This window comes from Phyllostomus discolor, chromosome 2, assembly GCF_004126475.2.
Source record: "Phyllostomus discolor isolate MPI-MPIP mPhyDis1 chromosome 2, mPhyDis1.pri.v3, whole genome shotgun sequence".
NCBI lineage: Eukaryota > Metazoa > Chordata > Mammalia > Chiroptera > Phyllostomidae > Phyllostomus > Phyllostomus discolor.
In genome coordinates this window covers 27,103,358-27,175,446 of record NC_040904.2, presented here as the reverse complement: position 1 = coordinate 27,175,446, position 72,089 = coordinate 27,103,358, and the positions used below count along the sequence as shown (strand labels likewise).

Here is a 72,089-nt window from a genome sequence, read left to right as displayed (position 1 = left end):
CAAAGTTGTACCTCAATTGAAAGGATAATAAAGTGTACAAGCCTTGGTAAGTAGAAGAGTTTTGTACAAACGTAAAATGCCATGGTTGCTCACCAACAAGTGAAGTCCTCCTTACATCCCTGCTTGGGGGACCTGCAGTGGTTCCCAAAAATGCAGTTCATTGATGTTGCTTTCTTTTGTTATCCAAAGTTTATAACTAGATCTGAATATAGGGATTTCTGAGAGAAGCAAATAGCATACAAGTCAAGCAACACTAAATTTAGAAATAATGAGTCATATTCTAATAGCAAATTGGCATATGGGCGATTCCACAGCATATACACATTCCCTCTAAACCAGACTCCCTAGATTTCCATAGGAAAGGGAAGTTGCTATTTAAAATTTAGTTAAGGAAGGCAAGCAGCAATAAATGGAATAATGGCCTTTGGACTAAGTGTACCAGCCTCTTCCAAAATGTTCTTGTTTCTGCTCACAACAGCCCCACAAAGCAGACAGCATTTTCTCCATTTCACAGATAAGAAAACCAAGGTCTATGAGCAGCTAAATTACTTGCCATAAGATACATACCAAAAAATCAAACCTGTGGGTGTCTGACTTCGTAGCTTCTTTACTCTGTCTTGATAGACTATATATATTTTCCATTATTACCTAGTGTTCTGATTAGTTATCCTTACAGTTGTAGGTTATTTTCTCACTACACAAAAGTCATAATAGTAATATCTAACATTTCTTGAGCATTTATAAAGTGTCAGGAATTTAGCATGCATTAACTCATTTAATGCTCAAAACTTGGTAAGAGGTAGGCATTATTATCAGCCTGATTTTATGTATAAAGAAACTGACCAAGAGGAGTAAAAGAACTTTCTCAAGGTTGCACATGTGCCAAATAGAGGAGCCAAGACTTGTGCCCCCACAGACACGCCAGCCATTTCACTGTCTTTTCTCAATGTTAGTCAAGGAGGGGGCAAGGGGGCTTACCTTTGAGAAACCTGAAGTGCAAGGCATTATACAACATGATTAAAACCTTTATTTCAGAAAAGAGTGCAAACATTTTCAAATCTCCCAGGAAAGGTCTGCAACCAGAGGCTAGTCCAAGATTAGAAAACAGCTGGCATGTTCACCTATTTCTAACTCACAAGAGCAGTTGGAGCTATCAGTATATCAACAGCAGAAGCAAAGACAACAGAACTTTACACATCTTTATTAAACAAGTGTCCTACAAAGTATAAGGTCAGGATATGACCCCATCATGATTGTCTCTTAGAAAATTTCATTCACCTAGTACAATGGTTCACCCCAATGTCTCCAAAGGATGTGTCAGAGTCTCAGAATCATGACTCACTCTGCAGTAATAGGAGGAGGAGGGGCGTAGGAAAGGAAGGAGAGTGTATGCGCTTGGAAAAAGAAGAAACCCAAGTGTTTCTGATACTCTCCTTCCTCTTCCTCCTCCTAAAGAATGACTGATCTAAGGCTCATATTCCTGTACAGGGCCCTCAAATTTTAGCATGTATCAGAACCACCTGGAGCAGGGGGAAGTTCTAACAAGTCCCCAGGTACAGCTAATGCTACTACTAGTCTCAAGACCATGCCTTGAGAACCACTGCCATATAATATTAATCCCTACAAAGCCTCTGCTTAAAGATCTCCAGCCACCATGGGCACTGAAGTGAAGTTAACACTGCCTACCCAACAAAACAGGAAGTCAAATTTTACTTATTGACAATGAGGAAATATTACCAAATGTTAAGTAGAAAAATACTTTTCAAGAATAGATGCTAAACTTACTTACTTCTGAAATGCAAGAAACAAAAGTTGCTATATTTCACAAAATAAAAGGGCATACTTTTATATGTCAAATGACTAGCAAGCCCAGTTTGAACTGTGCATGTACAATGTTTATGCCTGGCCAGAAGTAAACCACTGCAGACCCACAAGCTAATATGCAGGTTCTGCATAAACATTGACAGCCAGAGTCTCAGCTGAGCTCATTTAGCTTAACAAGTCTCTAGCTCCAGTCACAGTGAGAAGCAGAGATCAATAAGAGCTCTCTAATACCCTTCTGTTAGTCTCCAGATTGCACAACATGATAAAGGATGAGCAAGGGTCAATACGGTGATAGACAGAGCCCGTGCCTGCCAGCTCATTAGAGCTCACTGCAGCTACACAGAGTCACGTGCATTTTGTAAATAGGTCACTGTGTTTTCCTGGGGTCATTTTGGAAAGACACCCTCCTTGAACTGGTTTGTTACCAGTTCACCAAATCGTAGATATGAATGGGGCCTTAGAAATCTTTATACTTTAACTCTCTACCAGCCTATATTGCAAGAATCTTTCCTATAATATTCTTAAGAAGACATAAATATGACAGTCTTCAAAAAGACAAAGACAAAGATCTTCAAGACTTCTGTCTTTCAGAGTGACTTTACCTGGCTCCCTGGCCTATTGTTCACATGATATGATTCTTGTTACAAATGAATCTTTGAAAACTGTAGTATCTAAAACAGCCTTGGAAAGGAGTCAAGACTACTCAATTAATTTACCATCACAAACATAAAAGCTCCATGAAAGGAAGAAGTCAGCCTGTGTTTGTCACCACTGTATGCCAGTGTGGGCACATCAGGACATAGGCACTCAATAAATGCTCACTGGATACATTAATGAGTGAATGAGATCATCTTATGTATTCATAGTTACTAAAACACTTTGAAACTTTCCAGAATAAACCTAAATGACTTGTTCTATTACTGAAATCCCCATGAGGCTGCAATGCACAAGTTTTTGGCTTCAGGTTAGAAGGAACTGAATTTTATACCTAAAATACTTGCTAGTGATACCAAAAGGACATTTCAAAATAGAGGAAACTTAAAATGTGTGAAGCCCTCGATGCAAATATGAAACCTTAAATTAAATATTAGTGTTGTAAAAATAGAGCTGCCATATGACCCAGAAATTCCACTTCTGGGTATTTATCCCAAGTAAACAAACAAACACTAATTTGAAAAGCTATATGCACCCCTATGTTCATTGCAGCATTATTTACAATAGACAAAATATGGAAGCAATCTAGGTGTCCATAAATAGATGAAGAAGATGTGAGACATGTATACAACAGAATATTACTCAGCAATAAAAAGAGTGAAATCTTGCCATTTGCAACATGGATAGACCTAAAGGGTACTATGCTAAGTGAAATAAGTCATACAGTGGATAAATCATACTGTGTGATTTTACTTACATGTAGAATCTAAAAAGACAAAAAGAGATAAACAAAATAAAACAAAACAGAAACAGACCCACAGGTATAGAGAACAAGCTTACGGTTGCCAAAAGGGAAGAGAGTGGGAAGAGATGTGCAGAAAAAGGATTTAAGTAAATAGAAGCTAGGAATCATTAGAAAAAAACTGATGCTTGACTAATTGTCTTGCACGTGACAAAATGTATGCACAGCTCACTTCCTTTTCTTTTTTAAAGATTTTATTTATTTTTAGTGAGGGGGAGGGAGGGAGAAAGAGAGGAGAGAAACATCAATGTATGGTTGCCTCTCACACACACCCTACTGGGAACCTGGCCCACAACCCAGGCATGTGCCCTAGACTGGGAATAGAACCAGGGACCCTTTGGTTCCCAGGCCAGCACTCAGTCCACTGAGCCACACCAGCCAGGGCGCATAGCTCACTTTCCTTGTGTTCTCACAACAAGGGTAGGAGAATAGATAGTGCTCAACCACCTCTAACTATTGGTGTTTGCCATGTTTGGACACCTGAATGCATTACTTATCTGGCTGAACACACTGGCTTTGGTCAGCTCACAAACAGCAATTCAGAGAAAGAGAACAGGGCACTGGCATGTGCAGACGGAAGCTGGAGGCAGGGAGAAAAATCCCCACAGGGGCTCAGTTCCTATGTGTTGCAATTCTCCTGGGTTCTCAAGGCAGCACCTTGACCTGCCTTCTCCTTGAGCTGTTTGAATGGGTTCCCTGACAGGAGTGGGCTGGGCTCAGACATACGAAGGTGGGATGAAGGACATCCTTGGCAAAGACCACATTCCAGGTACCTGGCTCCCAGGGTAGGGTCAGGAGCTAGAAGGATAGAAGGCAGGAGGCCTCTGAGCAAGTGATTCTGAAAGGTAATCTGTGACTTCAGGAGGAGAAAAATTATATATGTGTGTGTATGAGTGTGTAAACTTTTTGAAATTTTAATTTTAGTTGAATCTTAGCAAGGCTCCATTTATATATGAACATATATCACTCAGAATGCACATTAGAGCTTTAGTTAACCCATTTAATCCTAGATTATAGTTCTGCCACTTAAAAAAAATCCATTATCAACTTCACTGTTAAGGAAGAAAACTATTGGGTTGGCTAAAATGTTCTTTTGGTTTTTTTCTGAAAGATGGCTCTAGTACTGCTTAGTTGTCTTTATCTTCATTCAAAACAATTCTATTAGATTGTATTGTGACAGACATCATATCAGCATGCATTTAAAAAATATATCAAAATTGGTGAATTTTTGTGTAGCTGTTTTAATATTGAAGATGAAAGAAAATACACATTTCTGGCATATTGCATTTTATTGTTTCAAGGAAGGTAAGAACACAACTGAAACTCCAAAAAAAAAAGATTCATGCAGTGTGTGGAGTAGGTGCTGTGACATCAAATGCATCACAGCAAGTGGTTTGTGAAGTTTCATGCTGGAGATTTCTCACTGGAGGACGCTCCAAGGTCGGGTGGACCAGTTGAAGTTGATAGTGATCAAATCAAGACATTAATTGAGAACAATCAATGTTGTGCCAGGCAGAAGATAGCTGACATACTCAAATATCCAAATCAATAAAGCTATTGGTGAAACTGAAAAATCTGATTCTTATTTTATGGAAAAAACTATAAGAACTTTTTGGCCAACCCAATGATAACTACTGAGCACCAGCTAAGGTGCAAGGCCATGGGAAAGACTCCTTTACCAGCATCATCTTATTCATCACATAGATAGGCACCAACTTTCTGATAGTCAGGTAATCTAAATATCCAGATAGCTAAACCTACAGAAAACCATTTAGGCCATTTTTGTGTTAAATTTGCCTTGCATATGTATTAAATAACTAGACTTGGAGAAAATAAGCGTTGGCTTTAGTAGATACGAGTAAAAAAGATATTTCCCAGTAAAGTCAGGAATACTATTTGATATAGCTGTAGAGGACAGGCATTGCAAAGAATGTTAATTAGATCCTCAAAAACAAGCAAACAAACAAACAAAAATTCAACTGTAAGAGCTGCAAGTAATATTTTAAAGGATACAGGGAGGGTAAGGATGGTCATTTCATCTTTCACAGGCTGTACAAAAGTTCAGAAACCTCCCCCAATTACAGGAGGACACAAATAAAACTGTATTGTTTACCAGGATGGTTCAAATGCATGCCACCTGAGTGCATTTGACACTAAATCTCCCCTCCCATCTCTCATTCTCTATCCTGTCTCTCTCCCTAGTTCAGCCTCTTCTTATTCTTCTTTTCATTCGGTTTTCATTCAGGGGAAATCTGTCTGCTTACATCTCTTCCTAACTACCTTTCAGTAACACCATCAACATTTTCCCACTCTTTTCCTCCCCATCTCTCCCGTAGTGGCCATGATGCAGAATTGAAGCTCTTTTTTCTTTTTCTTCTCTTTTCTTTCCCTTTTTCTTTTCTTTTTTCTTTGAATTTGCAGGTGTTTATTAAATTGTCAAACCCACTAAATAAAAGAAGCCATGTAATTCATAAACCAACGGTGATAGGATATCATAAAATAAGGAATATGATTAGTGAAACAGTGTACACCTGAGTCCAAAAGGTAATGAATCAGTGATGTAGAAGAAAGTCAAGCAACAGACATAGGTATAAGAAGACTATAACGACTAATAAAAATGTCATTTTAAATCATCAGGAAAGAATGAACTATTTAACAAATAGTATTAGCATAATCGACTATCCATTATATATAACCTCACAACATGCAACCAAATGCATTCTAAGTGGTTTTTTAATTGAATTTATTGGGGTGGGCATTGGTTAATAAAATTATACAGGTTTGAGGCGTACAATTCTACAATACATCACCTGTATCTTGTATCGTGTGTTCACCACCCCAAGTCCAGCCTCCAACCGTCACCATTTATCCTCCCTTTATTCTCTCCAACTTCCCTCGACCCCTCTGTCCCTCTGGTACTCACCATACTGTTGCCTGTCTATGTATTTTAAGAAAAAAGAAAAGAAAGTTTAAAAAAACCCTGAAGTTTTCAATTTTATGGTCCTTGATTGGAAAATTTCATAGCTCTCCCTTAAGACTGCCTCCACTTTATTTTTTAATGAGCTCCAGTCTTATTTAAAACTTCAAAATTTTATAATTACTACTAAAATTGTCTTGAACTCTGCTAAGACCAGAAAACCATGTTCTAAGCCTCCGTGAAAGATAACTTTAAGACGGATTTGTGACAAACAGGATTCTGCAGACCTGGAGGAGGAGTACACACTGAAGGAGGGTATGTATCTGGGAATGCCTGACCACATATAAAACCAATCATTGAATTAAAAAATAAATTCATTTAAAAAATAAGTAAAAGGCATGGTGAAAGTAAAAATCTCGGTATAGGAGATTTGGTGCAAATAAACTGTAACATCACTGAGATATAGTGAACACAAACTATTAGATTGTTTCAGTATAAAGAATTAAAAAAACCTGAAGCAGAAAAGAAAAAATAATACTGTGTCTTAATATAAGACATTTTTTAAAAATAAAGGGAAATTCCAAATGCTCATTTTGTTTCAGTTATTGATCTACTCTTAATTGCTCCTTCCTTCTTTATTATTGATTTCAAAGTAAAAAGGAGGGCTTAGCATTTATTTATTTGTTCATCTCTAAAATCTCTAAAATGTAATGGGGAAAGGACAGTAACTTCTTGCCTCTGCAGTTTCTAAACTTAGAGATAGTCTTAGAGCCAAAAGCCTCAACAGGGAGGACACAAATGTTCACATACTGCTGACTGAGACGACTTGCCCTGCTTGTGTAAATCAAAAAACAAAAACTTGTGCTCCAAGACTCCTAGCAGCTTCAGAGCCACCACAAGGTCCTACCATGGGTCCAGATTCACAGTCCTGTTATTTGTTCCTCAAAACCGGATCCTTGATTGCTAGAAGCAATGGGTCCCACTCTGGCTCTATCCTCCTGGGACCTGGAATATCCTTGGTCCTTAGAAGGATTTATGTTTGGATTTGCAGTTTCCAAAGACACCCTAAAGAGACTTCTGAGTACACTCTTCACAGCAACGTGTTGCAGCCAAAAGCTACCATAGTAAAAATAGTGTTTCCACTTTTATAACCTGGAACTGATCATTTATTGTTCACACAACAATCTGAGGGAAATATGTAGGTAACCTATTACTCAAAATTGTATCTCTGCTTTCCTTAGCAACAACAATAATCTGATTCTTTTCAAAAAACTCTGAGCCTACTTGACACTAAGCTGAATAAATGAAGTCTTCCCATTTTTATTTAATTTTCTCCTTAATTAGATACTTACTATGGATATGCAACTTCATGACAAAACTATCCTAGTGTTTGTAAGCTCTAAAAACTCCTAAAAAGAAATGTGAAACTGTTCTATCTCCCCCATATAAACTCCATTATCTATGTTAATGAAAGATGAAGTTAACTTGAAGTAAAATCCAAGTACTTCACATATGTTACTGTAAATATTCATATTACCTACTACCTATTTCTACCAGAGTTGCTGGCAAATTAAAAAACAAAACCAAAACAAACAAAACCTACAACTTCTTAAAGATCACCTCTTTTTCACTAGCTAGGTCACTTTCTAACTAAGCAATTTGCTCTTCCATTCTAACCTGAAATTCAGAAGTCAAGCTTGTGGCTCAGCAAAATTACAAATTTCGTGGACCTCTAGAATGATTTGCATATAGTGGAATTACAAATACACACTCACATAGGCCATGGTCTTATTTTATGGCCTCCATTAAATATTTACCTCTTCTTTATATTCATTGGTGTGATTCTCAGACAACTGTTAAATAAGAAAGTGTGGTTGAAAGTAGTTCCACCTACAGCTTCATCTGCAAGTTCTTTTGTGTTTCACTCCCATGTCAGAAGCCCCCTGTCCCTCTATTTACATAGTCTAATAGAGAACAAAATACTCCATTATCACAGGCATTGACCTGGCTTCCTTGGGAAATACTTCCTGGAATATTAGGTCATTTCTTTTTTAACAACTTCTAATTGAAAGTTTCTTCATCCTGGGCCCAGGTAACCATCATCATTCTTCCAGTTCAGACCTGAAAGGCATCAGTCAACCAAAGTGGTGTCTTCTGGGCCACCAGGCCTGGTTCCCTAGGTAAAAGGCATCGTCTTAAAGCACCTCCTGTTCTCATCATCAAGAAAATCTCCGTGGTCCTCCTTTCCAGTTTCTAATGAGAATTCTATAATCAGAAATATCTACCATCCAGGTCTAGCATTCTCCTCTTGGTCCATCTGGCCTCCTGACCTTGACAATGTCTTCCTAATTGATGGGTGTTCTCATTAAATGTTACACACCTATTTCCTGCTCTCCTTTCAATTACAGTGATGTAACACCGGTTTCATCCCATCACAAGCTTCTCTACTGAATGCTCAGCCAAATGCTTTACTGGATGTTCAATTCTAAGCCTGAAGTAGAGACAACATTCTAGGAGGTGTCACCTGGTAAAAAGATCCCTATCTTCAAAACATAAGTAGAAAATAGAGTCTAGAAGTTTTGCTGCATCTTCAATTGAATCTCTGGTAGTCAGACCTTAACTTTAGGTTGAGATTCTTGTGCCCGCACATCAATGAGTTACTGAAATGTGGCATGGAGATAACTGCAAATGGCTTTTCCAAACTCTTTGCCAACTTACAAGTTTATGAAAGAAACATATTTCCTGAGTGAAACCTTCCTTTTAACCCTAAAGGAGGTAGATGATATGACAATATACATTTTTAATGTAATTCAATAAAAATCACTTAGTGCCATTCCCTTTTCTTTCTCAATTTTCTCCATTTGCTTCTTGGCTTAAAAGCTTTTAGAATTAATACAATACTAGGATGAAATGTTTAATTGTGCCCTAATTTTATATTTGACATAGACTGAGCATCTTTGGCCATGCCTATTAACCTTCTTAGCCTCAATATATTATCTGTCAATTAACTTTCTTATTATTAAATGCAGTTAGTACTTTTTCTGTTTTCTTAATTAAATGTTGTAGTAAAAAGAAAATAATATCATGAACTTCCCATATATATAACAAGTATTTTCTCAATTTGCTTTAATAAGCACAGGTGTTGCCAACCACAATTCAAGACACTAAGTAGGGAACGAAGGATGAAAGATTGATCAAGACATAGTTCCTAGACATTGCTAAGCTTTATTCATATTTGGGGTTTAGAAAATGTGTTTAACAAAAGAAATGTAAGAATTGCACATGGAAAACTACAAACATTGTTGAAAAATTAAAGAAGACATAAATAAATAGAAATATACCCTGTGTTAATGAATCAGAAGACTTAACATAGTTAATATTACATAGTTCCCAAAAATTGGGACCTATGTCTACAGATTCAATCTGTAGAAATGGATAAAAATCCCTATCAAAATTTCAGCTGCCTTTTTCACAGAAATTGACAAAATAATTCTAAAATGCATATGAAAATGCAAGGATCCTGAATAGTCAAAACAATCTTCAAAGAAAAGAACAATGTTAGAAAACCTATAAAGCTATAGTAATCAGAACAGCATGGTATGGCATATGGCTAGATTTACTGGTCAGTAGAATAGAATTGAGTGCCCAGAAATAATCCCTTACATTCGATTGTAAGACTGGGCTGCTATAACAAAACACTATAGATTAGATGGCTTATAAAAACCAGAAATTTATTTCTCACAGTTCTTGAGGCTAAAAGTCCAAAATCAGGATGCTAATATGGCTGAGTTCTGGTGAGAGCCCTCTTCCAGGTTGCAGACTATGTACTTGTTACATCCTCATTAGGTAGAAAGAGAGAAACCTAGATCTCTGGCCTCTTCTCACAAGGGTATTAATCTCATTCATGAGGGCTCCACCATCCTGACCTAATTATCCCCCAAAGGCCCCAATTCCAAATACCACTGGTAAACCATCACAATGGGGATTAAATTTCAACACATGAAGTTGGGGACACAAATATTCAGTCCATAAATATGGCCAGTTGATTTTGGCAAGGGTGCTAAGACAATTCAAAGGAAAAAGAACAGTCTTTCAACAAATGGTGCTGGGACAATATGATATCCATATGCAAAAGAATGAATGTGGGTACCTACTCATCCCATAAGCAAAAACTAACTCAGAATGAATCATATACCTAAATGTGAAATCTAAAACTTTTCAAAGAAAATGTAAGAGTAAAGCCTCATGACCTTTGTTTAGCAATGGTTTCATTGAAAAATGTAAATCAATATTAATTCATTAGAAAAACATAAATTGAAACCATTGTGAGATACCACTTCACATCCATTAGAATGGCTAAAATCACAAAAACAAGAGTTGGCCAAGATATGAAGAAATTAGAATCCTCATCCATTACTGGTGGGAATGTAAAATAGTGCATCCACTTTGCAAAATAGTTTGGCTGTACTCCAAAAAGTTAAACATAGAGTTATCATATGACCTCACCATTCACTCAGGAGAAATGTGAACATATGCCCACACAAAAAGGTGTACATAAATAACAGCACTATTTTTAATAACCCCAGAGTGGAAATGACCCAAATATTCATCAAATGATAAATGAATAAATAAAATGTGGTATAGCCGTGGCTGCTGTGGCTCAGTGGTTGAGTGCCACCCTGCAAATCAAAAGGTCACCATTTTGATGCCCAGTCTAGGGCACATGCCTGGGTTGCAGGCCAAGTCCTCAGTAGGGGGCATGCAAGAGGCAACCACACACTGATGTTTTTCTCCCTCTCTTTCTCCTTTCTTTCCCCTCTCTAAAAAATAATAAATTAAAAAGTCTGAAAATAAAAATATAAATATAAAAAATATTTTTTAAAAAATGTGGTATAGATCATATCAATAGATGTGGAAAAAGGATTTGATAAGGTACAGCACCCATTTATGATAAAAACACTCAGCAAAGTGGGAATAAAGGAGCATTCCTCAACATCATAAAGGCCATATATGAGAGACCTACAGCCAACATCATAGTCAATGGACAAAAACTTAAAGCTTTGCCACTAAGATCAGGAACAAGACAAGGATGCCCGCTTTCATCACTCCTATTCAACATAGTACTGGAAGTCCTAGCCACAGCAATCAGACAAGAAAAAGAAATAAAAGGCATCCAAATTGGAAAGGAGGAAGTAAAACTGTCATTGTATAATAGTGTACATAGAAAATTCTATAGACCCCACCAAAAATCTACTCAACCTAATACATGAATTTGGCAAAACAGCCAGATACAAAGTCAATACTCATAAATCAAAAGCATTTTTGTACACCAACAATAAAACATCAGAAACAGAAATCATGAAAAAAATGCCATTTGATATAGCAATAAGAAAAATAAAGTACGTAGGAATAAACCTAAACAAGGAGGTAAAAGACCTGTACTCAGAAAACTACACAACACTGAAGAAAGAAATTAAGGAAGACACAAATAAATGGAAGCATCTACCATGCTCATGGATTAGAAGAATTAACATCATCAAAATGTCCATACTACCAAAAGCAACGTATAGATTCAATGCAATCCCATTAAAGTACCAATGACATATTTCACAGAAATAGAACAAACACTTCATAAATTTATATGAAATCAAAATGACCCTGAATAGCTGCAGCAATTTTGAGGAAGAATAACAAAGCAGGAAGGATCACAATACCTGATATCAAACTGTATTACAAGGCCACTGTAATCAAAACAGCCTGGTACTGGCATAAAAACAGGCACATAGACCAATGGAACAGAACAGAGAGCCCAGAAATAAACCCAAGTCTCTATGGTCAATTAATATTTGACACAGAGGGCAGCAACATAAAATAGAGTAACAATAGCCTCTTCAACAAATGGTGTTGGGAGAACTGGAGAGCTATGTGCAAAAAAATGAAACTCAAGCACCAACTTACACCATACACAAAAATAAATTCAAGGTGGATAAAAGATTTAAATATAAGCCATGACACCACTAAAGTCCTAGAGGAAAACATTGGCAGGAAAAATCTCAGACATTCCATGCAGCAGCAACTTCATGGATATGTGCCCTAAAGCAAGGGACATAAAGAAAGAATAAACAAATGGGACCTAACAAATCAAATTAAAAACCTTCTGCATGGCCAAAGAAAACAGCATTAAAATTAAAAGAGAACTAACTATATGGGAAAACATATTTGCCAATGACACCTCGGACAAGTGTTTGATCTCCAAAATATATAAAGAACTCACACGACTCCACTCCAGGAAGACAAACCACCCAATGAAAAAATGGGCAAAAGACCTGAACAGACACTTCTCCAAGAAGGACATACAGAGGACCCAGAGACACATGAAAAGATGCTCAGCATCACTAGCCATCAGAGAGATGCAAATTAAAACCACAATGAGATACCACTTCACACCAGTAAGAATGGCCATCATAAACAAATCAATAAACAACAAGTGTTGGAGAGGTTGTAGAGAAAAGGGAAGCCTAGTGCACTGTTGGTGGGAAGGCAGACTGGTGCAGCCACTGTGGAAAACAGTATGGAATTTCCTCAGAAAACTAAAAATGGATCTGCCTTTTGACCCAGCAATTCCACTGCTGGAATTATACCCTAAGGGCCCTAAAACACCAATCCAAAAGAACCTATGCACCCTGATGTTCATAGCCACACAATTTACAATAGCCAAGTGCTGGAAGCAACTTAAGTGCCCATCAGCAAATGAGTGGATCAAACAACTATGGTACATTTACACAATGGAATTCTACACAGCAGAAAGGAGGAGCTTCTACCCTTTGGGACAGCATGGATGGATCTGGAGAGCATTATGCTAAGTGAAATAAGCCAGACAGTGAGAGACAAATACCATATGATCTCACCTTTAACTGGAACATAACCAACAAAAGAAAAAAGCAAACAAAATATAACCAGAGACATTGAAATTAAGAACAATCTAACAATAGCCAGAGGGTAGAGGGGAGGGGACAGTGGGAAGAAGGGTTTTCGGGAACTACTATATAGGACACATGGACAAAACCAAGGAGGAGGGTGGAAGTAAGGGAGGGAGGTGAGTCTGGCTGGGAGGGGGGATGAGGAGAAAAAGCAGACAACTGTAATTGAACAATAATAAGGTAATGTTTTAAAAAAGAAAAAAAAATTAAAAAATAAATAAATAAAAATAAAAATGTGGTATAGCCACACAGTAGAATATTATCCAGCAATTAAAAGGAATGAATAACTGATACACACTACATGAATAAATGTTGAAAATATTATGCTAAATAAAAGAAACTTGTCACAAAGATCATATAATTTCATTTATATGAAATGTCCAGAATAGGCAAGTCTGCAGTGACAGAAAGTTAATAAGCGGTTGCCTAGGTCTGGAGGTGAAGGTAAGAGAATGGGAAGTGACTGCTTATAAAATATGGGATTTTGGTGGGGCAGGGAGATCAGGAAAATATTCTGGAATTACACAGCAATATTTACACAACCCTGTGAGTACAATGAAAATCAGTGAACTGTATCACATAAATGAGTAAATTGTATGGTGTGTGAGTTATATTTTAATAATGCTGTTTAAAAAATGGAAAGTAGAAAAATATGACAGCCATTTAAAAAATAAAAAGATGGAGATCAATATAAACTTTTGGTCATTATTTATGGTGAGATTCTGTTTTAATTCACACAGACAAGACATGTTGTGATCTGCCTGATTTTTAAAAGTCAGTCCTACTAAGAAGGAGGTGCATAGTGAATATTACATGGTTTGTGAGATGCTTCAAAAAGCCCTGATGCCTCCCATAAAGCTATCTATCAATTTTAAATACAGGTCACCAGATCAGATGCTGAAGACTGGGACACATGACACCAGAAGGACCATGGCTGCATTTCTGGTTGCCCCGTGTTTCCATAAGCTTCTTTTCCTGTTGTGTACTCTTGACATCTGAATTTTCTTGTTGCCTTATTTTCTTACTTCTGGTTTGTTCTTTTTATCCTTAATAGCAACCCTGACCCAAAAGTTTAATTTGACAGTAATTAAAACAATACCTCTGCAATGAATGCCAAATGTTCCACCAAAAAACATAACAATGCTAGAGCAGCTGTGAATTTTCATAGTACATAAGAGCAGAGAAAATGGTTTTGTTGAAGATGGTGACACCTCAGTGGGGAACAGTCAGTAATGGGGTCAAAGTCCCTTTCTCATTACATAGCTATTCATTATAGCTGAAGAGTTTTACTCCAACTAATTAAGGATAAGAATAGAAGTCGGAGAAGATTGTTGCTTATCAAAAGCCTGAAAAGAAGCAATGAATCCTGTCACAAAGACAGACAAAGGAAGTTTGTTCTGGGCAGATGTGCAGTTACATGTTAAAATCCAAAGTAAAACAGTTGGTTCATTCAAAATATTTGGCCACAGTGATAATCTCTTTTATATGGCAATTTGGCTGGGCCATGGGGCACCCAGAAATTTGTTCAAACATTATTATGAGCGTGTCTGTGAAGGCTTTCTGATGAAACTGGCATTCGCATCAGTAGAAGGCTGAGTAAAGCAGATTACCCTCTGATGTGGGTGGGCCTCATCCAGTTGAAGACTCAGATAGAACAAAAACTCTGAATGAGAGGTAACCCTTTCTGCCTGAATGTTGACCTGGGTGTCAGTCTTTTCCTAACTTTACCCTACAAATGAAAAATCAACTCTTTTTGAGTCCCTAGCTTGCCAGCTTTTAGAATGGAATTTATACCAATGGTTCTCCTTGGTCACCAGCTTGCTAACTGTAGATCTTGGGACTTCTTGGCCTCCATAATCTAGTGAGCCTTAAATCTACCTTTCTATCTCTATCTCTACCACTCCCCATAGAATATATATATACATATACATACACACACATACACACTCACATACTCTGTTTCTCTGAACAATGCTGACTAATACAGCCAGCCACTTTAGGCCCATCTCTATTTCAAATACTTAGTTTTATTGTTATCTTCAATTTACTAATCTATTAATCTGTCTCTCACAAAATAGGAAGTTTTTATCTCTAAGTTAATGTCTACTTTCATAACCCAAATATTTCTATTTTTTATCAACTACTATTTGAGTAAAAATCTTTAAAGAAATAGAGGAAGTAAAGAGTTCTGTCTCTGAATATGTGATAGTGAATTAAAGTATGTTTTATATTGGTCTGGAATATTATGGTAAACAATGTATCTCCCTGGGGGAAAAAAACGGATCCTAGAAAATACAGCTGAGTAAGTCACAGGTACTTGGCACAAAAAAAACAAAAAAAAAAAAAGAGGAAGAAGAGGAGATAGGGAGGGAGAGGATGAGAAAGAGAATGATGGGTGGAAAGAGGGAAGAAGGAGAAACTAATCATATTCCTGAAAGACTAGTTTAAAACTTTATATGTTATAAAAATAAAGCATTTTAGAAAGTAAAATAGATGTATTAAGGATTTTCTAAGGGCAGACACTGAGCTAATTGCTGTGAAAAGCTGAATAAACAGAGCCTTTTCCAAAAGGAGTTGGAGCGCCCTTGCAGAGGAACTGCCTTGCACAGCCCACTTCTTGATGCTTTAGAATGCTGAAACTGGGCAAAGCAATCTTTAAACCGGGCCAAAGCAACACTGCATTCCAAACAACTCCGTAGAGTTAATAGGAAAACAGACATCATGACTACAAGGACTGCAAATTAATTCTTTAGAATCAGTAAACAGCCATGTATAGCTAGCAAATAATTTAGCTTATTACTACCAAGAGAAATTCCCTTCCTCTATTTATAAAATCATTTCTCTTCCTCTTCTCATAAAAACCCCTCTGCTTTCACCCCATCGTTGGAACACGATTTAGGTTTCTGCCCAAATCAGTGCTTCCCAGAATTGCAGTTCTTTGGACATTACAAAAAAATGCTTGATTTCCTCTCACTTTTTTTTTTAATTTTAAGGTTAACACTGCTTTATATGCATTGTAATCTCACTGAATGCTCACAACAAAAGTAGTTTACACTTATGGGATATTTTACTCAGAGCCACACCCTCTTCATCCTTTTTGTTTATTAACTTAAATAATTCAACATGTTTATTATCCTTTATGGCAGATGAGGAAACTGAGGCTTTTAGGGAGGTTTAAGCAAGCTGTCCTCATCCACAACTTAATTTCACAGGTTAAGTGGTCAAGTTGGGATTTAAATACAGAGGTCTGGCTCTACATCTGGTCTCTTACTCAGGACAATGTACCCACCTTCTCTCAGGAAAATGATACACGAGAAGTCATCTAAAGCGAGCCAACGCAGTATAGGGTTCTGCTTTTGGTGTCCAATTCTCAAAGTTGTGTCACCTCAGAAAAAGTTACATTATCTGTGATTCTTGGTCTACTGTCTATAAAACTAGATAAAAGTGCCCATCTTGTCAAAAGGTCCTACTTATATGGAGAGAAAGAGATGATTTAAGGAAAACTTGGTGGTAGTAGTTCGATAAATGATAGTCATTATTTTTAATGACTATTATTATTAGTCATTATAAGTATTAGTATTCTTTTGAAGCTTGACAGAGTTCACACATCCAAGCCATACAACTTTCTTGGTTTGTTTTGTTTTTAACTTGACAGTTCTAACTAATGAAGAAAGTAAAATTCTACATTGGTACAGGGAAACCAAAACGAAAGAACTGATGCTGATGGAGGATACCAGTTTCATCTCTTTAACAATGTAACAGAAAGGGGAAAAATATTTTCCATTTTACAGAAGACAGAATTACCCACTTATTCTGAGAAAATAAAGTAAATATAAGATTACTAATGGGCTTTTCTTAAGCTAGCCAGAAATAAATTGATATTGATTCCTTTCATTGATTAACGCATTCTAGGAATTTATCCAAGTACTTGGTTTAACTATGATATACTTCCGGAGAAGTTAGCTGGTTTAGCTGAAGGTATATAGGTAATTGGTGACTCAGTGAAGACTACCTTATGTAAACTTCATTAATGTGTGACAATCCCTTCAAATACTTTTGGAATTCTATTGAATAGTACAAAAAGTTCTAATCTAGGAAATTAATAATATTTTATGCCAGCATAAAAATAGTTTGTAATTGTTCATTTGTGTTTCTCTTTAATCTAGATTTAAAGCATTTAAAAATTTCCTCTTGTATATCAGAGGAAATTATTGTTGTTAATTTTATCCTTATTGTATTTTGATGAGTGATGTAGCCTTTAGGATTTCTGCCTTTTAAAATGTGTTCATCCTTATTTGGTGATCTGGTTAATTTTGAGGATGCTCTACGTATGTATAGGAGAAGCATATATTCTCCACTTGGGGGTGCAAAGGTACACACATACAGGTGTATCTGGGTATGGCTGTATCACATATCGTCATTGAAGATTAGTTTTAATCGTTTGGATACTTCTGCCTCCTGTACCAGTTTCTCCCACCCTCCGGTTGGGGTAATTGCCAGGTCTCATGTCCATGCCACAAACCTTTGGCAGGAAGTCAGACTTGTTTCCATATTTCCGCAAAAGTGCAATCACATGGGGGCGGGGGGGGGGGCACATGTCACAATCAAGTGAGAAACTTGATAGTGGATGAGACCTACAAATTAGTGTGAACAGTATTGGCCCTACCACAAAAGGGGTTTCGTGACCCTAGACAAGTCACTTTCGGGTTTTCAGTTCCTCATCTCTCCCAGTGGGGGCGACCATCCTTGTCCTGCCAGCATCACCAGGTTTGTCAGGAGAAACCAGGAGATAAGGAGCGTGAACAACAAAAAGCGATAAAAAATTTTTTAAAATACTAGCATTGGTTGCTAATATTTAGATACAGGAGAAGGCAAAGATAACGATGGAAAACTGCCAACACCGGCTCCAAGGTGCTCAGTTTCTATTGGTTCCCGTCCCTGGCCCCAACCACCTTCAGCTTCCTTTGAGGACACCCTCCTTTCTGATGGAGAAATCCCTGCCCAGTAACGTGAGTCGCCCTCTACTAGCACCAGCAGCTTGGAGCCTGCTTGAAGAACATTGTGAAAATTAGCAGAAACCTGCCAATAGCTAAAATTCGCGCTTTACTCCCGTCAACCGTGGCCACGAAAGTCCAGTGTCTCCTCATTAGGCAGTGGGGGCTGTGGGATGTCGCCCAAAACACGATTTAGCCCCTGAGCACACCTGGGTCTTGGGCAGAAAGAGTCTGGGCTAACGAGATATTCAGGGTTGAGAGCCTCAAGGGCCTCTGCGCTCTCAGCAAGCAGCAAAGGCGTTAGATCTAAGCACTCTGTCTCCCTCGGCAGGGAAGGGATCGATGATGTTCTGGTTGCGGATTTCAGGGACAGATGATCTTCGCGTCCGCACCTCCTCGGGAAGATCGTTGAGCGAGAGCGCTGAGCACGCCCGCGGGGGAGCTGAGCCGGGGGGACCGGGTGCCGCGCCTGCATCACCGCGCCACTCTTTCCCCAATTTGCCTTCTAGCTGCAGTCCGAGCCCAAATTAATTCTCTCCACTTGTGAGTGAGCACACACAAAGTGCCCTGGGCACGATCCTTCCATCTGTCTACCAGGGGAGTCCAGCTTTTCAACGATTAACCATCACCACCACCACCACCCCCCGCCCCGCCACTGGGAGGCAGAAAGGTGGCAGGATGGAGGGATGGGGAGGAGGGGGGAGTTGGCTAGCTACCGGCGCTAAAAAGATTTGCTTTCTTCGGTTTTTAACCAAAAATGCAGTGGGATACCTGCTCAGCAGGCTGCTGCCCCGGCCTGGAGCCCTGGGCTCACTTCGCAGCCTGCTGCTGACTTTCACTCCACAGCCCTGCTCGGTGTCCGCAGGGTTTCGCCCCCTTGCCCAAGTCTGCGGACAGATCTCTGCCCAGGCACGTTAACGTGGGCTGATAGGCTACAGCCCCAAAGCATCCACTTGCGCCTCCAGTTTACCTGCCCAACCCCCACCAAAGGACGTGCCCCTTTGGTAGTATCGGGGCTCCCAGCCCGAAGCTGGGGGGTAGGGCGCTCCCTACCCCCTCCTCCCCATCCCCGCCGCGCTCGGGGTTTTACTGCAGCAGCCGGAGGTGACAGCGACGCCTAAGCCTCCCCGGTTGCTCTCAGAGCCCCAGCTTCCCCAGCATCCAGAAAGCGCCCTCTCCTGAAAGGCTGATCCGGGGAGAAGTACCAGCCAGCCGCAGAGAAACACATTTAAAAATGTAGAAGTCGCTGGGCTGCATTCCTCCGAGGACGAGCCTGATCGCCCAGGACTGAGTGGTAGTGCGTGGGAAGTTGGGACCGTAGAGCAAAGGGGGAGGGGAGTGGTGCAGTCGGCATTCTCTTCTGGAAGGAGTCACTGGAGCAGTGCAGTTGGACACAAGTTTTCGTGGGAGTGTTTTCCTTTTGTGAATAATTAATCGCCGTGATCAGTCTGGCAGAATTGAAGTTTTGGCAATAGTGCGGACCGCGGGCCAAATACCCAACTCTGACAAGCTCCGAGGCTGCCAGCGCAGGGGGAGCTCGCAGCCTCTGGAGAGGCGCCAAAGCGTTGGTGCTCACCTAAGCTGCAGAGAGATACACCCAGCCAGGAGGTAAGCATCTTCTAAAGTATCTGCTTGAAACGTAGTTTTGGTAGGATACAATTTCTGCCTTTCTAGGGCAAGATAATGCCGAGCTTTAATGCAATTTATCAGTTTATTATTTAACTGCACTAAAATTTTAAGAATTGAATGGGTTTTTCCACTTGCCTTTATGTTAGAAACTATGCTGTTTCACTCAACAGAAACTAAACTTTATTATAGTAACTTTCCAAGCCAAAAAAAAATTACTTTTGTAAATGACTTTCATGACTTATCTTTTTGTAGTACATTAATAACTATTCAGAGAAATATCTTTGGGAGCTATTCAGTTTCATTCTTAAAGTATTCCTCTTTATCTAATTTCATGCTCTTCTACAATATAATACTTTTTGCCCATACACTACTTCAGACAACAATGCACACAAGTCAACTGCCCCAAGGGTGATGAATTTTCAAGGAATACATTTTAACATTTTCTCATAAGTATTAAGCAGTATATATTTTCTCAAAATTGTTTAACTGATCAATTGTAAGAAACCAGACCTCTAAACCCCAAAAGAGAGGTACAGTTAACTTTGCCATGGGGGAGAGAGGAATGGATAGGTATGAACAGAGATTCCAGGTCTGTTTCAGGTAACGTGATATTCAACTGGTTGGCAATTAACGCATGAGCTCAGCCCACAACCAGATAAAGATTTTGAATAACTGTTAAATGTAAATGTTTACCCTAAAACTACAAATAAATGCGTCAGAGAAGTTCAGACAGTTGTCTTTCTAAAAGACTTTGTGGCTCAGTAGTTCTTTTGAATGAAACAAAAAAATAAGAAATACATGGTCAGTTTTGCTTGTGAACTTTTTGGGTTATTGCCTAAAACTAGTGAGGTATTAATGACTTGTTTTCCACATTATAATTATTCCTATGCTTTTTAAAATAGCATCATTTTGAACACTGTTTCAATGGTTGTGATGGCTTTGCACATAGATTACTAGAGTAACAACAAATTCTCATATGCAATGCAGCCATACCCATTATTCAAATATTTCCATACAACTATTTAATAACAATTAATTACAAATGGCTTGTCAAACCAAATGCATAGGCAGTCTAGAATTTCACTGGATATGACATTGAAAGTCAACCAGTCATAAACTTCAAAGAGTTTTCTTACCCCACCGTTTGTGAATTTGCAAATACTTTTGTAACAATTGTTCTTGCTAACTCTATATCTACTACGTCAGCACAAACTCGTTTACCACCAAGTACATAAGATGCAAAATCTTCATTAAAACGTATCCAAATGGGACTAAACCTCCAGAAGGCTGGTATGAGGAGCTACACGAACCCCCTCTTTAGCAACACAATAACTGGTGAAAATTATGGATAAACAATATTTAGTTTCTAGATATCATCCTGAGAGAATGCAACAAATGAAGAAAATGTATTCAAGACAGTGTACTAAACTTCAGTGTAACAGCAAGAGTTTCTAGCATATGAGCCACAACCCACTTCCCTGCCTTCCTCCAGGTGGGTATGATAGGACTCCACTTCCAGTAGGTACAGCTAAGAACAGAGGGCTCCCTCTCAAACTTAATCCCAGTCCAGGACTGTAACATATAAAATGTGTTTCTGGGAAAAGCAGGCCACAAGCATCTCACCCACCCCAGCTTTGTGTTGCAGAAACTATTCTAGTCAACAGCAGGCGAGAGGGCTGAGGCTTTCTTCTTCCAACCATCCTTCATTCTTAAGGCAGAAGAAGGGAAACCCAAAAACTAATAGACAAAAAAAAACACATTTAAAAATGAGCAAGGAGTTTTAGACATTTCTCTAGAAATAGAATTTCTTCAAAGGAGATGTACAGATGTCTAATCAACACATGAAAATGTGCCTACTATCATTACTTCTTAGGGAGATGAAGATCAAAACCACAAGATACCATTTCAAAACAACCAAATGGCTATAATAAAAAAATATATAATAACAGTTGTTGGAGAGGAGGTAGAAGAATTGGAACCATCATACATGGCTGGTAGGATTATAAAATGTTGAGTTGCTATGGAAAATAGTTTGGTAGTTCCTCAAAAAAGTTGAATATAGAGGTACCATATAACACAGCCATTTCACTCCATTTCATTTCTACATTTCACTCATTTCAGGTATGTGTGTGTGTGTGTTTGTGTCCAAGAGAATTGAAAACCTATGTCCATACGAGAACTTGTGCATGAATGTTCACAGAAGCACTACTCAAACTAGCCAAAAAGTGAGAACACCCAAGTGCCCATTGACTGATGAATGGATAGCTAAAATGTGGTATTGAGTGGAACAATGGAATAGTATTCAGCAGTAGAAAGGAATGAAGTGCTGATACATGCTACATCATGGATAAAGGTGGAAAAGATTATGCTAAGTGAAAAACCACATATTATATGACTCCATGTTTATCATATGCCCACAACAGGCAAACCAAGAGTCAGAAAGCAAATTCATGTTTGCCTATGGCTGGAATTGGGGGGGTGGGGAGTGAGGAAGAATGGGGAGTGACTGCTAAAGAGTGTGAGGTGTCTTTTTCTGGTGATGAAAATGGTCTAAAATTGACTGGTGATGGCTGCGTAACTGTGAGTATACTAAAAGCTACTAAATCGCATACTTTAAATGGGTGAATTCTATGGTATATGAATGACATCTCAATAGAGCTGTATTTCTTATAAATTATCCAAGGTATTTTGAAAAACAGTTGGGTTTATAACTTGAAGTTCATGAGTCCCCATGTACCACTAGATCAATAGTTTATATAAGGCTTTTTCCCAAGGGTCACATTGAAATATGTGAAATAATTAAGTGTAGCACAGATGTGACACAGCTATGTGATTTGCATACATTTACATGTCTGCTCAAGCTTTCTTCTGTGCGACTGGGTGGAGGAGAGTAAAGGGGAAACACTGGAACAACTGTACTAGAATAAAGAATAAAAAATAAAATAAAATAAAATAGTCAAATGTCATTAGTATAGTCCTATAGAGAATTTGCTTGCAATGTCCTATCTTTTTGGACTCACTCACTCAGAATATTAATCTAAGCCCAGTGAGGCCAGTTGTTCCTTCTGCTTCTAAATAAGTGTAGTCCTTTCTCAGCTCTGCAGGACAGTGGTTGAGAGAGGTCACACTGGATGAGAGAGGGAGGTTATCTGACACTCAGATTAGCCCAATTTCACTTCCACTAGATTGGCCCTGGAAGTAGGAGTCTTGGAAAAAAAGGGAGAGCTGGAGCAGCCGCTAGGGTCTTGGAGCATACTGGCATGTTATTGCTAAGAAGCATCTCCTGTGATTACAACAATGTCAAGTACAAGAAAACTCTCAAATGATTAATATACTCCTCTATTTGCCTTTTGTGTTTTGAGTTCTGATGAACTGTCTGATCCTGTACTAACAATGTTGGAATGGGATGATAATGCTTTGTCCAAAAATAGGAATACAAAATTAGTGACTGAGTTTCACAGGGGTGGTGAGCAACACCTGAACTTGATGCCAGGACCAGTTACAAGAACACTGAGCCAAACCTTACCCTTAGCTTTAGGGATTCCAAGTAAGTCTGTCTGCACCAGGAAACCTCGACCTTTTCCATTCCCACCAGCACAGGCTCATGTTTCCATGATTATGTTTAAGAGAGGCTACCGTGCTGATGCACATGGGTTCTGGGTGGTTTCTGGCCGTCAGTTCCAGTTGATGGTCCTGTGACCATCATATTTTGTCCAATTAGAAGATTTCCATAAAATAATTTTAAATGTCTAACTGTTGTCTATAAATTAAATACATCTAGGAAAAACTTGATTAGAGTTATTATTTATTAATATTGCTCTAATCAGGATTAATAATTCATTTATTAAACAGATATTTACTGCACATCTACCCTTCACCAGGACAATTCTAGGCCCTGGGTGACAAAACAGGCAAAATGTCCTGCTCTTGTGGGAACTTAAATTGTAGAGGGAATGTCAAACACCTAAAACATAAAACATCATAATAGTAAGTAAATGATACAGCATATGAGAAGGAGCTAAGGTTCTGGAGAAAAATTAAGCACGGAAGCAAATGAAGTACAGTATTAAACTGTGTCGTCAGGCCAGAAAGTCAAAATCTGTGATTATATCACATAAAGACTACACACCAACCTGGCCACGTGACTCTGGGTTGGGCCACAAGGATTACCAGCTCCCAGGTAACTCCTCCCCTCAGGAGCTTCGGTTTCCCCTCCCATCAGCAGTATTTTGCTATCTTGGATTTGGTGTTTCTCACTAAGGAAGGTATTACATTAGCCCTAACACATTTCAAGCTGGCACAAGGAAGATATAAATGTAATACCTGCTCTACAGCCAAGAGCTACAACCTAAATAAAACACCACCTTAAGATAACAAACATTCTTGTTGAGGGAAATCATTAGCCTGGGCTTTTGGTTTTCTGTTGGCCTTTCTTGCTTTGCCTTGGATTCTTGTAGTCTGCCAGAGAATTGTGTAGTAAGTACATAAGAACCACTTGCCCAAAATTAACACCATTTGAAGAGTGAAAAGGTAGGGAAGAGGTTGAGAGGAAGAAAAATTTCCAAGCCATCCTGCAAAGGTGAAGAGAGAATGAATCTTTCATTACTACAGAACAGAGTATGGAATCCCACAGATTAACTGGCAAAGAAGAAGGGGAAAAGGAACCAGAGTCTCCACTTTCCCAGGCTGCCCCAAAATCTCTAGTCAGGGCACCTGTTTTAAAAGAGCCTTGAGGACACATTGTTCTAGTCAAATATAATGGGTGTGGCAGCTTTCCTGGAATAGAGCTTTGAGAAAATGGCTTAAAAAGGAGCACTGACTTGATTTTTTAAGTCAAAAGGTAATATTTATTTCAGGCTTACAGGAGAAGCATTTAAGAATATCAGAGCGCTGGTGGGGTAGCTGTGCTGATACACCAAAGCTGTAGGTTCGATCCCTGGTTAGAGCACACACAAGAAGCAACCAATGATTTTCATAAATAAATGGAACAACAAATTGATCTCTTTCTCCATTTCAAATCAATTTTTCAAAAAGAAGAAGAATGTCTGGAGTCATTAGAAATAAGTTAAAAGACACCCTATAATAGTGGAGTTATTATGGAGCATTAGAATTTTCTTTTATTCAGCACATTTTAATTGAGCAGCCATGATGTGGCAGGCCAGAAGGGAGTAACACAGGGGAGGACCTTGCTTCAAAGACCGGTCTTTCTAGAGGTTACATTGTATGCCTTTTGCTACAAAATAGTTGAAGCACACAGTGATGAGGACAACACTCTTTGACCTGCCTGTCTTAGCACCCCCTTCCAGACTGGGTTAGAGCCTCTTTCTGTGCCCCAGTGCACTAGGCTTCCCTGTCGTAAGTAAGTGCTAAGTAAGCGATGTTGTAGCACTTAGCACACTGTGTGCAGATGCTTGCATAGCTGTCTCTCCTCCTCTCTAGAAAGCAGACAGAGGAGAGTGCCTGTCAGTCTTGTTCATAGTTTATGCTCCTACTACATGCTTGTTGACTATTTGATTAGAGAAACGGACAGATGGATGGATGGATGCTTTGCCAGATTATGACCAGAGTTCTTTGCATAGAGCGGCAGTCTGGCAGAGTAATTAAGAGTGTGTATTATACATTAGCTGTTAGACTTTGGATCAGTTTTTAAATTTCCCAATGCCTCAGTGTCCTCATTTGTAAAGTGGGTAGAGAAATAGCGCCTCCATTATAGTGTTATGAAGTGAACTGCATTAGGTAATACATATAAAGTGGTTAGTGAAGTTCTGAGAGTTGCTCAATAAACATCTATTATTACCTATGTAGAATAGCAGTTTCCTTGGTGACAGTATGCTATTCAAATATTGCATCCCTGCCCTTTCAGCTCTATTATAAGATCAAAGGTTGTCTATTAGGAATTTCAAGCTAAAGTTATCACTTTGAGTTCAAGATCCTTGAAAAGATTAAAAAGAGAATTTGGAAATGAGCAAAAGTAAGTTACTGAACAACAAAATTTAAAAAAATGGATAGAGAAAACAGAGGAAAAGTTCAAGGTGGCACAGCCAGAGCACCTCTTCTGGGGCAGCCCCTCTTCCACAGCGCTCGCACCCACATCCCGCAGACACTCCAAGCACCAGTTCGTCTCTGTCCAGTGAGTGCTCACTGATGCAGAAGGAGAAAGAAAAGTGAAAATAAAACTTTATTTGAAGTCGAGTCTTATCTAAACCTGCGTGCTACATTATCTTTGTTTCTTTTGAAAATCTAGTAACCCTCTTTTTGTGTAAGACCTTGAGTCAGAATTATCACACTACTTCCTCATACACGTTAGTTACCTATTACCTCCTGAATGAGACGAATGCCAACCTGCCACCCACCTATGCAAACCCAGCAACTTTAACACTTCCTTCTACTTCTGCTGGAGAGAATTCACTTACCTCCTCCCCAGCCATGGGGGAAATAACATGTTTTTTATCTTGTAAGGATAATAAACTGCTTCTCTTTTATTCACCCACTGAAAAGTAATTTTTAAGTAAAATTAGCCTATTGTCACTTTATTGATAGAAAAAAATAGACATAGAAAGAATATGTAACTGACCCTAATACTTCAGTTACCAACTCTTTTTATTCCTTAAGGCTTTATCTGCTCCACAGGGATAGCTTGGCCCTTACATTTTTAATAGGATGTTCCATTGCCTAAAACTTTAAACAAAGAAAAAATCAATCAGGTTGGCCTAGTTCTAGCTTTGATGGGCAGAAAAATTAGTTTATAATATAAGACAAAACTGTTGTTACCACAAGTTTCCTCCATTGAGCAGGAAACAAACTCTGGTGCAAACACAAAACAGGTGATACGGTCCCCCATGGCCTTCGGCACATTCTGTCTTCCAGACCAATGGGCTCACCGTTTCAGCTCCCTTCATCCTAGTCTCTGAAGGGCTCAATAGGGTCACCTAAAAGGAATCTCTTAGAAGGAGAGGAAATAAAATGCGTGTAGTGAAGAACAGAGTGAAGAAATAAAACTGGAGTCTCTATGGTCAAGCTGCTAAAGTAGATTATGTTAATCACTGAATTTAAAAATCTGTCTTTAAAAAAAGCACTGGAAACAGAGTCAGAAACCCTTGGGATTGTTTCTTATTTTGTTATTTATTAGCTTGTCACATTAGGCAAGTCAGATAGTCTCTCTGAATTTCTGTCCTCAGATATAGAATGATGATAGTATCTTATTCATGAGAGAGTTGTAAGAATTAAATGAAATAATTTTTTGAAAGTGTTGTTAAAATCAAGTCAGTTGAGGCTTGAAAAACAATTTTATTCTTGCTTTAACTAGCCTAGGAACTGAAACCTTTGAACCTTCCAGTTGTGCCTGGAGCTGTGTGTATATAAATCCTGTAAGATAATGCTGTGACAGCCCCTAAAGGATTTAGGGGAAAAATGTTTACCTGACCAGCCCACCTGGCATCTAGCATCCTTTCCACCGACATTTGGCTGATAACCCTCCTGCATCAATACAAGGGCCAAGAATCAAGGTTGACTACTCTCAAGGATGTGACTTTTACGGCAAGTTTTCTTTTTCTTCAGAACGGTTCTAGGTTTTACCTAGCCATGTTCCTAGTTAGCAAACTCTTAAGACCCTTGAATAAACCATCATTGTTTCTAGCTAAAGCCTCTCGATCCATTTATGTTCAGTCAACATTAGCAAATAAGAGAAACAAATAATAATTGTGATAAAAGCACCCTCAGAAGGTGTTGTCCAGTATCTGCTTGAACAGTTTCCCTAACAGAATTCTCACTGCTTCAACCAGGCAACCTCTTTCCCTTTAGGTAGCTCTTATTACCTAAAGTTTTTTCTGAGATTCCCCTCTGAGAACAAAACAATTCCAAACCTTCCCCTCTACAACAGCCTATAATACCACTTAAAACCTTTTAGGTTTTTTAAGACCTCCATGACACATTCCTCCCCCAAAATCTTCTGTCAACATTTCCCATTGGAGACCTTCCAGACTTTCTCCATCTAGCTCCCTAGGGATGTGCTCCACCTGATGGAGGACCGTCTTCAACAGCTAGAAGAAGGGTGCTAATCAAAGCCAAGAGCTGTAGCCCCCTGTTCTCATCTATGGAACAGTACTTCTGTAAACATATAATGTTGGTGTTATGGTCTGAACATATCCCCCTAAAGTGCATATGTTGAGTCCTAACTCCAAAGGTGATGGGAAGTGGAACCTTCATAAATGGGACTAGTGATCTTGTAGGAGAGGCTCCAGGGATATCCCTCGCCCCTCCCACCATCTGAGGACACAGCAAGAAGGCGCTGGCTACAAACCGGGCAGAGGGCTCTCCCCAGAATGCAACCATGCTGGCAACTTGATCTTGGACTGCCCAGGCTCCAGGAATGTGAGAAATAAACTTTTGTTGTTTATAAGCTACCCAGTCTGTGGTATTTTGTTACAACAACCCAAATGAACTAAGATGACTGGGTCACTTGTTTGTTTATTTGCCAACCATACCACAACATTGTTGACCCATAATGCACTTGCAGCCAAGTAAAATTCCTTTCTTAGTGTTTTTTACTTCAATTGCTCATGGGCCACATTTTCCCCCGTCTTGCCCTTGGATAATTGACTTAGTGAAGTAAAGAATAAGACTTTGTATTTCCTCAAAAGTTTTACCCTTAGTCATTCTGTAATCTGGTCTTTTAGAACTCCACTCCATAATTTGGGTATATCTGCAATTTGATCTCGTACTTTCTGAGGCTTAACTCAGGTGAACAAAAATGCTACAGGGGCAGGAGAAAGTACATAGCCCTCAGGCTCCCCACTAAAGACCCACTCACCATCTTTGTGACACTTTCCCAATTCAAAACACTTTCAAAGAATTATCTCATTTAATTCTTACAACTCTCTCATGAATAAGATACTATCATCATTCTATATCTGAGAACAGAAATTCAGAGAGACTATCTGACTCGCCTAATGTGACAAGCTAATAAATAACAAAATAAGAAACAATCCCTAGGGTTTCTGACTCTGTTCCCAGTGCTTTTTTTAAAGACAGATTTTTAAATTCAGTGATTAACATAATCTACTTTTTCTTGTTTTCTCCATGGATATCAGCAGAGACTAATTAAAATCAAGAAACATTTTCTACAAACAAAATATTACCCAGAAGCCCACTATTTAAAACAAGACTGAAAGCAGGCTGCTCTGATAGAAGCAAGGGGCGGGGCACTTAGCCTCATCTCTCTGCCCCACCTGGGGCACCCTCTCTACCTTACCATAGGTGGTAATATGACACCTTATGGTCCTTACTGAACATTGGGAAGTCACTAGCCAATCAAGTGTCCTCAAAATGTTACCTTTCCTAAAAATAATTTTTAAAATAAGGCTAGGTTGTCATGCCTCGTATTTATTACACATTCTAAAATGTGGGAGAACACCCATCTAATAGGTTTAATAATCTTTCACAAGGAACATGTTTTAAATTTGAAGGTATCTTTGGGTTTATTCAGATGTTTACTTTACAGATGAAGAAACAGCCACTCAGAGAGGAGAAGTAACCCAGGATAATTCTGTGGAAGAGCAAAGACAAGAATTCAAACCTGGACCCTCCTAGGCAGGTAAATTCTTCTGATTATTTCATGGAGTCTTGCTTTTAGAAATCTGACCCTTTTGATTACACCATCTTCAACAAGATGAAGCTTCTGGTTCTCACTTCAGCAACCAACAAGCATTTATTATGCACTTGATATTGTAATGGCATTTAAGGTGACACAAAGGAGGAAAGTGTGGCAATTTTAGCTTTAGTAATGAGGCCTCGGAGCATTGGTTCTTAGCTTACATTCATTATAGGTTCCTTTGTAGTTTATGCAGAGAACTGTATATGCAAAATTTGCAAACATTTCAAGGAGTTCTTAGACATCCCTCACCCCACCTCCCAAGTTTCAGCCTTCAGATTAAGAACCTCTGGCCGATTCCAGTGCAAGTGCCAATGTCAGGATTGCATAGCACCAGCTACTGTCTTATTTATAGGTCTGTTGGTTAAAGGCTGCTTCTGTTTCTGCATCCTTCATCTTTTATTTAAATGGAGCAGCATCTTATTCTGGAAGACCTTTGATGCAAGAGAGGAGTAATGTGTTCATAAGTCATTAACCAGATGGGACAAATTAAGAGAGAAATATAATAAATGAAAACTTTTCTTTAAAAATATTAACAGTGAAAATGAGGATGGTCAGTGTTCACATTAGGATGTTCATTTTCTTTCTGTTTCTTTTATTTTTAAGAAAGAAAAAGAGAAATAGAATTTTTTTAAAAACTAGATTACCACTAGCTGCCTTCCCATTTTTATTAAATCTACAGCAAGTGGGAAAAAAAAGAGTAGTGGGTGTGAACAAAAAGATATAGATTTATTTTTGAATGATTGTTTCTTAATTTTTCCCTTTTGCTATAATTTTTAAGATATTTATGGTTCTGAAATGGTTGACAACAGTTTCTTCATTTCAAAATAGTTTGGACAGCTCCAATATTACTTTAAAGTTATTGATAGCAAGGCTTAATTTTACTAATTCAAAAAATACTTCTTGGATACTTAGCATTCAGAAAGCATTGCTATAGGAGGCAGTGTGGTGTGATAGATCATTTTGGAGTGAGAGAATCCAGGACTGAATACCAGTATTATTTCCTCCTTGGCTTTGACAATAGCAAGGTACAAAAACTTAATGAGCCCCATCTCTGTAATGAGCAAATATATATTTTTATCTCCTTTATGACAGCCACGCCAAAACTGAATAAATATTCAGAAGAAAAATCTCTCTGAAAGTGACTTCTAGTGTAATAACTAATAAAGTTCACTTGTTCTGCCTTTACAAAATCTCATTCTCTTTTATTCTTTGCCTTAGCAATTATGCATTAGCATAGTGTATAATAATCATAACAGTTAACATTCCTTTAGCCCTTCTTATGCATTATTCCAAATACTTTATACATTTTAATCTTCCCAGAAACTGTGTGAAATTCTATTATCATTCCTATTTTCCAACTGAGGAAATTCAGTCCAAGCAGTGGAGTTCCTTAGCCAGCGAAACCCAGACCGAATCCAGAGCCAGAGCTTCACTCCTCTCCAAGCTGCCTCTTACCAGGATTCTCACCCAGCTCCCCACGTGTCACCATGGGGTGAATTAAGTAAAGGGGGATTCAAATATATGCTGACAAGTGGAGACTAAACTTTTGCCAGTGAATGTTCAGTACAGTACACCAATATCAAATTATAATGTTGTATACCTGAAATTTATATGTTGCCATTAACCAATGTCACCTCAATAAGTATAATTAATTTTAAAAAATTAGGAATCATCGAAGTTAAGCAGCTAGCCAGTGCTGCCACAGTGGTTCTTAATAAATGCTCTATCTGTTCCCTGAAGGGTTCTGAATTATAAGACTCTAGTGCTTTTAAGGAAGAGATCTAAATGTGTTTCCTAGGTCTGCTGTAACAAAGTGCCACAACTCTGGTGGCTTAAAAGGAGAAATTTACTTTCTCACAGCCCCGGACGCTAGAAGGCTGGAATGAAGACTCCACAGGGCCATACTCCCTCCAGAGCCTCCAGGGGAAAACCCTCCCTGGCCTGTCCCGGCTTCTCTCGGCTCCCGGGGGTCCTCAGCTTACAGCTACATAATGCCAGTCTCTGTCTCTGTCCTTGCATGACCTTTTCCTCCCTGTCTGTCTTCTGAGGACACTTACCATTGGATTTAGGACTGACCTGGTTAATCCAAGGATGATCTCTTGCTGAGATCTGTAACTTAATTACATCTATGAAGACCTTTTCCCAAGGAAGATGACATTCACAGGTTCCAGGATGCGGACATATCTTTTTTTGGGGGGTGGCAGGTGGGGGCACATTTAACCTACTGTAATGTCTTATTCCAAATATTTTTATGTCTTGGGATATTCCTTCTGTTGTTCTTGACAAACAAGCCCATATTCACTCAAAGAAGGAAAAGAACATTTCATCTCTCCCAGGAGGCCTGTAGTTCTACTGATTACAAAATCTGTCGGTTGAAAATATTGTTCTTACTATGCTCAGTTGTCATGAGCCTTCTGCACATTTACTTGAGAATCAAGAACATTTTTAGGAAACAAACAATTGTCACCCATTTAAAAGAACAAGCCTGGAGTTCAGCACTTCTCCCCTTGTCACTGCAAGCATGCATGCAGCCAGCCATGTGCTTGGGAGAAGGCAAAACAGAATGAAGCCAACAGCAAGTAATATGTTCACACGGTTTCTTCCCAAGAGAATGAGAAAGCTACTTGGCTAAATTGTCAGGAAACTTTTTTCTTTCAGTACAGTTCATCATTTAAGTAACTCACCTCTAAATACAAGATTACAAAATCTAATTAGAGTATGTAATTTCATTGCCTAAAAGCAAGTTTTGACATAACCCTATAAACTCCTGCTTTGTGCTTCTCTCCTCCCTCGTCTCCCCTCCCCCCCAGCCACTCAGAAACCACCTCACCCAGAATGTTAATCAGCCAAGGAGGGAAATGTCCCTAGATCTGGGGGTTGGTAGAAAGAACACTTCGTCCATTGCTGACCCTTAGAGTAAGCCTAGCTCTCCACTCATTTTCCTAAAAGCAGTAATAAGATACAGAAGCAGGTCAGTGAGGGCAGTGGAAAAGAACCCATGTTACTATTGTCACAAAAATCACACCTCTGAAAACTCAATGTTGCTAGCCACCAAAATGTGAAAAATACTGAACTCATCACCAGAAGCTTTCGGACAGTGGCATAAGAAATAAAGAATAAGCCAGAAAAATGAGAAGGAGGAAAAAGAGGAAAAGGAAGATGAAGGACAGAAAAATACACGAACAAAAACTTTTATGAGCAAATGCATTCAGTGTTACCAAAATAATTACAAAGAAAACAGAGAAGTAATATAAGACAATACTATTGGAAGAGTCTTTATTGGCTAGCTGCCTATGCAGCCGGATCGCCTTTGACAGAACCCTGGGAACAGGGCTGGGCAGGTACGCTGTTGACAAACAAGCACTGCAGTAGTAACTCACCTTCCTCACCCTCACACTCGTCCTTGGAAAAAAGTCTTCCGTTCCTGAAGACTTTTTACATCAAGTATAATGACAATAGGTAGGGAAGAGATAAAGGTTTCCTATTTCACAATCTGGCTTCTAGCTCCTAAGAAAACCAAGCCCTTAGAAACAAACAGTAAACAAGTAAGTTCAATTGCCACATTGTGGGTTTGATGGGCAAGAGCGAGAGGTGAAAAGAAAAAGGCAGAACCTGTTACAATACGCGTAGAACACAGTTTTCAGGAAAGCGGTTTGTAAAGACAGAAAAGTAATTTCAACCGAACGATTTAGCCACTTTTTCACTCTTACTCCCTTTTAAGTGCAGTGGGTGTTGGGGTCTTATGAGCCCCTGAGTCCACATCCTTATTAAAAGCAGATAGGCATATCAGAGAATGTATAAACCTCCACAAATACTATAGAAAATTAAGCTACTGGAATTTCATGGATGCCAAGAATAAACCTAAACATGTCAACCCTCCTCTCAGAAGGATGTTTATAGTTTGGTAGTTCTCAACTTTCCCAAGAAGAAAGAACCCCAGCTGGGAGTTCACAATTATTACTTGGACATCTTTGGGGCTGTCTACTCAGCTTTGGACAATACATCTATGAAATTTTGCTAGGCTGGTAATGCCCCATTAAAAACTAAGAATCTCAATGGCTTTTTAAAAATATTACTCAGACTATTTGTAAGTACATTTTGCAGTTTCAGTCCTTCATAATTTTTAGAATTATTCATTGGAATTTAACTTTTTAATTCCAGTAAAATACATATAAAATAAAAGGTTATTATTCTCAACCATTGTCAAATGTAGTTCAGTAGTATTAGGCATATTTACATTGTTGGGCAACCAGAGTGTTTGCATCTTGCAAAACTGAAACACCATACCCATCAAACAGCTCCCAACTTCCTGTGTCCTCCAGCCTCTGGCAAGCGGCATCCTACTTTGTTTCTACGCGTTTGCCTACTCTAGATATCTCAGGTAAGTGAAATCATACAGCATTTATCTTTGTTGGGGCTTATTTCACTTAGCCTAATGTCCTCTAGGTTTTCCATGTTGTGCCACATCAGAATTTCCCTACTTTTTAAGGATAAATAATATTCCATTGTCTGTATATACTCGATTTTGTTTATCCATCCATCTGCCGATGGACGTTTGGACTGCTCCCGCTTTTTGACTACTGTGAATAATGCTGCTTTAACATCGTGTTCATTTAATGACTTTGTAAAAATAATGTTGAATGACTTTAAGGCCACCGTTAGTGTTGCAGCTGTTTTCTTTTTACTTCTAAAAACAACTTGGTAATCCTCAGAGAAAATATCTTCAGAGAGAAAAAGCTACCCAGAAGCTATACTCTTTCCTCTTTCCTTATTAGATAACAAGGTTTCTTTTCTTTGTTATTCTAAATAAAATAGTAATAAAGAGTTTATTCTAAGAAATGACATTATAGTTTAAAAACTCGGTCCAGCAGCCCTACTCTCCCCTCCAATATTGGCAGAAATAAACAGAGGTCATTGCTTTGTTTCTCTCTGAGTAGATGAAAGATCAGTAGGAACAAGACAAGATATATCATACCCCCGTTACAAATTTCTCTTCCTATTTATAACATCTACTCAGCATTAATGTACTTGCTGCTCTTTTCAGTTTCAAAATATGTATCTTCTTTTTGATTGCCACACATTGAGATCGATCTAATCTGAATTTAGTAGTTCTTAAATTATAATGAAATTTCTGTTCAAGTCAAATTCCAAGTTTTTTCCCAATCCAGAGGTCCTTCATTCATAAATCCCTCTGGAGTCTGTCATAAAATGCAAAGCAATAACTACAGCTTTGAATATACAGTTACTCAACACGTGCCGTGTTGCCCAATGGCCTCAGCTGATAGCTGAACTGGAAATACGTGTTTCCCATTGTTCCGCTTTTGTCAGTGTTAATAGAAAGGAGAAGCAGTAAGGGGATCAAGAGCCACGAAAACACTCTGCTCTTCATGTAACTCAAACTGACACTGTACCAACAAATTGGATAAAAATGTAATTATAATGTGCCTTGGTGTGTTCCTCCTTGGGTCCAACTTCTTTGAGACTCTCTGAGCTTCCTGAACTTCCTGGAAGTCTATTTCCTTTGCCAGATTAGGGAAGTTCTCCTTTATTATTTGCTCAAATAAGTTTTCCACTTGTTGCTCTTCCTCTTCTCCTTCTGGCACCCCTATAATTTGGATGTTGGAGCATTTAAAGATGTCCTGGAGGTTCCAATGGCATGCTTTGACTTACAATGATTTGGTTTTTCCTCTCTGAGGAGTCTGTAGAATTATCCAAATATTTCATGATTGCATAAAGTTCCTTAACTCCCCTAGGATTGTTTGATTTTCTTCTCTGGCTTTGTTTCATTATAAACTTTTTAAAAATATATTTTATTGATTATGCTATCACAGTTGTCCCATTTTCCCCCTTCACTCCCCTCCACCCTGCACACCCCCTCCCACCCACATTCCCCCAATTTAGTTCATGTCCATGTGTCATATTTACAGGTTCTTTATCTTCTACATTTCCCATACTATTCTTACCCTCCCCATATCTATTTTCTACCTACCATCTATGCTACTTATTCTCCGTACCTCTTCCCCCTCCCTCCTCCTCCCACTCCCCTGTTGCTAACCCTCCATGTGATCTCCATTTCTGTGGTTCTGTTCCTGTTCTAGTTGTTTGCTTAGTTTGTTTTTGTTTTTGTTTTAGGTGTGGTTGTTAATAATTGTGGGTTTGCTGTCATTTTACTGTACATGTTTTTTATTTTCTTTTTCTTAGGTAAGTCCCTTTAACATTTCATATAATAAGGGCTTGGTGATGATGAACTCCTTTAACTTGACCTTATCTGAGAAGCACTTTATCTGCCCTTCCATTCTAAATGAAAGCTTTGCTGGATAGAACAACCTTGGATGTAGGTCCTTGCCTTTCATGACTTGGAATACTTCTTTCCAGCCCCTTCTTGCCTGGAAGGTCTCTTTTGAGAAATGAGCTGACAGTCTTATAGGCACTCCTTTGTACATAACTCTCTCCTTTTGTCTTGCTGCTTTTAAGATTCTCTCCATATCTTTAATCTTGGCTAAATGTAATTATGATGTGCCTTGGTGTGTTCCTCCTTGGGTCCAACTTCTTTGAGACTCTCTGAGCTTCCTGGACTTCCTGGAAGTCTATTTCCTTTGCCAGATTGGGGAAGTTCTCCTTTATTATTTGCTCAAATAAGTTTTCCACTTGTTGTTCTTCCTCTCCTCCTTCTGGTACCCCTATAATTCGGATGTTGGAGCATTTAAATATGTCCTGGAAGTTCCTAAGCCTCTCCTCATTTTTTTGAATTCTTGTTTCTTCATTCTTTTCTGATTGGATGTTTCTTTCTTCTTTCTGGTCCACTCCATTGATTTGAGTCCCAGTGTCCTTCCCAGTGTCCTTCCCATCCCAGTGTACATTTTCCTTTATTTCACTTAGTGTAGCCTCCATTTTTTCCTCTAATTTTCGACCAAATTCAACCAGTTCTGTGAGCATCCTGATTACCAGTGCTTTGAACTGTGCATCTGATAGGATGGCTACCTCTTTGTCACTTAGCTGTATTTTTTTCTGGAACTTTGATCTGTTCTTCCATTTGGGCCATTTTTGTTTGTTTGTTTTGATGTGCCTGCTAGGTCTTGACGGGCCGAGCCTAGGTGTTCACCAGGGTGCGGCATCCCAGTCACTGGGTTGTGATGCAGTATGTGGGGGCGTGGTCAGAGAGGGAACAATGGCGCTTGCTCCTCTCTCTGCCAGATTGTAGTCACTCCCCCTGCTTCCCCCAAGCAAACTGGGCCCTTCTGCTGCTGCTTCCTGGGTGGGTGGGTTTGTGTACATCCCGGGACCCTGTGGGTCTCTCCAACACACTCTCCTGTGAGGCTGGGAGTCTCTCTCAGCACCTCAATCCCCACAGGTGTTTTCAGTCGGTGTTTTGAGGCTTTATTTCTCCACCCTGGTGCCCTGGGTTGCTCAGTGTGTCTCGCTCCCCAGTTTCATCTGGCTTATCTGCACACGAATGTGGGACCACCAGGTCTGCCAGCTGCCTTATGCTCCACACCCCTTCACAATCCATCACCTCACTAGGCCTGCCAGCCACTGCTTTGCTGCAACCCCTCTTAGCCAGCTGCCTGACTCCACCCCTCCCACTGGTCTTGATGAATGTGTCTACTTGAACTCCTTGGTTGTCGGACTTCCATAAAGTTCAATTTTCTGTCAATACTGGTTGGTTTTTGTTTCTAGATTGTTATTATCCTTATTTTGGCTGTGTGAGGAGGCACAGTGTGTCTACCTATGCCTCCATCTTGGCCAGAAGTCCTCATTATAAACTTTTTAAGTTGGCTCTCTTAGCTCCCTCTAAAGATATGGACTCTGAGACCATCACTTCTGGTCAGACTTCTAATTTCACCCTGTATCAGCATGACAAATTGCTAACCAAAGGATGACTGGAGAGCATTCTAAGATGGAAAGAAAATTCCCAGGAAAGTGTTAAACAAGGATGGAACCTTTTAGGAGGCCAAAAAATATTGTAGTCACTCACAGAAAACTTAGAGCAAGATATATGGAAACTCTGAAGCCAACAAACTTATACTGTGCCTGGTTCTCACAGGAGGTTTTGCCATTAATCACATGAACTGATTCACAATAAAGAAGCAGTTTTCAATTAGTTCCCCAAGACAAGAACCATCACATATGACTGTACTTGTGGGCAGTACACAGCCCAGAAGTGCTATCTGGTAGCCCTGTCCAAGGCACATTCGAAAATTTTTTCAGAGATTGGAGGGCCTTTCAAGTAGTGTTTGTAGTAATGGCTATACATAGGCACTGGTTTCTTTGTTTCTACTGTACTAGGAATTCAATTAGCAAACATAAAAAATAGCTAAGGTTTTTTTCCCTATAGAACATACAAAGCACTCCATTATTGAAATAACCATTATAGAATAGTCCACAAAGACTTTTTTACTTTATAATTTAGTAAAGTCTTGCAAATAGTTTAAAGTTGTACTGATTTATGAGAAACAACAATAAACACTATTACTATTACTTTCAAAGAGCTCAAAACCTATCTCTACACTTCTTACCACATCACTGAGACAGACTAGGAGGCAAATATCAATTATCTTCATTTTACATAGGAAAGCTGTGACACAGAAAGATTTTGGAACTTGCGCAAGGACACAAAGTATAAAGAATGAATGAATGAATGAATGAATAGAAATAAAGAGAAAAGAGTAAAGAGAAGAGAAAAGTAAGCAGGGGGAGAAAGTAAGGAAAAGGAAAGAATAAGAAAAGAAAAAGCTTCAGTAGAATTCAGGCCTTATTCCCATCCTGGAATTTTTTCCCACTGGAACCACTTTTCTACCCACCAGTCTTAAATTATTACTCACACAGAGTAAGCACTGGTAAAAGCCATTTTAATAGAATTTAAAACCACTATGCAAGTGTTTTATTTCCTTAATTCCCCGCAGAGTCCATGAACTTTTCACAGTATGAGATAGTAGAAAAGCATTTGTTATATTAAAAAATGATTTAGTACCAGTTCCCTTTCATCCTACAAAAAAGAAAAATTGTAACTGGATTTGCAGAAAACAATCTAGAACGAATTGTCTAAAAGCAGGGAAAAATAATCCATAAGCACCCTTTATGTGCCTCAGATTGTACTATGGAAGCATCAAATAGGTGCAAGTACAGTCCCTGCCCTCAACAACCTGAGAATTCAGTCCACCAGCCGGGCAGCTCACCGGTCAGCGCACACGCCAAGCACTGGGGACAGAGAGATGACTGTGGCATGTTCCCAATAGTCAAAGGCCTCTCCTGCTAGAGGAGAAAGATTGTGCATGGCTAATTGTAATACAGTATAAGTTGTGAAACAATGCTACAGTGGTAACACATTAAAGAAAACAATATATTTTCCTTAGGAAGGGTGGTCTCCTGGGAATGTTTCCAGAAAGGAAAATATAGGAGCTAGTTCTTAAAAGTATTTTAAGGATTTTATCTGGAAGAGAAAGGGAGATGAAAACATTTCTAGAAAAGAAAAAAGAATGAAAACATGGAAGATTAAGAGCGAATGACATTTAACAGGAGAGGTCAGAAATGATGCTAGAGAGGTAGAGAAATCGAACCATGAATGAATGAATGAATGAATGAATGTTTTATTTCATAGGAAATGGAGAACCACTGAAAGGTTTCAAGCAGAGAAGTGTCTGTAACTTTAGAAAGTTAATTACAGCAGCAGTGTGAAAGATTGTAACATAAAAAGGAGACAAGCTGGCAGGCTATTTCATTAGTCCAGGCAAGAGACAGAGTCCACAGCACTGCCCCACATTTTCTGCAATGGTGGAAATATTCTATAACCATGCTGTCACATAGGGTAGCCATAAGCCACATGAGTAGGGGTGCCATACTGGGCAGTGCAGACACATCATAGTGTGGCATCTTAGTTAAGCCTTAAAGTAAGGTTTTTCTAACTACAGATTGCAATTTGTAGATTAAAAAATTGATGTGGTAGCTCACAATGGAGGTATTTTTAATGAAAAAAGACAATAACATAGAATACAGTAGAAACAATTCAAACAGAACAGAGTAGAAAAGAAACTATCAGCATGCACCTCAGAGTATTATTTTGAGACATTTATTTTAGTTATGTGGCTATGTGTATGCATGTGTGTGTGTGTGTGTGTACCTTGCTTCACAGTGTGAAATGTACTTTTGCTCTCTACTGTGTTTAAAAACGTTTGAAAGCCAGTCCTTCATGGCAGGGTATTATTGAACTCTGTTAAGAGTTTTTAAGAAAAGTTTTCCAGAAGGTCACAACAACATAAGCAAAGTTCACTAGAGTTTGAAATGGGGATAACTCTGGACCTTTAAATTTTTTCCTAACTTTTTGCCTTCAAAAAAGTTTAATAGAGTTTATTATTTAGAATAGTTTTAGATTTACAGAGAAAATTTTGAGAAAATAGTACAGAGAGTTCCCATATACCCTGTATCCCATTCTTATATTAGTATGACATGTGTTACAATTAATGAACCAATCTTGATACACTATCATTACGTAAAGCCAACACTTTACTCAGATTTCCTTAGTTTTTACCTACTATCCTTTTTCTGTTCCAGGGTTCCATTCAGGATAACACATTACATTTAGTTATGCTTCCTTAGGCTCATTTGGGCTGTGACAGTTTTTCGCACTTTGCTTCTTTTTGATGACCTTGAGAATTTTAAGGAGCGCTGCTGAGGATTTTTGTAGGATGCTCCTCTGTTAGAACTTGCCTGATTCCACCCCCTCCCATAATTAGACGGAGGTTGTAGGCTATTGGGAGGAAGACCACCAAGGTAAAGCACCATTGTCACAGCAGGATATCACGGATACATACTATCAAAGTGATTTGTCCGTGTTGATGTAGTCCTGGACCAGCTGGCTGGTAACCATAGGGTTATCAGTCTTCTCCACTCTAAATTTACTCTTTTTTAATCCCCTTTTCCATACTGTACTCTTTGGAAGGAAATCCCTCTGCTTCTTTTTAAAATAAATAATATAATTTAAGGAAGGTTTGAACTTAAGTAAGTCATATTGAGTTCTTTCCAAAGGATGCTACTTCTGAGTACACAGTCCCTTTTTAGATACAGCATCTCACTGTGCAACAGTGGGACACTTTTTTCACTTCTCAGATTTTCAGGTTCCAAATATGAAGCACAAAAAAAGCTGAGTGATTGATGTAGAATAACAAAATAAGTTCAGAAGACGTTAACCCAAAATCAGTTGTAGGTCTCTCTGCCTTTTCTCTTCAGCCCCAGATTCTGACATTTTAGAAGGAAATCCCTGGTGTTTTTATTTTCCTGAGGAGGGAACATTCCTTTTTAGCTAGAGTTCAGAAAGGGAAGTGCCTTACTGGAAAAATCCAATAATTTGGAATACTTTTTCAAGTGGAAGAGGGCTATAGGACCAACTCTTCTGAAATATTCCCCAGGTAAATGCGACCCTACCAAAACATCTGCCACTCATCTTGCATTGCAGTTGCCTAACTTCCCAACAGTCCTGTTCCCGTGGACAGAAGACAACAACAGAGGACCTGCTGAGCACGCCCAACTCTACTCTCGTTACTTCCCTGCATGTTCCCTTTACAGTGCTCCCATTTTGTGACTCACACATGGGTTCGTGCGAACACATGATTTTTTTATTGCTCTATTTATTTTACCTTTTGTCTCCATTCAGGCCAGAACAAAGCCCTCCCCCTTGACTAATGTGGATCATAAGTCCCAGGTCTTCTCCCGCTCATTCTGGGAAAGGAGATGAAATTTTGTATCCTTCCCTACTGTACACAAATCTACTGAGAGAGAGAAAAATCACCACCTGTTGGTAAAAGAGCAGTGAGATTCAGGAATAAAAAAAAATAGCCTGTTACTCTCCAATCAATTGGGAGATAACTTCTTCGTGGACTTCCAAGTACTTGCTATTTTCCACTGTCCCAGTGTCCTTATCCATTCACAGGTTCCCTTTAGGACTCGGTCTATCCCTCTGACTCCCCAAACTCATCATCCTTCTCCTTCTTCTTCCCCTAACCTGGAAAAACTCTTATCCATGCTAAGATGAACATTGCTAACAAGAACCTTAGTTTTGCTAGTTCCCAGAAACATTTACAATAAATTAGCCTTCATAACTGCATTCAGCTAGAGGAGAATCTGAACTGTGGGACTGCAGGAAAGCGTCTGGAGTAAAGGGGGAGAAGAGTCTGGAGAAACTGAGAGAGGGTGGGGCTGAGGTCTTCCAGATATTCTGCACACCTGATCCCATTGTCCTTGCTCAACTCTGAGTCTTCAAAGACCACAGAAAACCTCCGTGGGAATTTCTACGTCTTTCATCCAGTGTCAGTTCACAAAAACAGGATGTATTCTACCTGGTCCCATTGCTTCAATTTGGTTTGAAAAACCAATTTAATTAACGTCAACCAATTCAATGTTAGCCCATATGCTCAGTCATTTTTAAAATTTTTTATTTAATCATTATTATATATTTTCCATTACCATTTAGTTCTCTTATACCTCCCTCCCCGCAGCAATCACCACACTGTTGTCCATGTCCACGAGTCCTTTTTCCCTTTGCTCAATCCCTCCACCCCCTAACCTGCCCACCCATGCTAGCTGACATCTGTTCTACACCTATGAGTCTGTCTCTGTTTTGCTTTGTTAATTCAGTTTGTTCATTAGTTTCCACATATGAGTGAAATCATGTGTTATTTGTCTTTCTCTAACTGGCTTATTTCATTTAGCATAATGTTTTCCAGGTCCATCCGTACTGTTACAAAGGGTAAAATTTTCTTCTTTTTTATAGCTGAGTAGAACTGTGTAGATGTTCCACAGTTGTTTTATCCACTCGTCTATTGATGGATACTTGGGCTGCTTCCATATCTTGGCGATTGTAAATAATGATGCCATGAACATAGGGGTGCGTAAGTTCTTTCAAATTAGTGTTTTGGGCTCCTTCAGGTATGCTTCTAAAAGTAGGGACACTAGGTCAAAAGGCAGAACCATTTTTTTTAAGATTTTATGTATTTATTTTTAGAGAGGGAAGGGATGGGAGAGAGAGAGAGAGAGAGAGAGAGAGACATCAATGTGCGGTTGCTGGGGGTTCTGGCCTGCAACCCAGGAATGTACCCTGGCTGGGAATCGAACCTGGGACACTTTGGTTCCCAGCCCGAGCTCAATCCACTGAGCTACACCAGCCAGGAGAACCATTTTTAATTTTTTGAGGTATCTCCATTCTGCTTTGCACAGTGGCTGCACCAGTCTGCATCCCCACCAACAGTGCAAAAGGGCTCCCGTTTCTCCACATCCTCACCAGCACTTATTGTTTTTTAATTTATTGATTAAAGCCATTCTGACAGGTGTGAGATGGTATCTCATTGTGGTTTTTATTTGCATTTCTCATGATCACTGACATTGACCATCTTTTCATATGTCTGCTGGCCCTCTGGATGTCCTCTTTGGAGAAGTGTCTCTTCAGGTCCTTTGATCATTTTTTAATTGGGTTGTTTGTTTGTTTTTTGGTGTTGAGTTTTATAAGTACTTTATAAATTTTGGATATTAACCTCTTATCAGATGTACCAGCAAATATGTTCTCCCATTTTATGGGTTGTCTTTTTAAACTGTTGATGATTTCCTTGCTGTGCAAAAACCATAGTTTAATGAAGTCCCATTTGTTTATTTTTTTCTTTTGTTTCCCTTGTCTATGGAGATATATCTGATAAAAGATTTCTATAAGCAATGTCCAAAATTGTGCTGCCTGTTTTCTTCTATGATTTTTATGGTTTATGGTCTAACATTTAAGTCTTTGATCCATTTTGAATTTACTCTTGTGTGTAGTATAACAGGGTGGTCTAGTTTCATTTTTCTCCATGTATCTGTCCAGTTTTCCCAAAACCATTTATTGAATGAACTACTGTTAGCCTACTATATGTGCTCATTTCCTCTGTCAAATATTAATTGACTCTAAATGTGTGGGTTTAATTCTGAGCTCTCTATTCTGTTCCATTGATGTATGTGTCTGTTTTTATGCCAGTACCAAGCTGTTTTGATTACTATGGCCTTGTAGTACAATTCGATATTAGGTAGCATGATTCCTCCAACTTTCTTTTCTTTCTCAGGATCACTGTTGCCATGCAGGGCCATTTGTGGTTCCACATAAATTTTTGAAATATTTGTTCTAGTTCTGTGAAATACATCATTGGAATCTTGATAGGAATTGCACTGAATCTATAAATTGCTTTGGGTAGTATGGACACTTTAATGATGTTAATTTTTCCAATCTATTGAACATGGTATGTGCTTCCACTTATCTGTATCTTCAATTTCTTTCTTCAGTGTCTTATAATTTTCCAAGTACATGTCTTTTACATCCTTGGTTAGGTTTATTCCTAGGTATTTTATTCTTTTTGCAGAAATTGTGAATAGCATTATTTTCTTAATTTCCATTTCTGTTACTTCATTATTGGCATATAAAATTACAACTGATTTCTGGATATTATTTTTGTATCTTGCTACTTTGTTGAATTCATTTATCAGATCTAGTAGTTTGTTGGTGCAGTCTTTGGGGTTCTCTGTATAGTATCATGTCATCTGCATATAAAGAAATTTTTCCTTCTTCCTTTCCAATTTTGATGCCATTTATTTCTTCTTCTTGTCTCATTGCTTTGGCTAAAACTTCCAGTACTATATTGAATAAGAGAAATGAAAGCAGACATCACAGTCTTCTTCACCATCTCAACAAGAATGCTTGTAGTTTTTGCTCATTGAATTTGATAATGGCAGTACGTTTGTCACATATGGCCTTTATTATGTTTAGGTATGTTCTCTCTGTTCTCACTTTGCTGAGAGTTTTTTTCATAAATCAGTGCTGGATTTTATCAAAAACTTTTTCTGCATCAATTGATATGATCATATGGCTTTTATCCTTCATTTTGCTTATGTGGTGAATCATATTTATTGACTTGCACATGTTGTACCATCCTTGCATTCCCAGAATAAATCCCACTTGATCATGCTGTATGATTTTTTTTGATGCACTGCTATATTCAGTTTGCTGATATTTTGTTGAGGATTTTAGCACCTATGATCATCAATGACATTGGCCTATAATTTTCTTTCTTCATAGTGTCTTTATTTGGTTTTGGAATTAGGATCATGCTGGCCTCATAAAGTAAGTTTGGCAGGCTTCCCTCCTCTTGAATTTTATGAAGTAGTTTAAGAAGGAGAGGTGTTAGTTCTTTTCAGAATTTTTGGTAAAATTCCCCTGTCAAGTAATCTGGCCCAAGGCTTTTGTTTGTTGGGAACTTTTTTATTACTGCTTCAATTTCATTAGATGTAATCAGTGTATTCAGATACTCTGATTCTTCCTGATTTATTTTTGGGAGATTGTATGTTTCTAGGAACTTATCCATTTCATCCACGTTGTCAAGTTTGTAGGTATTTAATTGCTCATAATGTTTTTCTCACACTTCTTTGTATTTCTTTGGTATCAGTTGTTATTTCTCCTCTTTCGTGTCTCATTTTATTTATTTGGGTCCTTTTTCTTTTTCTTGATGAGTCTAGTTAAAGGTTTGTCAATCTTGTTATCTTTTCAAAGAACCAGCTCTTGGATTCGCTAATCTTTTGTATTTTTTTAGACTCTATTTTCTTTATTTCTGCTCTAATCTTTATTATTTCCTTCCTTCTACACACTCTGGGCTTTGTGTGTTGTTCAAGTTCCTTTACGTGTGAAATTAGCTTGTTTATTTGAGCTTTTTCTTGTTTTTTTTTTCCTTTGAGATAGGCCTGTAATGCTATGAATTTCCCTCTTAAGACTGCTTTCCTTATATGCCCCAGATTTTGGATTGTTGTGTCCTCATTTTCTTTGTTTCAAGAAGTCTTTTGATTTCTTCTTTGATCTCATTGTTACCCCACTCACTGTTTAATAATATGTTATTTAGCTTCCATGTCTCTGCATGTTTTTCTTGTGATTGATTTCTAGTTTCATAGAATTGTGGCCAGAGAAGATGGGTGATATGATTTCATTCTTCTTAAATTTATTGAGACTTGTTTTTTGTCCTAGAATGTGGTCTATCCTACAAAACATTCCATGTGCACTTGAAAAGTATATATATTCTGCTGCTTTGGGGTGAAATGCTCTAAAGATATCTATTACATCCATTTAATCTAGTGGGTCACTTAAGGCTACTCTCTCCTTATTGATTTTCTGTCTAGAAGATCTATCCACTGAAGTCAATGGAACATTAAAATCCCCAACTATGACTATATTTCTGTCGATCTGTCCCTTTATGTCCATAAAGATTTACTTTACATAGTTAGGTGTTCCTATGCTGGGTGTGAAAATGTTTACTAGGTTTATATCCTCTTGTTGGATTGTTCCCTTTGTCACTATGTAGTGTCCTTCTTTGTCTCTTACTATAGACTTGGTTTTAACGTCTATTTTGTCAGATATAGGTACCACTACCCAGCTTTTTTTCTCTTCCATTTGCATGAAATATCTTTTCCCAACCCTCTACTTTTAGTCAGTGTGTATCTTAAAAATATTGTAAAAATATATTACTTGAGACTGTGATTATCAACCAGTGTGTGCAAGAATTTTTAAAACATGTAATACCTAATTATTCACTCAGGAGCACTGACCTCTTTTCCCTTACATTGTCAAATAAAAAAATGGCAACAGCCAACAGAGTAATAGCCATCCATTGTGAATGAATCAAAACTATACCTATTTTCTTGTCAGATCCACAAAAAATATATAATTATTGGTGTGCTGCAGAATTTTAATAATTAGTTTATGTGTGCCATCAGATGAAAAAGGTTGAAAATCGCTAGTTTAAGCAAACATAGATCCTAAATATAGTGCATATTCTAACAATAGCATGTAGCAGATGGCTTACCAATAACCAAACTCACTTCTTCACACCATTTCATAATAAGAAACAATGAACAAACAATCCTTACAATTGCTTGTCATCAAAAAGGGGAAAAAATCAAGGAAAGGGGGAAATCAATGCTTTTTACTGACTGACTCTTTGATTTCATGAGACTAAAGTGAGATGTGACAATCTAAAGCACTTTTTACATGTCAGAGCTGGTTACTGAGAAGCTTGGAAAATGATACAGGGGACTATAGAAACTGGCAAGAAAAGAATGGTTTTTAATCTTAATTCTTTAAATCACTAGCAGTATGTGTCCAAGGTCCTACAAGGTATCTGCCTCTGGTGTAATGAATGTTTCCATGGCTCAGGTATCTGGGCACAACCTAGCTGAGCGCCCCAGTCCCGGGGCCTGCCTCGCTCTCACAAGGCTGCAATCAAGGTGTCCATCAGAGGTGTTCAAGCAAGAAATTTAATTTTAGAACAGAAAGCAATGGTCAGGCAATTAATTTGTGCATTTTTCAAAGCTCAAATGCATAGAGAAAAAAGTCATTATTTCTAAATGACTAATTTATCTTATTTATAAAGTTGAAAAGAGTATTAAGGCTATTTTAAACAGATTTTCAGTACACAGTGGATTTTGAGTAAGTAACATCCATAAGAGAGCAGAGGCAGAGATTTTTCTAGATGATTATTACTCAAAATCATTTCAACGTGGCTTTAGACTCATGTAGGGAGGCAACGTGTCCATAGGAACTTAAAGCCTTATCCCCTCAGCATTCCCCTGTTAAAAACCTCTGGAGTGCCCCTCACTCGCAGGATAAAAACCAAATACTTAGCCTATCCAACCAGGTCCTACAGTGTTCAGCCTCACTCTAACCATTCCCTCCTCTTCAGTTTCCTCATTCTCCCAGCCTCCCTCACTAGATCTCTGTGTTCCATTACCTGCTCCCCTTGACCACCTGCCAAGCTCCTTCCCACCTCTAACCTTTGCAGAAGCACAAGCTGATCCCTCTCTCTTGGCCATTCTCCTCACCTGACTACCTATTTACCTGTTTGATTCACAATCATCCCTCGGAGCTTGTCTCAAATATCTCTTCCTCAGAGATATGCTCAGACTGGGTCAGGTTTCCCACAGCCTCTTATGATTGCTTTTTCCTTTTAGGGCATAATGTAGTTGATAATTATATATCTGTATGATTGTTTGATTGCTACCTGTCTCCCCAACCGGCCCAAGCTTCCTGAGTGGAGGCTCTCTCCTTGTCTGAGCCATCTCTCTCCCACACTCACCCAGCACAGCCGGACCCTGACACCTGAGGAAGGTACTCTCGTGCTCCTGGTCAGTTACCTGGCACCTTTCTAGGTAATGAAGAGGAAGCAAGTGTGGGTAGCCATGAGTGAGATTTTTTAAATTAGGTTCAGTTTTGAAGCACACAGTTGTCTAGTGGGACAGCCTAAAAGCTCAAACAGTGAGAACTTCTAATTTTCTATGGAAAATCTCAGTTGCTCGTAGAATTTCTCTTACTGAAAAGATCACTCTTGTCTTTCCTCTCCTTCAAGACCAATGCTATTGGTCATTGCCCTTTCTGTAGAACCAGAGCCAAGAACAAACACCGAGTTCCACCTACCAGGACAAGGCATTTCAGTCCAGTTACTTAGTTCCCACTCTGGCTTTGCAGAAAGATGGGAGGCTGACTTTTGTTTTCATAAGAAAGTAAAACAACTTCAGTTGTAGTACCTGCTTATTTGAATTATCTTGGCCATTATCAAAGATAATTATGACCTATTAACACAGACTTTCCATTTTAAGATTTTGTAGAAATTATCCTTATCAGAAAGTGTTACTTATCAAAGCCAAGCTATTAGAAGTCAACAATAGTGAACCATATCTTATTTAAGTTGAGACTATGAGTGATCTATAATTACTTTTTTAAGTTGGTTACTTGGCATTCATTGCTTTACTCATTCATTCAGCAAGTATTTACCAATGGTCATCTTTGTGCCAGGCATTAGGATTGTGAGAGTCTCCTCAAAGACTAAGAAGTCCACAGTATGGACCAAAAATATCTTGCTTTACTCAAAGGAGATTCAAAGAAAATAAGAAACACTTTCACATGAGAAGATAGAAATGATCTCCAAAAATTTTAGCTGTGATTTGAATAGCCAAAGTTATCAAAATAGACTTAGATGATGTGGCAACCATTATTCTTAGAGGCAAACAAAGCAGGCATAAAGGTCACCTTGTGTCCCCATAGACACCTACACACAGATACCTATAATGTCTCTGAAAGTCTGCAAAGTCTTCCCAAGGATCAGTTTAAGATAGGATGCATGCTCTTCTTTCTAGGATGATTTACACATGATTATAAGTCTCCTATTTGAGACCAAAAAAAACATTTTTATATAACTTTCAAAATTTCTGTATCCAAAAAACAAATGAGTCTCCAAAGGTACACTTTGAGCTTCCCATTTTTTCAGAGGTCCCCAAGACCACCCACATGCTCAGTGACTCACTAGAAAGACTCACAGGATTTATATGTATTATAAATCCTTATAATTTATAATTAATATAAATCTTATTTATATAATATAAATCTTTTATATATATAAAATATATATATATTTATATATATTTTTACTCACAGCTATAGTTTATTACAGTGAAAGGATACTCAACAGGATCAGCAAGGAAGAAAGACATAGGCGAAGTCTGAACAAATCCATTTACAGGCTTCCTATTCTCTCTCTCTCTCATGAGTGGACACCCTGGGTATGCCCCTTTCTCTACCAGCAAAAAGCAAAACATGTACAATGTTTCTACCCAAGGAGACTCAGAACCAAGCTTTCTCTTGGGACTGGTTATGCAGCCACCCTCTGTCTGGCAATTGGCAAAATTTCAGATTCCCAGAATAAAGCAGGTGTTCACCATCGATTACAGTGCTTGCACAATCTAGGACAGTGAATCATTTTTATCCACTAGAAGATGAAGAGAACATTCCAGAACTCAAGATCCCAGATACCAGCCAAGGGCCAAACTTGCAAGTAGACCCTCCTAAAGATAGCAGTCTCAGACTTGTTATATTCTCTTCAATACACAATTTTTTTTAATTTTTGTTGTTCAGGTACAGTTGTCTGCATTTTCCCACCTCTCTCCCCTGATCACACTCCCCTTGGTTTTGTCCATGTGTCCTTTATAGCTGTTCCTGAAAACTCTTCCCTGCTTTATCCCCACTATCCTCTCCCACCTCCCCTCTGGTTACTGTCAATTTGTTCTTAATTTCAATGACTCTGGTTATATTTTCCTTGCTTGTTTGTTTTGTTGATTAGGTTCCACTTATAGGTGAGATCATACGGTATTCGTCTTTCACTGCCTGGCTTATTTCACTTAGCATAATGTTCTCCAGTTCCATCCATGCTGTTGCAAAGGGGAGGAGTTACTTCTTTCTTTCTGCTGTGTAGTATTCCATTGTGTAAATGTACCACAGGTTTTTGATCCATTCGTTTACTGATGGGCACTTAGGTTGCTTCCAGCACTTGGCTATTGTAAATTGTGCTGCTATGAATATTGGGGTGCACAGATTCTTTCTGATTGGTGTTTCAGGGCCCTTGGGGTATAATTCTAGCAGTGGAATTGCTAGGTCAAAAGGCAATTCCATTTTTAGTTTTCTGAGGAAATTCTGTACTGTTTTCCACAGTGGCTGCACCAGTCTGCCTTCCCACCAACAGTGCACTAGGGTTCCCTTTTCTCCACAACCTCTCCAGCACTTGTTGTTTGTTGATTTCTTTATGATGGCCATTCTTACTGGTGTGAAGTGGTATCTCATTGTGGTTTTAGTTTGCATCTTTCTGATGGCCAGTGATGCTCAGCATCTTTTCATATGTCTCTGAGTCCTCTGTATGTCCTTCTTGGAGAAGTGTCTGTTCAGGTCTTTTGCCCATTTTTTTCATTGGGTTGTTTGTCTTCCTGGAGTGGAGTCATGTGAGTTCTTTATATATTTTGGCGATCAAACGCTTGTCCGAGGTATCATTGGCAAATATGTTTTTCCATATAGTTGGTTCTCTTTTCATTTTAATGCTGTTTCCTTTAGCCATGCAGAAGCTTTTTATTTTGATGAGGTCCCATTTGTTTATTCTTTCCTTTATGTCCCTTGCTCTAAGGGACATATCAGTAAAAATATTACTGTGTGGAATGTCTGAGATTTTCCTGCCTATGTTCTCCTCTAGGCCTTTTATGGTGTCATGACTTATGTTTAAGTCTTTTATCCACCTTAAATTTATTTTTGGGTACACAGTGCTTTAAATCTTCTTTCAGATTATATGTTGAAAGAAATAGAAAATTCATATTTATCTCTCTCTGTATACATGGCTAAAGAAAATGTGGTTAGGCTCAAGTTTTAGATATTATTATTACTAGAATTATTAGTAGGAATTATCATTTTAGATGAATGTTACTATTAATAATGTTGCTGTCTACTATTAATTATTAGTAGCAATATTATTAATTTCTATGATACATTGTGCATATTTTTATATACTATTGCTATTAACCCATTCAATGATTGTTAACCTTCTTTGAAAGGCTTTAATATACTGAAATCATGAGAATTGAAGGAGATTCTTTTTTGGTTCCTTATTTTAGTTTTCCCCTAATCTGTTGCTTTGTTTAACAGGACAGACTTTCTGCAGCTTGAAGGAGCCAACGATGGATTTCAAGCGTGTGAAAGACTATTTCTCCTGGCTCTACTATCAATACCAAATCATCAGCTGCTGTGCTGTCTTGGAGCCCTGGGAGCAATCCATGTTCAATACCATCTTACTAACCATTTTTGCTATGGTGGTGTATACTGCCTATGTTTTTATTCCAATCCACATCCGCCTGGCTTGGGAATTTTTCTCCAAAATGTGTGGTTACCACAGTTCACTTTCTAATTGATCCTGTTTGCATTCTCTGAATTGGCATTCACATGTTTATGCTGCTTACAATTTTTTGTTCTAGCTGAATACTGTGTCCTTTTTCACTATCTGACCTAAAAGGCTCTCACTTCTCTATGCACCCTCATATCCTGCCTGAAATTTGAGATAGCTGCTTCTTTCCGTTCTTTTGTACACATTACGTTGTGCATCAGACCATAGATAATACAATGGCCTTACCTCACATACCATATTTTCTCAACTTAAATAAATTTTCTTTGAATCAGGAAGTTTCATATAAAATTTTTGTGGAAAGTAGGCTTATAAGAGACCTACCAGAATCATGTTTAAAATGCTCCCCTGATACCTATTCTATACTAAAGAATATATTTTTAAAAATCTGTTCATAGGCTACTGTCAAAAGTGTCATACCCTTGTTTACAATATAAAGATGTGAATAAATTATATGGGCCCCCTAAAGTATTGTTTTTTACTAAACTACTGATACCTAAAATTCTTTTACTTCAAGTGCAACAGAAGAGGCTGGAGGCAATTACCTCCTTTCAGACATGGTTCCTGAATTGTTTCAAATGCCTCTAAATGTCTGGCTTTATAACAATTTAAAATCAACAATGTTGATTTTAGATAATCCAGTAAGTATTATACTACAAAATAATTTTAAGTATAGGAAACAAAAAAATATAATCAAAGTACATTCAGATGTGGTAACTCGTGATGTTGTCTTACCTTGCTTGACGCTGGGAGGGGAAAGAAAAAAGAAATTGCTTTTTTTCTGTACTTTCACTCAGCGAAGGGGTAGCATCCATTGGGCTACAGGAAGAAAAGCTAATAAATAGGCTGGAAGTAATATTCTAACAGCAAGAACCCAACAGCTCCAGTTGAATGTTTTGATATAGTGGCTCCTTTGTAGAGCAAAAATGAGATTTATTAAATTTCCTTCAAAGTGTTTATTTTAAAAACATTATAAGTTTTTAATTATGCTGCTGAATCGTATGTGAATGCCAAAGATCAAGCATTATAGTTTTTCTTTCTTCTCAATAAATATTAATGTTAATAATACTGGAGGGTAAATATGTAAATAGTTTTTGGACAATATTTGCACCTTTGTTTGTGTTATGAAAAAAGAATTTCCAAAAAGAGTTGGAGAGAAAGATGTTTGGCATGCCAAATTAACTTGCATGTTTGCCAAAATAAAAAAAATACATGTTTTGAAGATGAATCAGATCGGAACATGTATTTATTGATTTTTGCAAAATAAAATTAGGTTTAATTTTATAAATAAAATGTTCACCTCCAGATTTGCTTTATTCCTCATATTATACTATCTAGGTGCTTATGTCCATATTTCTCCCCTAAATTATCATTTCTTACTAATCCAATGTGGCAATTAATCTTAAAATGGTAGGATAAACCTAACACTTACCAAGGATCTTTTCTGTGGTGAACACATTTTACATGTTGAAGTAGGTATTAACGTCTCCCAGTTTCAGGTAAGGAACCTGGACCTTGGAAAAGGTACATTTCTTGTTCAAGGTCTTTAGATCCTAGTGGCAAAGCAAGGAAGCAAACCCAGGTCAGGACCATCTGGGCCCTGAAATGTTTGTCACACAAAAGCCCATGGAACAAAAATATGAGCAAATGAAAGCTGGTGGGATGGAAGTCACCAACATGGTAGAAAGTAGAACCCTATCAATAAAACGGGTAAAGAAAGATATTAGGAGACAGCTGAGGTCAGAGAAACAGCTTTTGCTGCTTACCCAGTTCCTGTGCTCACCATTTCTATGCTGTCCAGGCCCACATGCCTATTTTGAAAGATTGTTTTTGCTTTTAAATATTTAACAGAGGATTCTCAGTGAAAGCATGAACTTGGATGCATTCCCAGTTCACAGTGATTCAACACCCTTATTACTACCTGGACCCCTGCTAAGTATTCTTGGAATTCAACCACAAAGATAATGCACTGACCTTCTTAAAATCCTCCTTCTATAAATAAGAATTAAAATAAATGTGAATAGACACAGCAAGCCTAATAAATGATATTGCAAACCACTGCCCCAGAATGTCACCTTAAAGGTAAGCATTTCCTCTAAGCAATCAAAATAATAAATACAGGGTATAAAAAATATAATCAAATATAGTTTGCCGGAGTGGGACAATCTGCAGAAGAGAAGACAGCTCTACCTGCCCTGCCTGCTCTGTCAATTTTCTAGACTAGGCAGAAATGGTCTTTACCTTGACCATAGTTAGCCTAGATTAGAAACAGCTTTTATATGCTTTTCCTTTGTTTCTATTATCTGCATGCTTCAGACATTATACAAAACTGAGAAGGAAGGAAGGAAGGAAGGAAGGAAGGAAGGAAGGAAGGAAGGAAGGAAGGAAGGAAGGAAGGAAGGAAGAAAGAAAAAGAAAGAAAGAAAGAAAGAAAGAAAGGAAGAAAGAGAGGGAAAGAGCCAAAGTTTCATGGTTTCAATGGGCTTGCAGTAACCTTTGTCACTCACTAAACCAAGTCAACAATTGCTTTTATCTACTTGTGTAACCAAATACACACACACACAATGCCAAGAAATAAGGCAGTTTTAACATCAAGATAACACTGGACAGTCTTTATTAAGTCATGTGTGCAAAAAAAAAAAATCACAAGTCTACATTTTTTACTTCTTTCTTCTTTTGTCACTAACTTTTGTCTTCCTCTCACTAGTAGAGCATGCACTCCTGGAAGGCAGGAAATTCGACCTTTTCTCTTAATCTCCAGTGTCCACCCCAGTCTCTGGTATGGAGCTTAGCAGATACACATCCTCAGGAACATAACAGAATGGCCTATCTCAGAACAGACAGTTTCCAGCTATTGACCAAAAGAGTTGTTCATTTATTCAACAAATTTATTAAAAGTCAACTGTGTATTAATAGAGAGAGAAATGGAGAGATGGAGAGATTAAGTGATGAAGACAGCAGAGTAGAAACTAGGTGGTAGGTATTCAGGTATTCATTGTAAAATTCTCTCTACTGTATGTTTGAAATTTTTTATTTAAAAAATGCCTACCATATACTATTCATTGAGCTTACCACTAGGAAACAAAAATGAACAGGCAGAAACAGAAAACTCCCTGAATTTATGGGTCATACAACCCTATAGGCAAGATTACCCAAGGAAAAAAAAGCAAACAAAACACTTGCAAACTGTGCTAAGATCTTATGAAACAAACATCAAGAGTGCTGAAGAGAACGCAACAGAGGGTTGGGGACAGTGGCACACTTTGGGGCTGGATTAGAGTAAAATGCAAACGTCTCTCAATGCAGGACTTGAAGCAGGGTGTCAGTGTGAGAGGGAGGTGATGTCACACTGCAAGGTGATAACACTGGTGATTATTGTGTGAGAGCAGATGGGACAGGGCCCTGAGTCTCAGCAGGGAGACTGGACGCAGATGAGAGCTGAATAAGGTGGCAGCCTCGAGACAAGCTTACATGGTCTGATTTGACGCACATTTTGGAGACAGAAAAGTCTTAATGGTTGGATCAAAGTGGTAATTCCGTTAAATGCACAAAATCTTTCTCTTTAAATATCTAACCCATTCAAAGGAAACATCTCCCTCACTTTAGGAGTTAATTCTAGAGCTGATTAGCTCTCCATAAGAAAGAATAGAACATTTTTGAGAGGTTGAACTAAACAAGCTTTATATATTTTGACTTTTTTCCAGCTTTTAAAGCTTCACCGTGTCTCATCAAGAGTCCTTATACTTCTGATTGGAAGGAAGGACTCCAATATTTCCCATGAAATAGAAGTTTATTCTCTAGATACTTTCAATCATCAAAACTGACTAACCAAAATATCCGTAGCATGGTTTCTCCTAGGGCTTATGCTTTCCCAAACGCATTCAGAGCTCAGAAAGTTTTTGAGGACAAACTTTAGAGTTTGGGTCCTTTTTGATTCATTCCCACACTATTATGCCAACAATAATGAAAGTAAGAGCACTAAGAAGATTTCATGGTGGATTAGCAAGACAATGCTGAACAATGTTTAATTTTACTTATTCTCTTAGAAATTATAAGGAAATAGGAGGCAGAAGAAGTTCCAAAATAAAATTATAGTGACTTTACTGTAGTAACAAAGCCTATTTCTGTAGCTTTTCTGTGAGCAGCAATAACATATTCCCTTGGCAATATTCACACTTCTAAGCCATATGAAATTCCGTATGAAATTTAAAATTCAAATTGCTCTTTTTTATTATACATTTTTGTTTCTCTCTAACAGAGGCGTCACTTGATCTATATGTTTGATTGTGGGGGCGGGGGGAGACTGCAAAATAGAGGAGAGATCCCTATACCTCAGCCTCCCAGCCTCTGCCTGGCACAGCCACACCCACGGAGGGCAGGTAAATTCCCTGGATGGCATTCAGTCCTGACCACTAGGACCAGTGACTGAGGAAAGACCATGTCCCTTAGCTTGGATTCCCACTCAGTGATGAGACTGAAGAAAGGGGAGGAACCCCTACGAGGAGGAAGGGGAGAGAGGAAAACTGGGCAAGAGGAGGGAAGAGGAAAAATAAAAGAAAAAAATATTATCTTTTTGTTTTCTAAGTTTATACTGGGAAGGCCTCACTTCCAAGAAAATTGCAATACTTCACTTCTGTCCTTATCCTTCAGAAAACTTCCCTGATCTCACACATTTTTTCCTAGCATGAGCCATATCTAAATTACATCTTGTTCATATTAATGTTTCACTTTCTTTTGTTAAAATAACTCACTTTTGCCCAAGTTAAAAAAAACCTTCTGAATAACCAGGCAACTGATTTTCACTCGATCCCCCCGTGGCCTTTATGACTCCCCCCATGGCCTAGTTTATAAGGATCCCTCTGCCCCACACCTTCCCCACCCCCACTCCATCACTATTTCTCGAGGCTCAATAACCTCATTGGAAAATTAGGGAGTGAAGTCTCTCCAGAGATTCTTCCAGTTAAAAAGTCTACAGTCTATGAAATTCTAGTGACTCAGCATTTCAGCTTCCCGACGCTGTTCTGGGTTATTGATAGGAACCTGATGTTTCTCTGGCGTTCCACGGCCTTTGTGGCCCTAACACTGACCACCTTTCTATGGAAGAAAGGTCATACAGTCCATAAATAAAAACGAACAAGCCAACAAATACACAAAAGTCCCCAAAAGCAATCAATTGGTCCTTTGCCCGAGAGTCAGGTGAGAAAAATCTAGTTCATTCAGTGTGTGGTGGGTTTAAGGGAGCGGCCTCCCTGGGGCATTCAGCTTGTATCTCAGTGGCCGGCCCGACTCCCTGCTCTGATTCCCCCACAGGCCCTCCGTGCCTTTAACCTTTGCATGGCCTTCACCCTGCCCCCTCTTACATGTAGCGCAGGAAAAATTTACTGTCATTTTCTGCAAATTCAATTTTCACCACTGGATGGGAGGCACAAGGGATTGCAGGTGAGGAGGGGCAGCTCTGAGAAGAATCCCCAACGAGGGAACTGGTTCGTGCCCTGATCTAGCCAACAGACAAAGTATCCAAAAAATCAGTTGTCCTATGTAACCATGGAGTAGCTTCTCTCTTGCACCTTATAATGCAAAGGGGATACCATTCTCCCAGCCATGAATTACACTTCCCTGAATCAGAGAACAAACCCGGCTCCAAGGAAGGAGAGAGAGAAAGAAGTCTATTGCCCACATACATCCGTTCTGCATGGCTGCGATGTCAGTTCCCACGCAGGTATGCAGGTGAGCATAGACCATGTTTTCTTTTCTTTTTGCCCCATGCATTCTTGTAAGAGCTCATTAAATGAACAGGTTGATGAATAAATTAATAAATTTACCATTCCAGTTCAGGGTGTCTGGAGTCATATTCCAGACATGATGTGTCATTAGAATTTGTATCAAGTGGCTGATGCACCTATAAAGAGAGTTTTTAAAGTCCGAACGAGCAGCGAGGGTTTTGTTGCTGACCCTTCTTTGTATTCTCCTGCCTGTCCCTTCTTCTCTCTTGTTCTACATTGCCTCTCACAGCAACCCCACGTGGGAAGTGTTAAAAAGGAGGAGGGTCAGAACAAGGCTAATTGATACATTTGTTACCCACATATCAAACCATGTATTCTCAGCCGTGGTTATATATTAGCATCATCTGACAGTTTTAAAAGCCACCAATACCTGGCCCTGCCCAGAACAATTAAATCAAAATCCCTGGAGCCCCCCGCCCCCTGCATGGTAGTTGAAAGAGCTCCCCAAGGAAATTCTAATGCTCAGCCAAGATTGAGAAGCTGTTTACTAGGGTTTCAGTGAATGCTCACTAATCAAGTCACTAAAATCCAGCTTAGAGCTGGACGCTCCACTCATGACTCACTCCCACTTGCTGGGTTCCCTGAACATGTCTGTGATATGGTCAAAGCTCCACTGTTTCTCTAGATACAGTTTTAATTGCAACAAACACAACTTCCCTCCAGCTCCTCAGGAAAAGTACGGAACGCCCCGCTAAGAGCTGGAAATACTAACTAATTAAGAATATCACACTCCCCACTGGATTTTATTCCATGTAATAATGTCTTCGAACATTTCATCATGCATCATTTAAAAGCAGTAAAATATCACAATTCACGCTTATGGGCATGAGGCTCTAAGTACACCCACTCGGCGGCCGATGAACCTGGTGGGGCTCCTTCATTTGTCGGAATAATTTGGAGCAGCCAGACAGATGGTGCCACCAGCACCACCGCAGAGCTCTCGTGGCCGTGCATCTGACTGTAATGCTATAGGGCATCTCGTGGGTGGGTGCCTGTGTCACACCTTGCTTCCTTGTGTTTTTTATTACATTCAGCTATACACTTTAATGTGATATATTTATTACATATATGTGCATGTACCATATATATGGTAGTGCAGAAATCAAAAACCAATAGAGACCGGCCTTGAAAATTCCCCGAGCAGACAGAATTAGTTTAGTCATACAAGCCACACTTAATTTCACTTATTTGGCAAGGCTAACTTGACTCAGGTCATTTCTTGCCTATGCCTCTGGAACTGTTTCCCTAAATTGATGTGAGATAACCATGAACCAATTCCCTGTCATGTAAGAAAATTTTAATACAGGAACCAATCGCTGTGAAAAATAAACAGTCACTGCCTCCCCACTAGAGAAATGCTTTACAATGATACGCTCTGAGCTGTACTCCATGCTTCGGGTTGAGTGCTCTCAGTTCACAAACTCTCTTTTGGTGTGTGCACAAAACACTTTTACTAACTACTACTTTGGTGATTCATTAGTTTTACTTGTGTTATTTATAAACTTTTAACTGTATATATGCATGTACATGTACACAAGCACCTATATATACACATACATATATATTAACCATCTAAAGCTACACCAATGTAACTGGTGGCAGAAACCATTCTAAATAGAAACTAAGCCAACCAAATGATATGTGTGATAGAAAAAGAAATATCTGTCATGTATGATGGAAACATAAACATTACCAGAAAGCAGTAAGACCCAAGTTCTAGTTCTTGCTTCACCTTTCTAGGCTGCAGGATTCCCTGCTATAAAATGAGGGACTCGCCTGGGAAAGGGACCTGTGTTTTTATCTTTCTGGTTCCTCCAAACACGGGGAGGACCTCCCTGAGGGCCATGTTGAGAAGCACTCTGAGACTGCATTAGCTCACTGGAAAGAATACCCTTATCAACATGCATATAAGCATCTGTTGTGAGGCTGGGAGAAGGGAAGTAAAGTTCAGGTTCCACTAAGGCAAAGACCAGAGAATTACTTTTCCAACCCAGTGCAATGGATGGAGACCATAGAAATAAAATGAAAGCAACTACTTACCCACCTTAACTGCTTATCCTTGCAGCCATATAAAAACATGCACACACACTGGCGCACAGCTGTCTTTACCCAGTCACACGCATCCTGCAGCTCCAGTTCAAATTCTACCTCTTCTTCTAGGCCAACCACATGCCATGATAATAAATGGTAACTATGTAGCTTGTACTGTGCGCCAGGTACTGTTGTAAGCATTTGCATATGTAACTCATTTAATCCTCAGAGCAACCTGTTAGGAAGACACTACTTCAATAAATACTATTATCCCCATTCTACAGATGAGAAAAGCCAAGGTGTAGCTCGTGTAAGAGATTTGCTCAAGGTTACTCAGTGAGAGGGCTAGAATTTGAACCCAGGCCATCAACTCCAGAGAAAATGCATTTAACCACAGGATGAAATGGCACCTTCTTCTAAACATCCATAGCAACCATACCCTGCACCATAGGTTTTAGGATTTGGAGGGTTTTTTGGGAGAGGGCGGGTGTTTGCATTCTATCATTTACTGACACTCTGTGGTTGCAGGGGATCAATCAATGGGGTAAGCACTTTGAGATTTAGACAGGTCTTTCTAGTGACCATGCGTCCTGCTTTGCCCACCCAGGCTTCCTGAGTGTGGGTGGGGACATTCAGGAAAGGCTTCCTCCGTGAAGTAATGCCTAAGTTACATATGAGAAGATAAATCTCAATTAACCACATTAAAATGAGCAATTAAAATCAGTTTGTTCACTGATAAATATTCTCCCTTGCCAATTGTGTAGACCCCAAAATACATCCTTTTGTAAATGGAGTCAACCATCCTGTCCCAAAACTTAAAACATTAAATGCCTGCAAGAATAAAGTTCAGTCTTTTCGTAACCATGGTAGCCTGTTTTACACATGAAAGGCTTAAAATGTCACTTCAAGGTGATATTCTTGGGTTATTTGGAAGGGAGAAAGAGGTTTAATAAAACTCTTGCTTAGGAAAGGAGAAAATATTTCACAGCACCAGGAAGTGAGGGAAAGAGTTCCCTCTTACAGTGGAGAGCTTCAGACTCTTCAATAAATCGAAGGTGATGAGCCGATAACTCCATGTAAGGGAAAGGATGCTACGTTCTGGTGAGTTTCAGACAAACACGGACTGTTCCCGCTTATACACTCTGAGGCCCAGTTTACCGATGGCTGGGCTAACAGGAAAGCACACTGATCAGACAGAAAATGCAAAGGGACCACATTGGAATCCTACTTTTATTTGTTTCTGGTTTGGTGATCATGCTTTTGCATGGAACAGTCATATTTTTCAAATGCATTATAACAATGAGTGCTTCCCAATGATGGTGACTTTACTTCACAGTCATGCAAGGATACAAGTCTTGTAAGACACATTTCCCTGGAAGACCCGAAAGGACCTAGAAGCTCAGAAATGTCTGACTGGCTTCTCACTTCTTCAAACCATACCAGGATAACCCTGGATTAATTACCATAATAGAACACTTAAACCAAGCTCAAAAGTCTGTCTGCTTTCATACAATGGTGCAGGTAAGGGGCATATATTCCTAAGTAAAAGTTGGGGAAAAGTGATGAAACCTATCAGGGTGGGGAAAGCCTGATCCTCCAGAGACAGAAACCAACTTAGAAAAAATAAGAAACCAGTCAGAGGTTACAAGCAGAGATCATGATCCAAGCAAAAAGAAAATAATTAAGAGCTAGAACAGAAATAGGGTGTCAAGATCAAGTGAGAAATTCCAGAGGCTGGAGTGGAAATGCTGCCTGAAACTCAATGGTTCTCAGGCTGGTAAGGAATGTCTTCAGGCTGTAAACTCCAGGCTGCCGCTGGGAGGCTGGGGAGGAGGGGACATTTGGTTAACCCAATTCAGCTTCTCAGGCTCGGTGTGCTCCGTCACTTTCAGGGTTCACTCCTGGCACCATTCTTGACTTTGAAAAGATGCCCTAGATAAGTCAAAAGATTCAAGAAGGCAGCAGGACAAGGTTCCACCTGAAGTCACCTAACATCGATGCCCACAATCAGAGTGGCCCCAGAAGTTCCAGCAAACCCAGTGTGCTCATCTGCACACTTCCCTGCAGACTGGAGCATGTTTCATAAAGACGTCGAGGCCTCTCCTCTGCTAATGTGTTCAGCGGAACTTTTGTTCTCAGGACAAAGGTGGACTGGAGCACAGCCCAGTTTGAAGGACCACAAGTCCCCTATGGTAGTACACTTTCTTCTTTTCACAGTTACTCACCCTGTGTGACATTCACTCAATGGCAATTCCCCCTGAGACAATAAGTACCCAAGGGCCAAAAACTGTGTCTATTTTTGCCCACCATTGCCTTGTCCCCTGAAACACTGGCACTAAGTGGTCCCCAATAAATGTTTGCCGAATAGACAATACCCATGCAAAAAGTTATGAGGATAAAGGAGGAAGTATTTATATTCGAAGCACCGATCACAATGTCTGGCAGTGGAGACAAATGTTTTGAATGGAGTTAATGAGTGGAGAAGACTTTACATCATTTGTTCTCAGTGGCTCTTCCCGCCCCTACCACCATAACCTTCCTATTTTTCTGGCTTTCTTTAACTCATTTCACCATACTTTCAAATGAGTGATTTCAAATGTTTTCATTCCCTCTCTACTTGTTCTCACACTGCTGCCCTTTGCATTCCACTGAAACAACCCCCTCGAAGCTGTTTGAAAATTCAAACAATCGGCAAACTCGACTCCTTGAAACCGTCCCTTCACTGTCTGTGACTCCTCTACAGGTTCTCCTGCAACTGTTCCAGCCCTTCTCCTTCTGTCCCTGACACTTGACTTTCTCCCTTTCTCTCTCAGCATTAATCCCAGCAGCACCCATGCCGTGACCTTCTGCCTTTTTTCTTTCATTCAGATTAAATGCAGCCAACCTGGGCTTCCACTTTCTCCTTCTTGTTCATGATTCTGAAATGTTCAGATCTTCCATACTTTGCCCGACCCGTGGTCCCATATTCCCAGCACCTTGGGGAAACCGCGCCTCCTTTGTGTTCCTAGAGCCTTTTCACCCCCCACCCCCACCCCAAGCACAGCCTATACGTCAGTCTCCACCAGACCCCCTGAGGGTGACACGCACACCATACATAGGTTATTGTACCTCCAGCATCCAGCACAAATCCTGGCACAAAACAGGTAGTTGTTGAACAAATGAATGAGTTTAAAAAACTATTACTAAAACATTTTCACTTGAATCTCTTACAATATCAGACTTTATACCAAAAGGATGCCCTTTCCCCCCTAAATCCCTTTGCCTCCTGAATTTCGTGCTGTTAGTGGCACTGGCTGGCATCCACCCACCCACACCTAAAACCTTCAGGTCTTCTGTAATTTCTCTCCATTTCCCTCATATTCATCACATTCTCCAACCCCACTATCAAGGTGCAAACCTAGCAAGGCCTCAGGTCCCATCTGGACTGCTACAACAGCCTCCCGATTCCAAAACATACAAAGATTCTCTGTTATCTGCTGCAGGTTTATAGGCTAATATCCTTGACCTAGTTGCTAGGAATGTCTATCATTCACTCTCCCCTCATCCCCAGCTACTGGCTACTTGATCTGATCAAGCCAACATCCACTGCTCACCCCAGCAGGCCGTGTTTGACATTGGCCATTGCAGTGGTGGCTTGTTCTCTCCTAACCTGGAATCCTTTCCTTCTCTTCCATCTATGGAATTCTGCCCACAATTCAAGACAGAGAGCAAAAAATTTCTTTTTTTTAACAGCTTTAAGATATTACTGACATATAAAAATTGTCTATATTTAAGGTGTACAACTTGATGTTTTGCTATTCGAATAATCTCTTATACAGGCAACTTATTGTGACCATTCCAACCCCTGAGCACCTCTCCTCCCGCAGCACTTAGATTCTGCAGCATAACCTCATCGGGAGCTTCATTTGGGGTCGTTCCCTGATTACTCTCGATTCACCTTGTTTCTGCAAAGAAACTGTGAGCTTTCTGAAAATTGCAACTATGTTCTGAGCTCTCAGCAAGTGGTGAGTAGACATTTGCTGATTAATTTTATCAGATGTAGATACAACTGTGACTCACTTAAAAGATGAGATACAGTCCCTAAAAGTAGACTACCGCATGAAACTGGGGAAGTCAAAATTCATTTTCGCTCCCTCTAAAGTGGAAAATGAGTTCCCAATAGGGAAAACTGTGTGCTCAGAATTCTATAATGATAACATTTAAAATACAACACAATTTTCAAATTGCACTTATCAAGGAAAAGCAAGATATTTTGGTGGAGAATGGGAAAGAGAGGGCAAAATAAAATCAATAAAACTCCTTGCCCAAACTCCAATACGGAAGTGTTCCCAAAGGTCTTTAATCCCGTTCACTTGCCTGACCCACTAAAGATGGTCCTAAAAATTTCAAGCTTTTCTTCCCTTGTCAAGAGGAGAGAGTCTCCGTCCTGAGTTTTTTGAGACTTTTTTAACTTTAACTTTTTATTTTGAAATAATTTTAGACTTGCCAGAAAATTGCAAAAATAGTTCACAGAGTTTCCTGTTCCAAATATACTCTCTTCACTCGGCTTCTTCTAATGTGAACGTGTTGTGTAACCGCAGCGCACTTATCCAAGCCAGGAGGCTAATATGGTACAATACTCTTGAGAGAACTACAGATCTTATATGAATTTCTCTAGGTGTTTGTTTATTTATTTATTTATTTATTTATTTATTTATTTATTGGCTGTTCCTGGATCAGTCCAGGATCCCACATGGTATTTGGTTTTCCCCTAATCTCTTCCAATCTAACTATTCCTCATTCTTCCCTTGTCTTTCACGACCTTGATACTTTTAATTAATATGGGACAGTCATTTTGTAGGATATCCCTCAGTCTGGGTTTATCTGATGATTAAACAGCTATGTCCTTCTCAGTGCCTCATTTTCAAGAGTTGCGCCATGTTGATAGGTAGGTCTCAATGCTGTAGCTTTGGAGATTAACTCTGATCACTTGGTTACTGTGGCATCAGCCGGGTCTCACCACTGCAAGTTACGATTTTCCCTTCATAATTAAGAAATGCCTTGGGGGAGATACTGAGATTTTGCTAATAATCCTGTTTCTACTTCAACTTTCACCCACTAACTTTATTCATCAACAGATCTTGCCTGCAAAAGTTATTACTATGGTATTTGCCTAATGATAGCTTTTATTTCCTTCATTCCTTCTATATTTATTAACTGCAATTACATAATGCTGAGTGTTTCTTAATATAGTGGTGATGTATGCTCCTCAGCAGATGTCTGGTATGGAGAGCACAGTCCTGGGAGTCTTGGAGATCCTTGTCTAGTGACAGCTCTGACCCTCACGAGTTTCATCCACTTGGGAATATGTCTGTTTTACACTTCTGAGTCCAAAAAGCTACCTAAAGGATATCTTTCCACAAAAAAAAAAAAGAAGAGGGAGGGAGAGGAAGAAAAGCAGGATTAGAAAGGGGGAAGAAGAAAAGGGGGACGGTAAGGAGGAAGGAATGGAGGGAGGGAGGAGGGAGGGACAGAAGGAGAGAGGCAGGTGAGAAAAGGGAAACATTAACCTCTTGTATCTTTTTTCCAACTACCAGTTAATTTGAAACAAGTAATATTTTAAGGGGACACATTTCTTTCAATGAGCTGTACCCATATTGAATCCTACGGAAAAGTCTAAAAACAAAACCCATTTCTGGCACTCGTGCCAGCTGTGAGTTACACAGCGGGTGATGCATTTGTGAGGTCATTACACACCACACACCACCGTGGTCTGTGGCTCTCCTTCTGATCTTTTAAGGGGAGCAAGTGTATCTCGGCACAGAAAAAGAAAGGCCACAAGCTACAGTGTGAATTTAGCTGAGTGGTAATGTGCAAGGTTGGCATCAATCTATCAAGGCCTAAAAATCCAGAAAGAATTCTAATCGCAGAAGGGAGAAATACCTCCGTGGCCTGGGGGCTGGGAAGGTATAAACACACACAGGCCACAGTATCCCAGTCTCAAGACTAACTTCCTTGCCAGCAACAGACAGAAACTCTGTCAGAGCTCAGTGAGGCCTGTTTTCTCTCTCGTCCAGCAGTTCTCACCTCCCTGCCCTCCATCCTGATTGCCTTGGTACCCCATGACAGAAAGTAGAACACAGTGCACAGTGACTCTGAGAGTGGGAAATTCTCACTTACACAGGGTCGGGGTGGTTATCCACAAGTACCCAGCGATTATCTTAATTCTTTATTTTTATGTGTTTGATATTCTTGAGAAAACAACTAGGGTATATTCTGGATCAGACTGGATCCTTGCCTAATACCTACAAACAGCCCCTAATTCCAGGATCTGAATTTTTGCTCTGATGTTTATAACCAGGTTATTATTGATTGATCATTTGAAGGGATAGAATTTAACTTCTATGTGTTAATAGGCATAACTGGATGCATTTGAGCTGGTGTGTCCTCGTATCCAAGTGACAGCATTTTATATTTGCTGTTGTATTGGGTTGGCCAAAAAGTCCATTTAGCTTTTTTCCATAAAATAAAAGACACATTGTTCATTTTCATTAATAACTTTATTGATTTGGATATTTTGAGTATGTCACCTGTCTCCCACATAGTATAACACTGAGTGTCCTCAATGAATGTCTCGATTTGATTGCTGTCAACTTCAACTGGTCTGTCCGACCAGGGAGCATCATCTAGCAGAAATCTCCAGCACGAAAATTCGCAAACCACTTTTGATACATTTGGTCACAGCACCTTCTTCATGCACTGCACAAATCTTTTTTTGAGTCTCAGTTACATTTTTACCTTCCTTGAAATAAAAAAGCATAGTATGCAGAAAATGTTGCATATTTCCTTTCATCTTTAATATTAAAATGGCTACACAAAAATTCACCAATTTTGATGTTTCTTTTTAAATGCACACTGATATGACAGCTGTCACAATGAATCTAACAAAATTGTTTTGAATGAACTTAAAGACAACTAACAGCACTAGAGCCATTGTGTGGGAAAAACCAAATGATCTTTTTGGCTAACCCAAGACACAGGTGATTTGTTGTAACCAATTATAAAGATAAATCTTAAGATTTACAAAGGTATTCAAAATTGAAAGACATTTTCATGGACTAAAACTTGAGTTTCTTAAGTTACTTAATAAACTGAAATTTTAATATGGCATTATGAAAATGCCATATTAACGGTGTGTGATAATATTGCAGCAGCTAATGAGGAAAGGCTTAGGGCAGACCTAGAAAGGAAACAAGCCCCCAAGGTCAACTGGAGGTCAAATTACCTCATCCTGTGCTATTCAAAAGCTTAACAATAGTTTGAGGAAGGAAGACTTTGTTGCAGAATTGAGTCCTGCTATACAGAGCAATTCATAGATAATGGTATAATTGTTATTGCCATTCAGGAGGCAAGTGGATTCTTTGTATGTATTTCCTACAACAATCAGCTGCAAAGGTCTATTACCAGAACATATATTTGTAGAGATACATAGAAAATATTTTTGTTAAATGGTCCTGTTTAAATTTTAAGGTTTTGGGGGCATGCACTATTACATTGATTTATCATAGAATCAAAAGAGAATGTAGTTTACTGTTTAAAAGAAAAAAATAATGATGATGATGATAATGATGATAAAATAAATGATGGCCCATCATGCTCAAAATTTAAAGAAATTAAGTCAAATAAAAAATAAAATATCTTTCTATCATTAAATCCAACCACCTACAGTTTTATTTCATGTTAAATTGCACTGCATTAACACTGGTAATTTAATTTTCATTTTGAAATTCTGTTCCTTAATTTATTTGGGTTTTATAGTGTGTACCACCTAGATGCACAAGGAAGTTTTATACCTAATTATATACCTGTGTTTATATGCTACAGGATAATTAAATAATTCAAGCCACTATGGTAGGGAGGGGTCCAAAGTAGAAAATAAAGCCCAGAGTAAAAAAAAAGTTAAAGAAAATTATAAATAAAATGCCCCTACTTACAGTAAATAGAATAGCTATGTATGTGCTTATGTACATGTAAATTTATTAATTCATAGGGAAAAGGGTCTGGAAGGAGACATACCCACAGTTAACAGTGACAAATTCTGAGAACGGAAATGCTTTGAGAGACAGAAATGAGAAGGACTACATCGAACATTGGACTCTATAATTTCTGTAGTGTTCCCATTGTCATGCAAATACACTCACCTGAGTAGAAAATACTTTAAGTAAACGCATAAATGAAAGGGGTCAGTAGATTACTCAAATGACAAGAACAACAACAAAACAGTTGGGGGGCATGGACTTCGGCTTCAGAAAACTTGGGACGAAACTGACTCTGGAGCTTCTTGTGAGCTGTGGGACTCTGGGCAAGTCACTTAACTCCTCTAAGCTCTGAGCCTCAGTTTTGTTCATTGCAAGGCCGCAGTGATACTAGTTGTGCGAATATTGCTAGGATTAAATGAAATCAAGTATGTAATGTGATGAGCACAATGCCTGGCCTACAGATAAAAGCCACATTCTTATTATACCAATTATTACTATTAATATTAATGCAGTTGTTTTATGAGATCAGGTTGACTTTGGAAGTAGCCAAACGATCTTCCCACTGTGTGCTTTGGGAAGGCTGATGCTTATGAACTGGGTCGATGGGCTCCTGTGCCTTCCAGCTTCCATACAGGTTCAGCCAGTGGGTGCACAGGAGACTGAAGGGTGAGGTACAAGGAAACTCTGCCATTCGCTCTCACAACTCCCTCCTTGCCAAGGAGCCATCGGTTGGATGGCCCCACTATCGAAGCCCACAGGTTCCGCCCTGGGCCCTCTCCAGGTGCTCACAAGCCCTTCCTGCGATTGGCCCTTCAGGGGTAAAAGACGGTTGGGTTTCCCCAAGATTACTAGTCTCTGCACCGTCCTTTGTTGTTTTGCCTAAGTCTGTAAATGGTCCTTGAACTGATCGATTTACACAGTTGGAGTGTAATATCTGTCTCTCCCCAGATTCCTACTCACTGTTCCACAGTTTGGCTCCAGTGGGATAATCTAGCACAACACAGATGACTTCACTGGTGGAAATTTCCACTAGAAATTCCTGCAAATCTCAACAGAGCAGCCTTACACATAGGCAACAGAGAGAGAGACTCTCACATTGTGCCATCTCAGTGCGATGGAAAAAATTCCTTCCTGCAGGTCCAAAATTCCATCACTATAATAACTATGGTGTGCTTCACTGTCTGATGGTTATAAAAGGTGAAAGTTTTCTAATTACAAGTTATAATTTCCAACTGCCCATTCACAACCTGTGTGTGGAAGTAAAGGATAGGATTTATGAAATCTAATTCTCTCATCCCATTTCTAATGCTGCTCCCTGCATGAGGTGGCTCACCAGCGTTTCTCACACAGCAGCGCACCTTGGGTCAGAATCAGCCTCTCAGAAACAGCAGCTGTAGCTGCACTGCTGGTCCTGCCTTTATTACAACATCAACACCCTGCTCCCAAAAGCCACTTCCATGTTCAAAAATCTCTGATGGACCTTCACTTCATTTAACAATGACTACCATAGAACTTACTATCTTCTGGGTACTGGTCTAAGCAATGTATAAATATTAAACTACTTAATCTCCCAATCTCCCCATGATAGCCATTTTTAGATAAGGAAACCGAGGCACAGAAATATGTTTTTAATTTTTGTTTCCTGAGGAGTCTCGATACTGTTTTCCATAGTGGCTATACCAGATTACATCCCCACCAACATCGGACAAGGGTTCCATTTTCTCTGTATCTCTTGTCTTTTTGACGATGGCCTTTCTGACAGGCATGAGGTGATATTTCACTGTGGTTTTGATTCCCACTTCTCTAACGATGAATGATGTTAAGCATGATTTCATATACTTGTTGCCCATTTGTATACCCTCTTTGAAAAGAATTTTTATTCATGTCTTTTGCCAATTTTTTAGCTGGATTATACGGGGGTTTCATTTCTTTGGTTGGTTGGTTGGTTTAGTTTTGTTTTGTTTTTGCTATTGAATTGCTTCAATTTTTTATATACTTTGGATATTAACCTCTTATCAGATATATGGTTTGCAAATTCTTCCCCCATTCTCTGGGTTGTCTTTTTATTTTGTTGATTGATTTGTTTTTTTTCTCTGTGCAAATAATTATTCATGTTCATTTGTTTTCTCACTACACTACTTTTATATTTGATTATTTGTATAACAATCATTTATGTAGAAATTAAGACTTGGTTAAGATTTACAAGAATTAATATCTCCTCTAAGAATAAAATCAACACTGATTTTAAATTAATTGGTGAAATCTAAATTTTTAGAATAGATCCAAAACTATTTCTTTGAATAACAATGTTTATAATACAATCTATATATTTTTATAAATTCCCACAGTGTTAAACACATCATTTTTTCAGTAGGAAAAAAAAGTAAAAAGGGATGTATTCCTTATAATTTTATTTCTATAAAGCTCAAAAAGCAGGTAAAATCTTTCTATGCTCAGAGGTCGAAAGAATAATGACCCTTCAGGCTGAGCAGTGCCAAGAAGGAAGCCCCACGGGACTTGAGGGTCCAAGTCATATTCTGTTTCTTGACATGGGGCTGGTCACATGTGTGTGTTTCATTCATAAAAAGTCACCAAGCTGTATACTTTTGATTTGTGCTCTTTCCTATATATGTATTCCAGTGAAAAGTTTGCTTAGAAACACACACAAATTTATAATTACCATTTAGTGCTACGCGCCAGTCACTCTCTTTAGCTCTTTATGTCTATTATTCTCTTTGCTGTTGCCACAAAATCCTCTGAAGTAGGTTCTGTCATCAACAGAGTTCGCCCTGTGCTGCCAGTGCCCAGGTTTCTCCCCAGCAGATTACCCCCTCGTTGCCTAGCATTTAACATGACAGGTAACTACTTTATGTTTGTTTGTTTATCTCCTGTCCCCTTATCCAAAAGTACAGGCATGGGTTTTGACTTTTTTATTCACTAAGCTAGCTAGTAGGTGAGTCCAGCGCCTGAAATAAAGCTGATCTTCCACAAATACTAACAACCGTTAAACAAATGAACATCTGAGCTTTGTAAAAGCAAAGAATACTGTACAGAGAGCATAGCTGGTGGGACTCACATGAGTCTGGCCACCCAGACACATCTCTCTGAGGAAACGATATTGCCAGAATGGCCAACAGACAGGAGAAGAGGACAGGCCAGCGAGCAGGAGGAGAATCACGTGTGAGGACGCAGAGCTGGGAGAGAGACCAGTAGGCCTGGAGCGTGGGCGCAGGGAGCTGCAGCTGCCCAAGGTGTTCTGTGTTTCTGCCTCGATGCCTCTCCTCCCTCCACGCCCTCTCCCTAGAAGGCAATTCTCTAAAATTGAGTCCAACATTCAAAACTTATCTCCATGAAACCTCTCCAGAGGACTTCAGCCAGAAACTAAGTGCAGTAGAATTTAGGTCACCACACTTTGAACACTCCGTAACAACTGTGCTTCTTCCATGACATTGCCCTTATTCTACTTTGTGTTGCAGTTATGTGTGCACTTATAGATAACAAGCCACTTAAAAACAAGGAATGTATCTTACTCATCTTTGTGAGACCCCCAGTCCAAGTGCTAGCACCATGTGTTGCAAATATTGTCCAACGGGAACTGAACTGGGTGTTGGCATAATTTGGCAGAGGTGAGGAGTGCAGAAACAGTGGAAACCATTGTGCATTTATCAGTTAAGGGGAGGGAAGAGGAATGTATCAATTAGGAATGCCTCTGTCTGCAAGTAACAGAAAAGCTGAATAACCATGACTTAAACCAGTGATTTTCAACCCTTTTCATTTCATGGCACATATAAACTGATCACTACAATTCTGCAGCACAACAAAAAGATATAGTTTTTGCTGACCTGATAAAAACAGATATAATTTTGATTCATTCACACTAGATGGCTACTGTTATGTTGGCTGTTGTCATTTTTTTATTTGACAATCTAAGGGAAAAGAGGTCATTGCCCCTGACTAAATAATCAGGTATTGCATGCTTTAAAAGTTCTTGTGACATACCAGTTAAAAATCGCTGACTTAAACAATGAAGGATTTCTTTTTCTCATATAACCAAACCTAGGCAGTTACTGTCAATTGCCTTAGCTACTCAACTGCACCCAAGGGCCCAGACTCTGGCTTTATTTCTGTTCAGTACCCTTCAAAAACTGGCTTTTGCCCTTGTGGCTGTCTCCTCATGGGTCCAAGATGGCTTTTGCATCTCCAGAGAACACTTGTCCACTTCAAAGCAGGAAGAAAGGGGGCGTGTAAAGGTCAAGGACCAAACGAACTGCACTTGGCCCCTTCTCAGGAAAACACAATTCCCTGGTGTGTGGGCATGTTCCGCCTACATATCACTGGTCAGAACTGGGTTGCGTGGCTGTCAACAGGAGAAGCTGGGAAATAAGGGGATGCGATTAAGCTCTTGGCATGGACCTAGCTGTGGGCACTTTGCCACCATAAAAATACTCAGAGTTTTACTGAATAGAAAGAAAAGGGAACTGTCTCTTGGGATAAGAAACATATTATTTCAGGCTCTGAGGTGATCTGTGCCCAGAGATGAGATCACAGGTAAAAAAAAAAAAAAAAAACAGGCATCTTAAACCTAAAGGCTATGAGGGAGTAAACGAGTAAAAAAGGCAGATGATTTCCGTACATCTTATATGCATATGAATCCTAGGATACTCTTGGCTGACAGAAAGAAATACATTTTCTCCTATAGTTCTTGAATCATGTGACAGCTTGGTCTACATCCCACTTCTGATACATACAGACAAGGTCACAGGACATATTCTAATATCCTACCAATTCTACCATTAAGACACATGACTGTGCGATCCCATGGATGGATGGCAACTGGCACTCGGCCTTTATGTCTGAAGAGAGTGGGGCTGTGCGAAGGAGGTGGACAGTGGGGAGCCCGCTGCCCCAAACGGTGGCCAGGGATAGCTGCTATGGTGGAATGCTATCACGTTTCAAGAGAAATCAGAAATGTGGATTCTTAAGAGAAATCTCACAATTAAATGTTAATAATGCATGTAGGAATTTCCAGATGTGATAAGGGCTAAATGTT

General features: G+C 39.1%; 1 protein-coding gene across 4 annotated transcripts; it reads left to right on the top strand.

Annotated features, from left to right (window-relative positions):
- The first annotated feature begins 18,919 nt into the window (after window positions 1-18,919).
- On the top strand, window positions 18,920-52,420 carry SPTSSB (serine palmitoyltransferase small subunit B). Of its 4 annotated transcripts, XM_036017630.1 has the most exons (4): window positions 18,923-19,779; window positions 23,653-23,699; window positions 29,300-29,392; window positions 50,955-52,420. In XM_036017630.1, the coding sequence occupies exon 4, from the start codon at window positions 50,987-50,989 to the stop codon at window positions 51,215-51,217; it is 231 nt and encodes a 76-aa protein (XP_035873523.1). In that variant the 5' UTR covers window positions 18,923-19,779; window positions 23,653-23,699; window positions 29,300-29,392; window positions 50,955-50,986; the 3' UTR covers window positions 51,218-52,420. The 4 variants fall into 4 exon arrangements, with proteins under 4 accessions (XP_035873524.1, XP_035873523.1, XP_035873522.1 ...); XM_036017631.1 differs by lacking the exon at window positions 23,653-23,699 and having other exon boundaries at window positions 18,920-19,779; window positions 29,300-29,388; XM_036017629.1 differs by lacking the exon at window positions 23,653-23,699.
- The last annotated feature ends 19,669 nt before the right edge of the window (window positions 52,421-72,089 follow it).

Excerpts from the sequence above, each read along its gene's own strand:
- SPTSSB (XM_036017631.1), top strand. The coding sequence starts at position 50,987 with ATGGATTTCAAGCGTGTGAAAGACTATTTCTCCTGGCTCTACTATCAA.